At 40.0% G+C, this 72089-nt stretch overlaps 1 protein-coding gene across 1 annotated transcript; it reads left to right on the forward strand.

Moving 5' to 3' along the window:
- The first annotated feature begins 52534 nt into the window (after nucleotides 1–52534).
- LOC127134278 (protein EMSY-LIKE 3) lies at nucleotides 52535–58562 on the forward strand. The gene is made up of 10 exons (XM_051061791.1): nucleotides 52535–52814; nucleotides 53682–53890; nucleotides 53974–54083; nucleotides 54208–54460; nucleotides 54564–54782; nucleotides 54868–54936; nucleotides 57453–57695; nucleotides 57787–57855; nucleotides 57975–58038; nucleotides 58164–58562. The coding sequence occupies exons 1-10, from the start codon at nucleotides 52787–52789 to the stop codon at nucleotides 58211–58213; spliced, it is 1314 nt and encodes a 437-aa protein (XP_050917748.1). The 5' UTR covers nucleotides 52535–52786; the 3' UTR covers nucleotides 58214–58562.
- Nucleotides 58563–72089: the final 13527 nt, after the last annotated feature.

The raw sequence follows: 72089 nt of genomic DNA on the forward strand, positions 1-72089 counted from the left end.
CTGTAGATTCTTGTTCAACATGGACTTGAAGTTCAGAAGACTGGAGATAATAACACCATTTTCCCTTTTCTCCCTTTAGTTAGTATCTGGAAAATAAGTTTTTCTCTTGATATAGGTTGTAGATGTCCATCCTCCAGGCTCTAGAACAAATGTTTCACCTTTTACCTTAGTTTCTGAAGAAACATGGATCAGAGGTCTTTGATTTAGGTTTCCTTGTAACCTTTGACTTAGAGATCTTAGGTTCTGAATTTCTTCCACCTTTTGACCTAGAGAAAATGTCTGATTTCTTTAGAACCTACTGACTTTGAATTTTTAGGTCTTATTCCAATAAAAAAACTTTAGCTTCTTTGTCATCGATTATGATGTATTCAAAATCTTGCTACACCCAACAGCAGATACACCGGGGTCTCTAATCCTTTTATCATGATATCTTGTTCTGAGAGTTTATTTCATGTCAAAGTTTTGGAAACAAAATATTTTTCATGAAAGCCCAGACCTTCTCATTTGCTCTTGCTTACTCCATTGATCATGTGTGCAAGCTAAGTTCTATTGAGACTTGTTGTCAAGAAATCTTGAAAATCCATATATTGATCATTTAAAGTTCCTTGGAATGCTTTTTGGTTTGAGCAACTAGATTTCTTTCCAATGTCTCAACAGTTTCTTTAGAAGATTTCAGTTCTTATTTAAGAAACTCAAGTTGTTTCTTAACAACCTTCACATGCCTTGCCTAATCTTGACAACAACTCATGAAATCATGAATAAGATCATAATAAGATAGGTTTGAATATGCCTCATCTCCTCATCAAATTTAGAGCCAGAACCTGACCCAGATTCTGAATCTGAGAGTGTAAGAGCCATCAATGCATCGTTGGCTTCTTCATCTTCTCTATCTAAAACTTCTTCATTATCAAGTTCATCCCATGTTTACATGAGATCTTTCTTGAACTTGCTCTTGAAACCTTCCTTCAGAAGGCTTCCCTTAAATGACCTGTCCTTTTGTAGACTAGGACAATCATTTCATAAGTGATTAGGATTGTTGCAGTTGTAGTAGATCTTTTGATCATCTTCTTTGTTTCTGGAACATAAAACTTTGAAGTTAGAGCTTATACCAAAGAGTCTATTGTTTTTCTTGGTCAATTATTGAAATCTCTTGAAGAGGAATACCATTTTCTACTCATCAGAGTCCCTATTAGAATCTTCTTCATCAGAAGCTTCTTATAGTTTTCTAACTCTCGAGGATCTGGAAGTTTAACCAATCTTCCTTTTAAACAAGTAGATCAAGATTAAACCTTGATTCCTGCAACGAGCACATTTTCCCCACAAGTCAGTATTAAGGATTAAGAAATCATTTCATACTCACAAAGTAAATGAATTAAAGTCGAAAAGGTTCCTTGATTTCTTCAACAAGCACATTTGTCCCACAAGTCAGTCTTAAAGATTAAAAATCCTTTCATACTCACAAAACAAGTGACTTAAAGTAGAAACAAGTTTCTTGATTCCTTAAGCTCATCTTTCTTTACCTTTAATAGTTTATATTCCATGACTAATGAAGGAAACTTCAAAGAAAGTTGAATCACTGATTGAGTAGTTGTTTCTCACCAAATCTTTTCTGTTTCACTGTTAAGTGAAATTAGCACAACCTGACTTTAATACCAACTGAAGGTAAGAAAAGTATACATAAGAAATATGTGTGTGTGTGGGGGGGGGGGGGTGAATTGTATATACAGAAATTTCCTTGTTTTTCTTAAACCTGTTCAGAACGTGAGATGTCAAGCTCAAATTCTGATCCAAGTAAGAGTCTGAATTAGATTAGAGATTTCACTTCAGAGTTTGTTGCACATCAGAATATAAATGCAGAAGTAAATAAAGAGATATATAATATATCTCGGTTCCTCTCAAACCGAGAGTAGTCTAGTCCCCTTACTGAAGGAGAAGAGCGATCCAAAATGCACCAGAATTTAAAAATTTCTCCTTTAGTGACCCTTACGAATGGGCATGATCAGTGATAGAATCATTACCTTTTGTGGCGATCGTAACCTTTGATGCAGATCTACGGAGCGATCACGAACGTTGAACGATGACAACACCTCTACTCAGTCCACACGAACGAATTCCTTCAATCTCAGTGCTAGCTGCTACGAATGAAGGCTTTGAGTGAGTGAGTGAGAGAGAGAGAGAGAGAGAGAGAGAGACACGAAATTGTAACTACCCAAATGCTTATGCACAAGGGTTCTATTTATAGAACCACTTATGTGGGTTGCAAGATAAAAAGCCCACTTAAGTGTATGTGACCCATATCTTATAATATGCCAAAATCACTTAAGCGCGTGGTACCTTACCATATTTCCTATTCTACTTAAGTACATCGTACCTTACGATGTTCTACAATTCACTTAAGTGCACTGTACCTTACGGTGTTCCTTAGTTACTCCATCTCTCATCAATCCGTCCTTTTGTGTGTGACCCTGTAGGTTTTCGCGGCATTGACAATTATATTAAATCACGTATTTAACATAATAAACAGTGAGCGGTATCTAGCAACACACCACTGCTACCCAATACACGAAAATGTCATGTGACCTAACAAATCCTTTTGTGATAATACTTATGTGTACAATTACCCTTTTGCCCTTATGTCTATATTGAACACAAGGCCTAAACCGTGTCATCCTTGTCCAGTTCAATATTAGGCTCATAGACATTTATCTTATTACGCGGGATGGGCAAATTCCATCTAGGTCACTAATGTCCCTCAGCATGCTTCGTGGAGTACCCATCGACTGTCTTTATGGTCATCCAGTTACAGACAATGTTTGGTCAGCAATAAGGCACTCGACTCCATATCTAGGGTCCATAGTGGTTTCAGGTCGAAGGGTGGTATACACCATTATAACCATGAGAATAATTTATGACACTTTGCATAACATTCTATATAGTATTCTCATAGCGGGTCAATCCAGTATAAATATTACTCTTAATATTCATACCTATGTTTAAGATTTGATAACTCCTTATCCATGATTCATGAGATGTGATCATCAGTCTATATACATAATAGTCTTAATGCTTTAATGTTATCCCACTTCACAATAAAGCTCGACTACGGATAATTTAAGAATCATGTCCTTATGTTTAATGTGATCTCATGATTAAGTCACACTTGATACATTAAACGAACTAGCTATTCTAGGGACTTTATTAAACAAACATAATAAAGAAAAAGCCTTTTTATTATTAATAAATAATTCGATACAAGTACCAACAGTATTAGCCTCTAGGGCTTACACCAACAATCTCCCACTAGCACTAGAGCCAATCAGGCATACCCCTAATGCCCATAGATCTAGTATGGCCATCATGCTTCTGCTGCGCAAGAGGCTTTGTCAATGGGTCAACAATATTGTCAAGTGTAGGTACTCTGCATATTTTCACATCTCCTCTATTTATTATCTCTCGAATGAGGTGATAACGCCTAAGTATGTGTTTGGATCGTTGGTGAGATCTAGGCTCCTTAGCTTGTGCGATAGCACCATTATTATCATAATAGAGACCAATGGGATCCACAGTGCTAGGAACTATGCCAAGTTCACTAATGAAATTTTTGATCCAAACAACTTCCTTTGTTGCACTTGAGGCAGCAATATACTCAACCTCGGTTGTAGAATCAACAATCGTATCTTGCTTTGAACTTTTCCAGCTCACAGCACCACCGTTTAAGCAAAACACATAACCAGATTGCGATCTAAAGTCATCCTTATATGTATGGAAGCTAGCATCGGTGTATCCAATCACAGCAAGCTCTTCCTGACCTCCATATATCAAGAATGAGTCCTCAGTTCTTTTCAAATACTTAAGGATATTCTTGACAACGACCCAATGAGCATCACCGGGATCAGATTGGTACCTACTCGTTGCACTTAAAGCATACGAGACATCAGGTCGAGTACATAACAATGCATACATGATAGATCCTATTGCAAATGCATATGGAATCTTATTCATACGATCCCTTTCTTCCTTAGTTGAATGGGATTGTGTTTTTGATAGACACAAGCCATGTTGCATAGGTATGAATCCTTTCTTGGAATCATGCATATTAAAGCGTCTCAATACTTTGTCTGTGTATGTACTCTGACTTAGGCCATGCAGTTTTTGTGATCTATCTCTATAAATCCTGATTCCTAATATATAGGTTGGTTCACCCAGGTCCTTCATAGAAAAGCATTTCCCCAACCAAGTATTTACTTGTTGTAGGGTAGTGACTTCACTTCCATTGAGTAATATGTCATCTACATATAATACCAGGAAAACGATCATGCTCCCACTAACCTTCTTGTAGACACAAGGCTCATCTTCGTTCTTGATGAATCCAAATTATTTTACTGTTTCATCAAAATGAAGATTCCAGCTTCTGGAAGCTTGCTTCAATCCATAGATTGATCTTTGTAACTTACATATCTTTTGGGCTTCTTCTGGTATGTTAAATCCTTCAGGTTGTGTCATGTATACATCCTCAAGAAGATTCCCATTAAGGAAAGCAGTTTTGACATCCATCTGCCATATTTCATAATCATGATATGCAGCGATAGCAAGTAAAATCCGAACAGATTTAAGCATTGTAACTGGTGAAAATATTTCATCATAGTCAACCCCATGAATTTGTTTATATCCTTTTGCAACCAGTCTTGCCTTATAGGTATGTACCTTACCATCCATGTCAGTCTTATTTTTGAATACCCACTTGCATCTTATAGGGTTAACTCCTACAGAAGGCTCTACCAAGGTCCAAACTTAGTTTGTGTACATGGAATCCATTTCAGATTTCATGGCTTCTAGCCACTTCTCAGTTCTCAGACTCGGGACCAGTTATGGCCTCTTGGTAGGTCACAGGCTCATTGTAACACCCCGATAAAAATAAGATAATTATTTAATTTAAGTTAATATTATATTTATTAATTTAATTAAATAATTGGAATTATTGGATTATTATTATTATTATTGGAATAATAATTATTGGAAAGTATATAAGTGGGAAATAAGAAAGAGTTTCATTTTTGGTAAAGAGGGTTTTTACGTGAAAAACAGAGAAGCGGCTGAAAAGGGAGAAAGGGTAAAGAGGAAGAGCAAGAGAGCGAAGGTTGGAGAAGAGAAAAGCTTGAAGCTAAAAGATTCGCCGGATTAACTCAGGTAAGGGGGGTTTATCGTCGTTTAATGGGTATTATGGGTTAACATGTAATGGGTAGTGATGAACCGTTGAATTGACCCTAATTGGGATGTTGAATGCTGAAAAATTGTGTTGGATAAGTTGTGTTAAAGCTGTAATTGAATCTGTAATTGTGTGAGTTGTGATTCCCCGAACGTATAGCTTTTTACGGAATTGGAATCGGAGGTCCGGAAGTCCTCCAACGGCGGAAAATGCGGAGAATTCTGCATTCTGCTTCGTGTTAGCGCAGGAACAGCTTTCTGTCTTGCGTTAACCGGTTAACCCAGGGCGTTAACCGGTTAACACTGATAGGAATTGTGATGTATTGCTGTTTTGCTTGCGTTAACCGGTTAACCCAGGGCGTTAACCGGTTAACACTGTTGTGATTTGTGAAAATTGTTGTTCTGTTTGCGTTAACCGGTTAACCCAGGGCGTTAACCGGTTAACACTGTTGAGTTTTGCCAGAAAGCGTGTTCTGTGTTGCGTTAACCGGTTAACCCAGGGCGTTAACCGGTTAACACTGTTGGAAAGGTGAAAAATTAATATTTGAATAATGTGTGCATAATTGGTGTTTGGCCTATATTGGCGTATGATGTAATAGGGATTAATTCCCGCTGTTTTGAGCAGTATAGGTATTAGTAGAGTGTGCTAATACTGTGATTAATTATTTGACATGATATGATGTTTTGATACATGTGTTGATGATGTATGATGGTATGCATAATGTTGTGAATGTATATGTTATGTATGCAATTGTGAATGGACTGTTTATGGCTTAGAGTGTGAGCATATGTCCATTGTGGATTATTGTTGATGATTTTGCATTGCTAGGTGATTTAGCATGCATATTGTGGCCTTTATGGTGGTAGCTAATTCCCATGGTGATGAATTAGTGAGTTAGTCATTATGGACTGTTGTTGATGTTTGCATGCTAGGTGAATTAGCGTGCATAGCATGGCCCTTAGGGTGGTAGCTAATTCCCATGGTGAGGAATTAGTGAGTGAGTCACTAGGTCTCAAATGAGTGGGACTAGTGGGCTTGGTAGCCGTATCTGGATTTGATCGGTGAGGTTGAACTATATGTTCACGAATAGTCGGTACCGCATGCATGGAGTCTCATTGCATAATGTATGTATTGTGTATAATATGAATGGATGTGTTCCAATATTATACTTGTGTTTTGATGTTTATGTTGAGTATGATTGTGATGATGAGTTGATGTGCCGTTACCGAATGTGTGATATGATTAGGGTGATTAATGTGTTAATTACTTAGCATTACATGATATTTTATAATGCTTATTATATCGATTGAGGAACTCACCCTTACAACTATTTTTCAGGTAACGAGCAGTGATTGAGTAGAAGCTAGTGCTTGGAGTCTAGTGTAGTCTCCTTAGTGGGTCATGCTCTGATAGATGTAACATCGGGACGGGATGTTTTACCTTGTTGAATAATTTTACATGTAATGTGTTACATGTTTTGCATGATTGATTTGATTTCTATCCGCTGCGTATTGTGCAAATGCTTTATGTTTTGAATTAATAAAAGAGCATGACAGTTATTATGGTGAATGGTGTGAAGTGATTGTGTGACACCCTTAATTGCACCTTTACTCTGATGTATATATTTGTTGTTTTAATTAAATATTTGGGGTATTTTAGAAGGGTGTTACATTAGTGGTATCAGAGCATAGTCGGTCGAGTCGAGTCGTAATTATTCTGTTTCCCCTGTACGGGATAGGTGTTGTGTAACCCTATCAGTACTTATTGTTTTAGCTTGTTGAGTTTTCAGAATAGAATGGCTGGAAGAGGTAGAGACGACGCTGCGATTGCTGAGGCTCTGGGTATGCTAGCTGGAGTACTTGGAGGGAATCCGAATGTTGTGGGAATGGGAGCTGCTCGTCAACTGAGTGAATTCCAGAAGAACAATCCTCCAATGTTCAAGGGAGCATACGATCCAGATGGCGCTCAGAAGTGGTTGAAGGAGATCGAGAGGATCTTCCGAGTGACCGAGTGTGCCGATAACCAGAAGGTCAGGTTCGGTACGCATATGCTGTCAGAAGAAGCAGATGATTGGTGGGTTGCTACCCGCACTGAGTTGGAATCTGCTGGGAATGCTGAGATCACTTGGGCTGTGTTCAGAGAGAGATTCCTGAGGAAGTATTTTCTAGAGGATGTTAGAGGAAAGAAAGAGATAGAGTTCTTAGAATTGAAGCAGGGCAATCGGTCTGTTACTGAGTATGTTGCTAAGTTCACAGAGCTGTCGAAGTATTACACTCCCTATGATGAGGCTACTGGGGAATTTTCAAAATGTGTGAAGTTTGAGAACGGGTTGCGTCCCGAGATCAAGCAGGCTATTGGGTATCAGCGGATTAGAGTGTTTTCTGATTTGGTTGACTGTTGCAGGATTTTTGAACAGGATACCAAAGCCAGAGCGGAGAGCTATCAGTAGAGGGTTGATAGGAAAGGCAAGAATCAGAATGATCGTGGGAAACCGTATGCAGCTGGCAGAGGTTTCCAGAGGCAGAGTGGGATGAAGAGGCCTAGTGGGGGAGACTCCAGTGCCCCTGCTAAGTGTTTCAGATGTGGTCAGACTGGACATCGTATCCATGAGTGTACCAGTGCTGAGAGGAAGTGTTTTAAGTGTGGCAAAGGTGGTCACTTGGCTGCAGAGTGTCGGTCGAAGACTGTGACTTGTTTCAACTGTGGAGAAGTGGGTCATATCAGTCCACAGTGTCCTAAGCCGAAGAAAGAGAATCAGTCGGGAGGCAAGGTCTTTGCTTTATCGGGTTCTGAGACTTTTGCAGATGATCGTTTGATCCGAGGTACATGTTATATTAATGGCTTTCCTCTTGTAGCTATTATTGACACAGGTGCGACTCATTCCTTTATATCTTTGGATTGTGCTGTGAAACTTAAGTTAGAGATATCTGAGATGTATAGTAGTATGGTGATTGATACTTCTGCGAAGGGTTCAGTGACTACTACTTCAGTTTGTTTAAATTGTCCTTTGAATATTTTTGGTAGAGACTTTAGGATGGACCTAGTGTGTCTTCCACTAGTGCAGATTGATGTTATCCTGGGTATGAACTGGTTGGTGTTTAACCGAGTTTCTATCAATTGTTTTGATAAGACTGTGATCTTTCCTGAGATGGAGGAAGGAGAGAGTTTGTTTCTATCAGCGAGGCAAGTGAATGAGGCAGTAGTAGATGGGGCAGAGTTGTTTATGCTGTTAGCGACCTTGGAGGCTAAAGATAAACTGGTGATTTGCGATCTAGCCGTGGTGTGTGATTTTCCTGATGTGTTTCCGGAAGAAGTGAATGAATTGCCTCCAGAGCGTGAAGTTGAGTTCTCGATTGATTTGGTACCTGGTACTAGGCCGATATCGATGGCTCTGTACCGTATGTCTGCTGTTGAGTTAACTGAATTGAAGAGTCAGTTGGAAGATCTGTTGGATAAGAAATTTATTCGTCCGAGTGTGTCACCGTGGGGTGCACCAGTGTTATTGGTTAAGAAGAAAGAAGGTACTATGAGGTTGTGTGTGGACTACAGGCAACTGAATAAAGTGACGATCAAGAATCGGTATCCTTTGCCGAGGATTGATGATTTGATGGATCAGTTGGTTGGTGCGAGTGTGTTCAGCAAAATAGATTTGAGATCGGGATATCATCAGATACGTGTGAAAACTGAGGATATTCAGAAGACTGCTTTCAGAACGAGGTATGGACATTATGAGTATTCTGTAATGCCTTTTGGTGTGACTAATGCGCCTGGAGTATTTATGGAGTATATGAATAGGATTTTCCATCCGTACCTAGACAAGTTTGTTGTGGTGTTTATTGACGATATTTTGGTGTATTCGAAATCTGAAGAAGAGCATGCTGAACATTTGAGAGTGGTTTTAGGAGTTCTACGAGAAAAGAAGTTGTTTGTTAAACTATCCAAATGTGAATTTTGGTTAGAAGAGGTTAGTTTTCTTGGTCATGTGATTTCAAGAGGTGGTGTTGTTGTTGATCCTTCTAAGATAGAAGCGGTATCTAAGTGGGAAGCTCCTAAGTCTGTTGCTGAGATTCGGAGTTTCCTTGGTTTGGCTGGTTATTATAGGAAGTTCATTGAGGGATTTTCTAAGTTGGCGTTACCGTTGACGATGTTGACTAGAAAGGGGCAAGCGTTTGTTTGGGACTCAAAATGTGAAGAAGGTTTCCAAGAGTTAAAGAGAAGGTTAACTATTGCTCCTATTCTGATATTACCGAGTCCGTCAGAAATATTTGAGGTTTTCTGTGATGCTTCATTGTTGGGTTTGGGAGGTGTTTTGATGCAGAATAAGCAGGTTGTAGCTTATGCTTCGAGACAATTGAAGGTTCATGAGAGGAACTATCCGACGCACGATTTAGAGTTGGCAGCTGTGGTATTTGTTCTGAAGTTATGGAGACATTACTTGTATGGGTCAAGATTTGAGGTTTTCAGTGACCATAAAAGTTTAAAGTATTTGTTTGATCAGAAAGAGCTGAATATGAGACAGAGGAGATGGTTAGAATTTCTGAAGGATTATGACTTTGGTTTGAATTACCATCCGGGTAAAGCAAACGTAGTGGCTGATGCATTGAGTCGGAAATCATTGCATATGTCTATGTTAATGGTTAAGGAATTGGATTTAATTGAGCAGTTTAGAGACTTGAGTTTGATGTGTGAGAGTACTCACAATAGTGTTAAATTGGGAATGTTGAAGTTAACGAGTGGTATTCTGGATGAGATTAGAGAGGGTCAGAAATCCGATGTGCTTTTGGTTGATAAGTTGACTCTAGTGAATCAAGGTCAAGGTAGTGAATTCAGAGTTGATGAGAATGGTGTTTTGAAATTTGGTAATCGGGTGTGTATTTCGGATGTTACCGAACTTAAGAAGAGTATTCTGGAGGAAGGACATCGTAGTGGCCTGAGTATTCATCCTGGGGCTACGAAGATGTATCATGATTTGAAAAAGTTATTTTGGTGGCCGGGAATGAAAAGAGAAATTGCGGGTTTTGTTTATTCTTGTTTGACTTGTCAGAAGTCAAAGATTGAGCATCAGAAGTCGTCTGGGCTAATGCAACCGTTGGCTATTCCAGAGTGGAAGTGGGATAGTATCAGTATGGATTTTGTTTCTGGTTTACCGAGGACAAATAAGAATTTTGAAGCTATTTGGGTGATTGTTGATAGATTGACGAAATCGGCTCATTTCATTCCGATCAGAATGGATTATCCGTTAGAGAGATTAGCTGAGTTGTATATTGAGAAGATTGTAAGTTTGCATGGTATTCCGTTGAGTATTGTTTCGGACAGAGATCCTAGATTTACATCGAAATTCTGGGAAGGTTTGCAGAAGGCTTTGGGAACTAAGCTGAGATTGAGTTCTGCATATCATCCGCAGACTGATGGTCAGACTGAGAGGACGATTCAGTCATTGGAAGATCTTTTGAGAGCTTGTGTTTTGGAAAAGGGAGGTGCTTGGGATTGTTATTTGCCTTTGATTGAGTTTACCTACAACAATAGTTTTCATTCGAGCATTGGTATGGCACCGTTTGAAGCTTTGTATGGTAGGAGATATCGGACACCTTTATGTTGGTATGAGTCCGGTGAGAGAGCTGTGGTTGGACCGGAGATTGTTCAACAAACTACAGAAAAGATTAAGATGATTCAGGAGAAGATGAGGATTGCTCAGAGTCGTCAGAAGAGTTATCACGACAAGAGGAGGAAGTCACTTGAGTTTCAAGAGGGAGATCATGTGTTTCTTCGTGTTACTCCGATAACTGGGGTTGGTCGAGCTTTGAAGTCGAAGAAGTTGACACCTCGATTTATTGGTCCTTATCAGATTTTGGAGAGGATAGGAGAGGTAGCCTATCGTATCGCTTTACCGCCGTCACTTGCGAATTTGCATGAGGTTTTTCATGTGTCTCAGTTGAGGAGGTACATTTTTGATCCGTCGCATGTAGTTCAAGTAGATGATGTACAGGTGAGAGATAACCTGACTGTTGAAACATCACCTATGAGGATCGAGGATCAAGAGTTGAAGCAGTTGCGGGGTAAAGAGATTTCTTTGGTAAAGGTAGCTTGGGGAGGACCATCAGGTGGCAATGTGACTTGGGAACTTGAGAGTCAGATGAAGGAGTCTTATCCAGAGTTATTCGCTTGAGGTATGTTTTCGAGGACGAAAACTCTTTTAGTGGGGGAGAGTTGTAACACCCCGATAAAAATAAGATAATTATTTAATTTAAGTTAATATTATATTTATTAATTTAATTAAATAATTGGAATTATTGGATTATTATTATTATTATTGGAATAATAATTATTGGAAAGTATATAAGTGGGAAATAAGAAAGAGTTTCATTTTTGGTAAAGAGGGTTTTTACGTGAAAAGCAGAGAAGCGGCTGAAAAGGGAGAAAGGGTAAAGAGGAAGAGCAAGAGAGCGAAGGTTGGAGAAGAGAAAAGCTTGAAGCTAAAAGATTCGCCGGATTAACTCAGGTAAGGGGGGTTTATCGTAGTTTAATGGGTATTATGGGTTAACATGTAATGGGTAGTGATGAACCGTTGAATTGACCCTAATTGGGATGTTGAATGCTGAAAAATTGTGTTGGATAAGTTGTGTTAAAGCTGTAATTGAATCTGTAATTGTGTGAGTCGTGATTCCCCGAACGTATAGCTTTTTACGGAATTGGAATCGGAGGTCCGGAAGTCCTCCAACGGCGGAAAATGCGGAGAATTCTGCATTCTGCTTCGTGTTAGCGCAGGAACAGCTTTCTGTCTTGCGTTAACCGGTTAACCCAGGGCGTTATCCGGTTAACACTGTTAGGAATTATGATGTATTGCTGTTTTGCTTGCGTTAACCGGTTAACCCAGGGCGTTAACCGGTTAACACTGTTGTGATTTGTGAAAATTGCTGTTCTGTTTGCGTTAACCGGTTAACCCAGGGCGTTAACCGGTTAACACTGTTGAGTTTTGCCAGAAAGCGTGTTCTGTGTTGCGTTAACCGGTTAACCCAGGGCGTTAACCGGTTAACACTGTTGGAAAGGTGAAAAATTAATATTTGAATAATGTGTGCATAATTGGTGTTTGGCCTATATTGGCGTATGATGTAATAGGGATTAATTCCCGCTGTTTTGAGCAGTATAGGTATTAGTAGAGTGTGCTAATACTGTGATTAATTATTTGACATGATATGATGTTTTGATACATGTGTTGATGATGTATGATGGTATGCATAATGCTGTGAATGTATATGTTATGTATGCAATTGTGAATGGACTGTTTATGGCTTAGAGTGTGAGCATATGTCCATTGTGGATTATTGTTGATGATTTTGCATTGCTAGGTGATTTAGCATGCATATTGTGGCCTTTATGGTGGTAGCTAATTCCCATGGTGAGGAATTAGTGAGTTAGTCATTATGGACTGTTGTTGATGTTTGCATGCTAGGTGAATTAGCGTGCATAGCATGGCCCTTGGGGTGGTAGCTAATTCCCATGGTGAGGAATTAGTGAGTGAGTCACTAGGTCTCAAATGAGTGGGACTAGTGGGCTTGGTAGCCGTATCTGGATTTGATCGGTGAGGTTGAACTATATGTTCATGAATAGTCGGTACCGCATGCATGGAGTCTCATTGCATAATGTATGTATTGTGTATAATATGAATGGATGTGTTCCAATATTATACTTGTGTTTTGATGTTTATGTTGAGTATGATTGTGATGATGAGTTGATGTGCCGTTACCGAATGTGTGATATGATTAGGGTGATTAATGTGTTAATTACTTAGCATTACATGATATTTTATAATGCTTATTATATCGATTGAGGAACTCACCCTTACAACTATTTTTCAGGTAACGAGCAGTGATTGAGTAGAAGCTAGTGCTTGGAGTCTAGTGTAGTCTCCTTAGTGGGTCATGCTCTGATAGATGTAACATCGGGACGGGATGTTTTACCTTGTTGAATAATTTTACATGTAATGTGTTACATGTTTTGCATGATTGATTTGATTTCTATCCGCTGCGTATTGTGCAAATGCTTTATGTTTTGAATTAATAAAAGAGCATGACAGTTATTATGGTGAATGGTGTGAAGTGATTGTGTGACACCCTTAATTGCACCTTTACTCTGATGTATATATTTGTTGTTTTAATTAAATATTTGGGGTATTTTAGAAGGGTGTTACACTCATCTTGATCCATGAGTAATACATCACCTTGATCAGTTATGAGATATCCATATCTCTTAGGTAGGTGATGTATCCTGCTTGACCTACGCTGGTCTTATTCTACTTGAGCATGTTGCTCTTCCACAACTACTTGTGTTTCCTGCTCTAATTCCTCCATAGGTGTATCAATGCTTTGTGATTCTTGAATTTCTTTAAGCTCTACTTTCCTCCCACTGATTCCTTTGGAAATAAAATCCTTTTCTAGGAAAACTCTAGTTCGAGCGACAAACACTTTGTCTTCAGAAGGATTGTAGAAGTAATACCCTCTTGTTTCTTTAGGATACCCCATAAATAAGCATTTGTCAGATTTGGGCTCAAGCTTAGTTGAAATTTGTCGTTTCACATAAACTTCGTAACCCCAAATCTTCATGTAAGACATATGTGGTTTCTTACCACTCCATATCTCATATGGTGTTTTCTCAACCTTTTTGGATGGAACACGGTTAAGTGTGTAAGCTGCTGTAAATAGTGCATGTCCCAAAAATGAGTTTGGAAGATCGACGTGACTCATCATGGATCGGACCATGTCTAACAAAGTTCGATTTTTTCTCTCAGATACACCATTCCATTGAGGTGTTCCAGGAGGAGTAAGTTGGGATAGGATCCCACACTCTTTCAGATGGTCATCAAACTATAGGCTTAAATACTCACCACCTCGATCTGATAGAAGAGTTTTAATATTCTTACCTAGTTGGTTTTATATTTCATTCTTGAATTCCTTGAATTTTTCAAAGGACTCTGATTTATGTTTCATTAAATACATATAACCATATCTACTAAAATCATTAGTAAATGTGATGAAGTACTGAAAACCTCCTCTGGTTGGTATGTTCAGTGGTCCACATACATCAGTATGTATGAGGGCGAAAAGATCATTAGCTCTCTCACCTTTTCCTGTGAATGGAGACTTTGTCATCTTTCCAATTAAACAAGATCTGCATGTCTCATATGATTCATAATCAAAAAAGTCCAAGAGTCAATCTTTATGGAGTTTAGAAATGCGTTTCTCATTTATGTGGCCTGATCGAAAATGCCAAAGGTAAGTTGGATTTAACTCATTAGGTTTCATCCTTTTAGTATTAATGTTATAAATAGGCATTTCAAGATCAAGGACATATAGTCCATTGTTCATTTGTGCAGTAGCATAGAATATATCATTCAAATAAATTGAGCAACAATTGTTCTTTATTATAAATGAAAAACCAAACTTGTCTAAACAAGAAATGGAAATAATATTCCTGCTAATTGCAGGTACATAATAACAGTTCTCTAACTGAATTATTAAACCACTAGGTAAAGGCAATACATAAGTTCCTACGGCTAAAGCAACAACCTTTGCTCCATTGCCAACTCATAGGTCAACTTCACCATTTGCCAAATCTCTACTCCTTTTTAGCCCTTGCACATTGGTACAAATGTGAGAACCACATCCAGTATCTAATACCCATGATGCAGAAGTAGATAAATTAATTTCAATAACAAAAATACCTGAAGTTGAAGTCTCTACTCCATTCTTCTTATCTTCCAGGTACTTTGGGCAGTTTCTCTTCCAGTGTCCAATCTTACCGCAATGGAAGCATGTGCATTCCTTTGCTATGCCTCCACTAGGCTTCAAAGCAGCAAGATGGGTTTGGGTTTGGCAACTTCCTTGCATTCCCATTTATCACCCTGCTTGGTGGGTTTTTTGTTCAGTCTCTTTCCATTTTTGATCATCAGAATGGAATTTCCTTTTGACTTCAGATTTTGCTCATCAGTTCTTAACATGGCTAGCAGTACAGGAAGAGATTTGTCCATATCATTCATATTGAAATTAAGGACAAATTGACTGAATCTATCTGGCAACGATTGCAAGATCAAATCAGTCGCAAGTTCCTTTACAAGGGGAAAACCCTATCTCTCAAGGTTCTCCACATACCCAATCATCTTGAGCACATGGGGACCTACAGGGGCTCCCTCAGCTAACTTGCCTTGAAAAAGGGCTTTTGAAACTTCAAATCTTTCATGCCTTGCTTGCTCTTGATAGAGCATATTCAGGTGTTCGATCATATCGAACGCTGCCATATTCTCATGTTGCTTTTGCAACTCTGAGTTCATGGTAGCTAGCATGAGGCAAGCGGTTTCATTAGCATCACCGACATGCTTCTTATAAGCATCTATTTCTGCCTTAGGTGCAGAACTAGGAGGTTCCTCTTCAGTAACAGGTTTCTCCAAGACATGCAACTTTCTATCATGTTTGAGGACAATCCTCAGATTTCGGTGCCAATCCAGAAAATTTTTCCCAGACAATTTTTCCTTGTCAAGGATTGATCGCAAAATGTTGTTAGAGGTGTTTGTTGTCATGGTAATCTACATGAAAATAATGAAAATATAAGTATTAATAACATATTTAATTAGGCCTTTAATTAAATATGCTCCCACTATTTTACTCAAAACAAATGACCCTCACCATTTAATTCGGAAAATCCCGTTGGAAGATTTTCTAGTGGGTCGAGATCCACATTTCACTTTGTTTTAAGTCCGCGTAGACGGATTATACAAAACTAGGTTATTTAGGTAGGAACTCCTTCCAATTGTATCTAATATAACTCTCGAATATTTTAGTTGGGTGAATAACTCCTTATTCCAATCCATCACACGAATCATTTCCAACTCTTGCTTCTAAACATATATAATCTTATTATAATTTGTTTAGTTAAGTTTGACCCATTGTTTTAGAAATTGGATATTACAATTATCCCATCGCACCTTACTAATATAGAACATGCACCTCGCGTAGGCGAAACCTACATTATCCGATACTAGTCTTGATGAGTGCTAAAACTTGGAAAGCATAAACTTAATATTTAATTTGAGGGAATTTGCAATTTTTTTGATCTCACCGGCTTATTTATCATATAAATCGTCTCTCACATGCATCAATATACATTCATATGCATCAACATACATAATGAAACAGTTATGGCCCTTAGCGCAATTGTTCTCCCAAGCCAATGAGAGAACCTAAACTAACCTAATAACGATCTAAGCTTCTCCAAGCAAGATCTTAAAGGTTGTCCTCCTTTGATATTGTATTCTTATCTTTCTTCATAACATTACATTACATAAAAGAAACTCGTTTTTCATACGAGGGAGTGAGATGAGAAAAGAAGTTACATTTAGAGATTAAAAGAGAGGCACGACACACAGGTCGTATTTTAAATTCGCAAAACAAAATAAAGGAAAACTAAGGTCATAACCGATCACCACAAGACAATAATAATAAACACATTATTATTATTAATTTAAATTCTGTTAATTAATTAAAACCAAATTAAATTTCGGCGACCGATCACATTACGCAGAGTTAGCCGGGGGTTCCGCTGCTACAACCCTAATCACATAACTCTTTAAAGCACAACTCTTGCGCAGTCACAGCCCTAATCACATAACTCTTTGACAGCACAACCCTTGTGTTGTCATTAACCCTAATGCACCAATTTCAGACCGTCAAACACACCTTGATTGTTAATTCAGTATGATTGATCAACACGTCATTGCTTTATCATACTAATGTCGAATCAAGAAGCAAATGACCATTGATCGCTCAAAGGAAAACAACCATTAAGTGTTTGAATGAACGAAACAGAAACAATATATCATATATACCGTATTTTGCATCAGGATTACTTATATCATATATATAATTTGATTGATCTCAATTACATAACCTATGGACGACCGATGTATCGCTGCTTCACCATACTAACATCGGATTCCGAAGCATAGTCAACATCAAACATCCAAATCGTACACACATGATGCCAAATTTAATTACTCGTTTATTCTTTGATTCATTCTGTCTTTTAATCGTATTAATACAGAAAATACAGAAAATAAATAGCTATCAGATGCATGGTTTCGTAAGTGGCTCTGATACCATTGAAGGAGAAGAGCGATCTGAAATGCAGCGGAATTTAAAAATTTCTCCTTTAGTGATCCTTACGAATGGGCATGATCAGTGATAGAATCGTTACCTCTTGTGGCGATTGTAACCTTTGATGCAGATCTATGGAGCGATCACGAACGTTGAACGATGACAATGCCTCTACTCAGTCCACACGAACGGATTCCTTCAATCTCAGTGCTAGCTGCTACGAATGAAGGCTTTGAGTGAGAGAGATATAGAAACGAAATTGCAACTACCCAAATGCTTCTGCACAAGGGTTCTATTTATAGAACCACTTGTGTGGGCTACAAGCTAAAAATCCCACTTAAATGTATGTGGCCCATATCTTATAATATGCCAAAATCACTTAAGCGCGTGGTAACTTACCATATTTCGTATTCTACTTAAGTACAACGTACCTTACGATGTTTACAATTCACTTAAGTGCACCGTACCTTGCGGTGTTCCTTAGTTACTTTATCTCTCATCAATCTGTCCTTTTGTGTGTGACCCTTTAGGTTTTCGCGGCATTGACAATTATATTAAATCACGTATTTAACATAATAAACAGTGAGCGGTATCTAGCAACACGTCACTGCTACCTGTAACACCTCAAAATTTGCCCTCCTTTCTTGGGACTAGCATTAACATATTTGCATATCATTTTAGGGCATTAGGCATTTCATATTGCATAGCATGTGGTTACATTGTGCAAGCCATTCTCCCAAGTCTTGATCAGAAGATGGAGAGTCCAAGTGCAAGCCTAGGGTTTGTTGATTGATCATGGCCATCTGAGGATTGGGCTGTGAGATTAGGGTTTCATGATTCTCAATGGATGTTGGTCTTCATCTTGATTGTATTGATCCATCATCATCATCATGGTTTGATATCATCAGGAGATGCAAGAGATTGAAGCAGATTCCTTGAGATTAGGGTTTTGACCACTGGTCAACCCTAATCAGTTGCATTGGGCCAATCAGGGCATGATCAGGAGATGAGGTTTATGATGGTTATGGGGTTCATTTTATGATTGTATTGTGCTTATTGAGGCTAGGGTTTCACCCTTGAGCCATTTCAGTTGAAGAATGGGGTTCAAATTGATCTATGCATTGCCAGATTCATCTGTCAGATGAAAAGTCAACTGTGGTCAACTGTACATGATCTGATGGATTTGGAGGTGGAAATGAGTTGGATACACTTCATTCATGTTGGAACAAGTGTTATTTGACATCTCAAAGCTTAAGAATGAAGAAAATCAAGTCAGGACAAAAACTGCCAAAAATAGAAAGTGACTTGTAATGGAAGTTTCCAAAAATGGAAAGTTTTGGACCTCAAGGCCACGTGTCCAAGGAAGCTTCAAATGAAAAATTGTTCAACATGAAAGTTGTAGATCTTGTTCTCACCTTTCCAAAAAGTCCAAGAACTTGAAAATCCCATGTATGGTTGGAAAGTTATGGCTCAATGAAATTCAAAAATGACCCGTAATCAGGAGGCCATAATTTCCACATACTTTGTCCAAATTGCAAGTTCTTTATATGCACAAACTCCATTTGACATGTACTTTCATGGTGCATAATTGGATTTTCCCAAAAATGGCCAAGGCAAAAAGTCACTTTTCAACTGGACAGCTGAATTGGACCAGGGGCAAAATTGCCCAACTTTCAAAATAATGGGAATTTTTGAATGGGACTTTTTGCTACACCTCATGAATGGAATTTGGAGTGTGTTGGAATCATCATTTCTTGCATAGGCCTTGTAAATTGAGATTTGGCTTGAAAAATGCAATGGTTAAAAATGGACAAATGCATCCACATGGTGATTTTGAGATTTACACAACCAATGAGCATGAGGCAAGTTTCTACAGCTCACATATGATAATTGGAAGGTGTATGTGCTGTCAAAACAGGTGGCATGAGCTGTCATAGTGGAATTACATTTTTGCCCTTTCTTACAAATTACCATTTACACTAACAATGCTTTTGGCTAATTAAGTGGATTAAGGGATAATTAAGCTCATGTATATAAACCTAAACACTTGTTAATCATAACAGAATTTCACAATTGCCAAAACCAGATCAAAACCTCTCACATTCTCTCAATTTTCATCAAGAACACCAAACCCTCAAATCCTTCAATCTTCATCATTCCTCAACCAAACTTCAAAATTCCTTTTGATCTGAACTCACATCATCATCAACATCAACTGTTTTTGGAATTCGAAGGTGGAAGAGGCTTGAATCGTGGCTGTCATAAGAAGGTGCTTCCATGGTGAATTCGAATTGCAAGCTTTAGGAGTGGAATCGATTGAACCTGAGCTTGGAATTCAACTTCTTGAAGTTTGTTTCGTACCTGTTTGAAGCCAAAACACGTTAATTCGTCCAAATCCCGCGCTGCAACTTCCAGGTGAGTGAAATTCGACTTTCACCAAATGCTTGATAGATATATGTGTTTTAAAGAGTGTTTCACGTAGGTTCCAATACTGCTTGTGGTTTAGGAAATGATTGACTGTAGCGCATGAAATCTAGGTTTGAAGTTTGGATCTAAAACCCTAGGGCGATCGATTTGGAAGATGTAGCAATTGTTAGGAGAAATTAGGTTCGTATTTGGATTGTAGAGGTTGAGACGGTTCGAATGACTATAGCCTTGTCCATTTTGGTGATGGTTTGAGAAATTCGCGTTCTTGAGCCATTCTGGGGAAGACGATGATAGTGCTGCGCGAATTGGTGTTTGATCCAATTTTCTGTTTGAAAATTCAAATAGGAGGTTTCCCTCCCGCGCCATCCATAATTACAGATATGCCATTGGCATTTTAATTAATTTTAATTAATTATTAACAAATATTTTAACACCTTAAAAAAAATCATAGAAAAATGTAGAAAAATCAGAAAAATGTGAGAGTTGTTATGTTGACTTCCTTGACTTGTGTAGAATTTTTTTGACCTATTGGTCAAAGTTGTGCTTGGTAGAAATTCCATTTGCCCTAGGGTTCTTTCACATGTGTTACATTTTTGATACCTTGCACCATTTGACTCATGAAATTCTCATAATGTAAAATAAATGCCTGGAAATTTTTGTGATGATTCTTGACTCATTGATGCTCATTTCCATGTAAACTTTGTGAGTTTTTGATACCTGGCCATGGAGTTATGAATTTTAGAACTTAGGTGTGACAATTTGTGTCACACCTCTTTATGTCAATTTGCTGGATTTTTTTGAGGGGCCTAGACTTGTTAGAATGAAGTGAAACTTTGCATGATGGTTGATTGGTATGTTAAGATGCTGTATGAATTTTTGTGGAATTTTTCATTGCATTTTCAATTTGATTGTGATTTTTCATTTCTGTTGGTCCATTGTGCAAGCTTGTTTGACATAGGTTGGTAGATTGAATGAGAAATGCTCATATTGTATTGTATGATCATGAAATTTGATATGCATGTAATAGACACATGATGTGACATCCCTATTTTGGTCTCACTCATTTCTTTACTGTTTTCATTGAGTTATGAATTTTTGAAGTGAGTTCATGTGTTGATGTTGTGATTTGGAGCCTATAATTGTGTCTGTTTTTGTTGATTTTCATTGACATGGTTCCATTTGCCCAATTAAGCTCAAATTTGGTGTGCCATACCTGGATTAGCCCCTGTTTAGGTGTAATTTATTTGAGAATTTTTGGAAGTGTTTTGGTGTGGATTTGAATGCAATAGTTCTGTTTGGATGTTTTGTGTTCCATTTGACATAAGTTGAATTGTTTTGTGCATAGCATGAGCATGATGAATGATATAAACATGAGACCAATGGTGTTTGCTTTTGTTTGACTTTAATTTGGGATTGGTTGGTGAATACCTTGCTGTTTAGGAATTTTTCTTGCCTTTGGACCCTAGGCTTAGCCTAGTGGTCTAGTTGCTAATATTTGCTTGATTTTTCAGGATCAAAAGCATAATGCACATGGAGAATGAATCAAGTTAAATGCAATTGATGTTGTTGATGTTTGTACACTAACATAACATTGTTTTGTAGGTTGTGAAGCATAGGCTTAAGCTTTGGCTTGCTTTGTTGTGCATTGCTTTGTATAGTTTGATTGATTGAACGCTTGCTGTTTGGTTTTGTCTGTCTGAGTACTAACTGTGTTTGATTGTTTCCAGGTACTTTAGTTGCTCAGTTCCTTGTGAACTTTTGCTTTGCGTTGCTTAAGCAACTTGCATAGAGGTAAAATCTCTTGACTTCATGTAGTCTGGAGACCCGGCTGTTACCGGGCCGGGCAAATAAATGTCTGAAGTCCTCCTTAAGAGGCAATGATTGTGGTTGTTTATTTTTAAGCCCAAGCAGGTGAAAGTCCTTTAAATAAGGCAATTGGTGGAAGGTAGGGGTATGCAGCCTACCCCCCACTCTTCAGTTGAGTCTTCTCCTTGCTCCCATTACATGGTTGAAGCATTGAGATCCTAACCCAAGATCCCGTGCAGTGCACATTGAGTCAGAGTCTCTGAGTATAGAAGGGTTCCCCTATTCTGGACCCATGCTCATTTGTCAGATGCTCTCCCTGGTTAGGGATATGAGCTGTGAGGTCTGATCCTCACTTCACCTCTTCATCTGCTTCACCTTAGCCTCGTAATGGCAAGGTTAAGAGCAAGTCAAAACCATGTACAGACGACTCGCTTCGGCAGTCAAACCTATTGTGTGAGCCACTTGTTTGGTTATAGTGCGTGCTGTGTGGATATCTGTTTGAGATGCTTGTTCTCATTTGATGTATGCTTATATTCTGTATGCTTGTGTGCTTGCTTCTTTCCTGGTTAGGATAGTTTGCTTATGCAAGTAGGATAGAAAACCGAACTTAGGGTAACGATGCATGACAACACTAGGCTCGAGTCCAGCTCCCTAGTAGTGTGTCTTTCCCCGGTTTCTGGTTAGCAATTCAGTCCCTTTCAGGGGAACTACATCGCCCTGATCCTCGTTCCAGACGAGGTATGTAGGCAGGTGGTCGTGCGAGACCACTCCGGGCAACCTTTTTCTTTTTTGCGTGTGTTTACTTGTTATCTAACTGTATGTTTGGCTCGGATGCCGACGTAAGTCCAGTAAGTGGCTGTCGGGCTCCACGTTTGCCGTTTTGTGCGTGTTTTGGTTCGGATGCTGACGTAATTCCATCCAGTGGTTGTCGGGCTCCATGTTTGCCACCCTTGCTTGTTTGTATGTTTTGTGTTGTTTGGCGTGCGTAAGCCGAACTACAGAGGCTCTGATTCTTGTTCCAGACAAGATATGTAGGCATAAGGTGCGACACCTTATCGAGCTCGTTCCTCTTAACCCCACCTGCGTTCCCCGTGTGTGTGTGTGATGTTTAGCAACCTATTCTTTATTCTAGGACGTGGATCCCGTCGAGTACGACGGACGTGAGGGGTGCTAATACCTTCCCCTCGCGTAACCGACTCCCTTACCCTGTCTCTTTGGTCGCGAGACCATGCCTTTCCAGGTTTCTCTGAGCGTTTCCTTTCCCTATCTTGGGATAAATAACGCGCAGTGGCGGCTCTGTGTGTGTTTTATTTTCGAGCCTCGCCGGTTGATTTTTCGCGGATGCGACAGCTGGCGACTCTGTTGGGGATGACTACGATGTAGACCTATGCTGGTCCATCGTCCCTAAGCGAGTCTCTCCTAGCGTTCTAGGATTGGTTTGGGTTGCTTATTGTGTGTTATTTATTGCATTTATTATTCTAACCAGTGTGTATATATTTGCATTAATGTCTGCATGCATCATACTATCATGTTGTTGCCGTCCTCGATGCAGGTGGTTCCTCTGTTTTGGGGTGGGTGTTCTGAGTGGGGCTAAAACCCAGGCCCGAGTATACACCTAGGACTAGTGTGGTCTCATGTCGCCTCTTTCATGTTAAGTCAACATGTGCCTGGCGGCATGATGTACCACAAGCCGGACGAGGCTCATTTGGTAGTGCTCATCTCTGTGGATATTCCGCTTTGTTTGAGTTACTCCATCTGAGTTATTGACTTCGGTGACCGATCATTTCCCGGATCTTTGGTTTAGACGGTCTCAGGAGAGCTACAATGGCACACCCGAAAGGGCAAACCCATTGAGTATCTCTGCCCGATTGTCGAGACTATTATCCGCCTTAGGGTGACCTGTTTAGAATTTACCTGTGAGGGGAGGGTGATTCTTACAGATGCATGTTCAGATGTATGATCAGATGGTGACTCTTTTTGTTCCGTGGATCAGAGTCCTATTTATAAGTCGGATTTATGGCCATTTATTGCCGAGACGCCGGAGTGCTGTCCGTGTTATTTATCAGTGGGGATCCGTTTATTTCAGGATTCCCCGGGCCGAGTTATTTATCAGTGGGGATCCGTTTATTTCAGGATTCCCCGGGCCGATTCAGATGATGATGGGTATCTGCTCAGAGATTGGTGATGGTGATGATGATGATGTATCTTTCTTCCGTTTATTTCGGAACCCTTAAGTTGGATTTATGGTTACATATTCCTCAGATGGTTATGATCAGTTCAGAGACCAGATTCAGTACAGATGATCAGATGACTTGGAGGATGGCCCAGTGCATTGCATACATCTGCATCATTCTCATTTTGCATTCATCTGCACTCAAACTCACGTCTAGCCATATGGGGAGTATTATGGATTGAGAATCTGGTTGAGAGACATCTGGATGTCAAAATGTTATTGGTGAAATATATCTGTCTCGATGAAACCAGAATCAAAGGACAGAATCTTCCTCATATGGACAGACGTTGCATTCATGCATACTAACCCATTTGCTATTTTGTAGGTGTCGACCGGTGCGCATAGCTCGTTTGCTCAGATATCCTGCTAGGGGCAACAAATCCAAACTGATGGATCCTCCCAACGCCGACATCCTCGAACTGAAAGAGATGGTGAGGGATTTGTTCAGGGTTGTGCAAGGGCTTGCCTTGGGGCAGAAAGCCATGGTCGAGAGATTAGAAAGGATTGAGGGCTGGATGATCAAAGAGAAAGTTCAGAGAAAGGCTCCGTCATCTGAAGTAACAAATCCCTCTGGCTCTGTAGTGAAGAAATCCCTTGATAGTGGTCAGCCCAAGAAGAAGGTTGCATCAGGTGGTGCGCAGACTAAAAGAGAATGCGGTAAGGATCGTTACCACCCTTATGCTGCCACCGTAACCATTCCTGTTGGTGACTCACCTGCACCACAGCAGCAACCACCACCTCAATTGAGAACACAAAGAGTTGGGGGTCAAGTGAGAAGGAGGACGACAGATCGTCATTTCAATAAGCCGCCTGTGACTTACGCCTCTCTGTTTAAAAAAGCTGATGGATCTTGGGTTGGTTCAGCCGAGGGCGATGGTTCCGATGAGAACGGATCAGAGGCCTCCTAATTATGATGAAAACGCCCAGTGTGAATTTCATTCTGGAACACCGGGGCATAACATTGAGGGCTGTAGAGCATTCAAGAATGTTGTCCAGGGTCTGGTAGACTCCAAGGCTATCAATTTTGCGCCATCACCGAATGTTAATGCCAATCCCATGCCGGCACATGGTCAGGCGATGGTGAGTGCAATTGCTGAAGATTCAGATCACGCCTATACAGTGGGTGAAGAGAATGACAGTAACTGCAAGTTCAATGGTTGGATAAAGCCGTGCGTACCAGGAAGCTGGAAGGCTTAAAAAAAGATCATCATCGTCACTCGTCCGGAAGAGTAATGATTTCTGTTTTCAGTTTATCTGCATGAAAGCCATATGTGTTGCCCGACACGTAATGGTTCATTGTAAGGGCCACCTCATGTTCATAAATTTGCATTTTCTGCATCATTAATAAATGGATGTTTTTCAGTCAAAAAGCGGTGTTCCATGTTTTTCATTTATTTTTGCAGTTTAAAAACAAATAAAAATGGCAATGTTTGTTTTCATTTTTCTTTTTTGATTTGTCTCGTCCCGAATTCAAAAATAATTCTCCGGATCTCGTTGATAACAATTTGGTTACACCTTATATGACTTCGACAAACCGATCTATCATGCCGAAGAAAAAGGCGAAGAAGATTGTGATCTGCTGGAATTAGCCAGGTTGTCAAAACAAGAGGAGAGGGTGATTCAGCCGCATGCGGAGCGGATTGAGATTGTTATTCCAAGCACCGCCGAGGTCAGGAAGAAAAAAATTGGGGCCGCTTCAGAGGCGAATCGATAGCGGAATGGTAGCCTTGTTGAAAGAGCATGTGGATGCCTTCACCTGGTCATGTCAGGATATGCCAGGGGCGGATACCAATGTCATTGTGCACAAGCTACCATGGAGAGAAGACTGTCCTCTGGAGAAGCAGGACGCCGATGCCTGTGTCAGAAAGCCATGGTGACTTTGTTTCATGATATGATTCATCATGAAATCGAATGCTATGACTTGATAGCAAAATCCCAGACAGGAGAGGGGCATCTGGCTGACCGGGGCAAGTCGGTTGACTGGTTGAGACAATTCAAACTGAGGTTGAATTCAAGTGAGTGCACTATCAGAGTGCGATCCGGTAAAATGTTGGGGTTCATCGTAAGGGAGGAATCGAGGTTCATCCTGCAAAAAAAAAAAAAAAAAAAAAAAAAAAAATAAGAATGCCTGAACCGAGGATAAAGAAAAGAGGTTCGTGGTTTCTTCGAAAGATTGAACTATCTGTCATGGTTCACATCTCATCTAACAGCCACGTGTGAACCTATATTCAAGATGTTGAAAAAAAAAAGATCAAACGGTCAGGTGAAATAATGATTGCCAAGGGGCATTAAAAAAATAAAAAGAATAAGTTGCAGGAACCTCTGATTCTGATACCTCCTATGGAAAGAAACTGTTAATCTGTGCTTGACGGCCTTCGAGGGGTCTACGAGGTGTATTGGGTCAGCATGACGCGTCTTGTCGAAAAGAGCATGCAATTTACCTTAGCAAAAAGTTTACCGACTGTGAAACAATACATTCACTGTTCGAGAAAACTTGATGTACTTTGGCATAGGCTGCTCGCCGACTGAGACAGTATGTGCTGATTCATACCACTTTGTGGATTTTGAGATGGATCCAATCAAGTACATTTTCGAGAAGCCAGCATTGACCGGACGGGTTGCGAGGTGGCAAATGATTTTGACAGAATATGATATTCAGTACACCTCTCAGAAAGCGATCAAGGGGAGTGTATTGTCTGATTACCTCGCCCAGCAACCCATTGATGATTATCAACCGATGAAGTTCGAGTTCCCTGATGAGGACATCTCGAGGTACTCAAATCGAAAGATTGAGAGTGACCGATCCCGGAGGAGGGGCCTGACCCTGAATCCGAACGGATTCTGATGTCTGATGGGGAGGTTAAGGTAAATGAGCTTTCGTTGCCCGGATAACGTTGGAATACACCGATAGTGTGATTGTGCAGAAAATGGTGGTAACCAACAGAGACTGGCATGAGATGTTGTCGTTTGCATTACATGGGTATCGAACGTCGGTACGTACATCTACTGGGGCAACTTCTTTCTCATTGGTGTATGGGATGGAAGCGGTATTACCTGTTGAGGTTCAGATTCCCTCTTTGAGAGTCCTGATGGACGTGAAATTGCAAGAGGCTGAATGGGTAAGGACCCGGTATGAAGAGTTAAGCCTGATTGAAGAAAAGAGGCTAGCAGCCATCTATCAGGGGCAGTTATATTAGCAACGGATGAAGCGTGCTTTTGACAAGAAGGTGCGACCTCGTGGGTATCACGTAGGTGATATGGTGCTGAAAAGGATCCTTCCTCCTCAAAACGATCGAAGGGGCACACGGACACTCAGTCATGAATCCCCAGCATGGTCAAGAAGGTTTTCTCTGGTGGAGCCTTGTTGCTAACGACCATGGATGGCGAGGATTTTCCATCCCCTGTGAATGCGGACGCAGTTAAAAAATACTTCGTATAAAAGAGACCCGCTGGACGAAAAGAATAAAATAGTCCAGGCAAAAATGGGCATCCCAGCGAACCAAAAACAGAAAGAAAGGTTCGGGCAAAAATTAGGGATAAGATGAGAAAAATGTACACCCGGCAAGTCGAAAACCTGAGAAGGGCAGCTTGGGCAAAAATGGGTATCCCGGTGGACTGAAAACCCGAAAGGGCGGTCCAGGCAAAAGAGGGATTGAAACGAACAACTGCGTCCAGCATGATCGTTTGCGCTATTGGTTAAAGCATCATGGATAATACCCGGTGGGGATCAGTCGGAATCGTCTTGTTCAGAAGGCAGAAAACACGGAGAGTCTGAGGACATATGGGGTGTAACCGAGTTGGAACTCGATGAGATTACGGGTTTCACATTGCCATTAGGATAGATTTTTCCTTTTGAGCGCAGTTACCTCTTTTCAGGAATTGCTTCCTTTGTATTGCTCAATTTGAGCCACACTTTTCCAATCAATAAAATGCATATTCAGTCAAATAATTTTGTTTTTGTTTTTTCATTACCGCTTTGATTGCAAAAACATCCAGATATTTTTGATAAAGAATTTTGCATTTTAAGACATACAGGTTCCTTCCAATGCATGTTTATAAGATTGAAGGCTTGAAATCTTATTCGGAAGGTTGAGTGACCCAAGTGTTGAAATCTTGACACGCCTGGGGCACGGTTTTATCTAACGATCTGTTTTGCAGGAACTGTTGGATATTTTCACTCACTTGCAGGTTGTGATGTGGAAGCTTGGTAACAAATCCCCGGAGAGTTCGCTCAGGAACGAATGAATGAAAACGACGAAGTGACGTTGAGACGTACGACGATCCTTGATGGTAATCAAGAAGACTCTTCAAAGTCGGAAGACCTGAAAGTGTGTAATTTCCCGCAGAGTCCGCTCAGGGACGAGTGCATGAAGAAAGGACGGAGAGACGACGAGACGTCCGACGACCTTTGAAATTAATCAAGAAGACTCTTCAAAGTCGAAAGATTGAAATTTCTGTATAACTCCCAGGAGTACATCTCTCGTCGAGCACGGAGCGACTTGGAATATAAGATGATGGAGCAGAAAAGGTCCAGACGAGTCTGGGAATTCTCAAAAGTGGAAAGATGATACGAGATTGGGAGGTGGATACCGTGGTTCGACGAGTCGATGGGTGTTCTATACCAACTTTTCTCATTTCCCAGCTAGGTCCCCAAGCAGAGTTATAGGACTAGCTCCCCAGCAGATCCAAAGTCTGTGGATTCTCCAGCCGAGTCAAGATGGTTACCCGGCAGGTTTACAACGGTGTTTCCTCAGCAGCCAGGCCAGAAGATTGCTATTCCCCGAGTGGAGCGGGTTCAAAGAAATATATCTCCAGCAGTTCCCCGAGTGGAGCGGGTTCAAAGAAATATATCTCCAGCAGTTCCCCGAGTGGAGCGGGTTCAAAGAAATATATCTCCAGCAGTTCCCCGAGTGGAGCGGGTTCAAAGAAATATATCTCCAGCAGTTCCCCGAGTGGAGCGGGTTTCAATGAAATATATCTCCAGCAGTGTTCATCCTCCCAGTGGATTGGACAAGTTCCCGTAGCGGACGGATTTTGCATCCCCAGCTGAGTGTATCCTACATGCGGATTACATGGGTTGTCCCCAGCGGAGTAGTATGCGGTTCCCTAGCAGGGTTGTCAAGATGGTTATGCCCAGCAGGTGATAGAGTGATGCATCCCCAGACGCCAGGCCTGGAGGTGGCTGTTCCCCAGCAGAGTATCTGCGAGCATTTCCCCAGTGAAGTCAGCAGGTATCTGTGAGGGTTTTCCCAAAGCAGAGATGGATGTGCATCCCCAGCAAGTCAAAAACTGTTGTATACCCCACAGAGTGTTGATGGTGTTTATCCCCAGCCGTTTCTCGAGAGGATTGGATGCAAAGGAGGTTCTTCCCCAGCAAGGGTTACCTTTTCCCAGCAGCAGTGGTATTCCCCAGCAGGGCGGAGATTGGAGTAATGACGAGTTCCTCAGCAGAGCGTCTCGTGCTCCCCAGCAGAATCCCTTGAGGGGGACGTTTTTATGCATTCATCATGTAGCGTAAGCATAGCATATTGCATAGAAAAAATAATAAATCGCGTAACATTTCCATAATTATGGAGCATTACGCAGAAAAAGATCATGCATCATTGTTGCAAGCATAGAGCTAGTCTCAAGCCGTGGTTACCGTTTGAGAAGTGGTTGTATCAGACAGTGAAGGTGTTACTCCGAAGAGTTTAGCCTCATGATGGGATCAGAGATGTACCCCAGTAGTGCGATACTGGAGGAAGCTTTTCCGTCGGGCCGAGATGGGAATGAAGATTGGAGAATGTTACGCGATCAGCGCAATTCAAGCCGTGGTTACCGCTTGAGGATTGGTTTTGCCGGATAGTGAAGACGATACTCCGAGGAGTTCAGCAACGGGATTTTGGAGCAACAGTATTTCCCAGTCATCAGTAAGTGTCTGGTCGAGCTTTCTTTGGTGTCCTGTAAACATCATCATTCGATGTCCAGTAAACGTCGAGTTATTTCCCAGTCATTGTTTAATGTCTGGTCGGTCATTGTTTGATGTCCTGTCAACATCATTGTTTGATGTCCTGTCAACATCCTTGTTTGATGTTCTGTCAACATCATTGTTTGATGTCCTGTCAACATCATTGTTTGATGTCCTGTCAACATCCTTGTTTGATGTCCTGTCAACATCATTGTTTGATGTCCTGTCAACATCCTTGTTTGATGTCCTGTCAACATCATTGTTCGATGTCCTGTCAACATCCTTGTTTGATGTCCTGTCAACATCATTGTTTGATGTCCTGTCAACATCATTGTTCGATGTCCTGTCAACATCCTTGTTTGATGTCCTGTCAACATCATTGTTTGATGTCCTGTCAACATCCTTGTTTGATGTCCTGTCAACATCATTGTTCGATGTCCTGTCAACATCATTGTTCGATGTCTGTCAACATCATTGTTCGATGTCCTGTAAACATCATTGTTCGATGTCCAGTAAAACGTCGAGTTTCTTCCCAGTCATCAGTCAGTGTCTGGTTGAAAGTGTTACTCTGAGGAGTGTGGTACCATGGCGTCAGATCAGCAGTGTTCCCCAGTAGTGCGATATTGGAGGAAATGTTTCCGTCGGACAGAGATGGAAATGATATCAGAAGACGTTACGCGATCAGCGCGATTCCGGGGTTCAAATGGAGAAAAGGAGATGTTGCGACATTTTCTGGAGATCGGGGTTCAATCAGAGAAGAGTATATGCTGAGGCATTTTCTGGGGTTCAAATGAAGATGGAGTTGAAGATTACATCCGGGATGAGGTCCTTAGGATCGTCTTCTGTTCATGTGTCACCTTAGGCTTTGGCGGATGCCAGTGGAGGTCGTTATAGGTGTCTTCTGAGGAAGAGATACACATGCTACCTTCCGTTGTGAAGGGTTACTCTCTGACATGTCGCCCTCAGAGTGGTTTGGTGTTAGTTCCGTCGTTGCCAGCGGAATTATCACGAGAGATTGGAGAAAAGGAGGTGCTGAGGCATTTTCTGGGGTTCAAATGGAGAAAAGGAAATGTGGATACATTTTCTGGAGACGGGGTTCAAATGGAGAAAAGGAAATGTGGATACATTTTCTGGAGACGGGGTTCAAATGGAGAAAAGGAAATGTGGATACATTTTCTGGAGACGGGGTTCAAATGGAGAAAAGGAAATGTGGATACATTTTCTGGAGAACGGGGTTCATTCTGGCGATCGAGAGTTATCGTCAGGCGACTGGGGTTCAAACTGGAGATCGGGGTTCATTATGTTGGCAAAAAGGAGTGCTGAGGCATTTTCTGGGGTTCAAATGCAGAGGTCCGAGGATCGTTTGCACAGAGAAAATTTCGGGGTTCAAGAAAATAAGAAAAAGAAGCAGAGAAACGTTCGGGGTTCAAGAAAATGAAAAAGAGATAAGAAAATTTCGGGGTCCAAGAAAAGCAGAGAAAAAAAGGGAGAGGATGATAATCCCGAGTGGATGTGTGGTGTTCAGACCATGGTTATCCCTGTGTTACCATTTATTTTGGTATCCAGGTCGACGTTTTTCGAGTTTGTTTCTTCGCCGCTGCTGACAGGCGCTGTTAATTATTCATCCCATCAGAGTGCAAATTGTTCGTCTGTTCTTGGTATTCAATCACTCTTCATCCTGATCATCCGAAAGCCGAGGCTATTTCGTATCGACAGGTTCACAGTGGATTGAATAGGGGCAGCTGTAACACCTCAAAATTTGCCCTCCTTTCTTGGGACTAGCATTAACATATTTGCATATCATTTTAGGGCATTAGGCATTTCATATTGCATAGCATGTGGTTACATTGTGCAAGCCATTCTCCCAAGTCTTGATCAGAAGATGGAGAGTCCAAGTGCAAGCCTAGGGTTTGTTGATTGATCATGGCCATCTGAGGATTGGGCTGTGAGATTAGGGTTTCATGATTCTCAATGGATGTTGGTCTTCATCTTGATTGTATTGATCCATCATCATCATCATGGTTTGATATCATCAGGAGATGCAAGAGATTGAAGCAGATTCCTTGAGATTAGGGTTTTGACCACTGGTCAACCCTAATCAGTTGCATTGGGCCAATCAGGGCATGATCAGGAGATGAGGTTTATGATGGTTATGGGGTTCATTTTATGATTGTATTGTGCTTATTGAGGCTAGGGTTTCACCCTTGAGCCATTTCAGTTGAAGAATGGGGTTCAAATTGATCTATGCATTGCCAGATTCATCTGTCAGATGAAAAGTCAACTGTGGTCAACTGTACATGATCTGATGGATTTGGAGGTGGAAATGAGTTGGATACACTTCATTCATGTTGGAACAAGTGTTATTTGACATCTCAAAGCTTAAGAATGAAGAAAATCAAGTCAGGACAAAAACTGCCAAAAATAGAAAGTGACTTGTAATGGAAGTTTCCAAAAATGGAAAGTTTTGGACCTCAAGGCCACGTGTCCAAGGAAGCTTCAAATGAAAAATTGTTCAACATGAAAGTTGTAGATCTTGTTCTCACCTTTCCAAAAAGTCCAAGAACTTGAAAATCCCATGTATGGTTGGAAAGTTATGGCTCAATGAAATTCAAAAATGACCCGTAATCAGGAGGCCATAATTTCCACATACTTTGTCCAAATTGCAAGTTCTTTATATGCACAAACTCCATTTGACATGTACTTTCATGGTGCATAATTGGATTTTCCCAAAAATGGCCAAGGCAAAAAGTCACTTTTCAACTGGACAGCTGAATTGGACCAGGGGCAAAATTGTCCAACTTTCAAAATAATGGGAATTTTTGAATGGGACTTTTTGCTACACCTCATGAATGGAATTTGGAGTGTGTTGGAATCATCATTTCTTGCATAGGCCTTGTAAATTGAGATTTGGCTTGAAAAATGCAATGGTTAAAAATGGACAAATGCATCCACATGGTGATTTTGAGATTTACACAACCAATGAGCATGAGGCAAGTTTCTACAGCTCACATATGATAATTGGAAGGTGTATGTGCTGTCAAAACAGGTGGCATGAGCTGTCATAGTGGAATTACATTTTTGCCCTTTCTTACAAATTACCATTTACACTAACAATGCTTTTGGCTAATTAAGTGGATTAAGGGATAATTAAGCTCATGTATATAAACCTAAACACTTGTTAATCATAACAGAATTTCACAATTGCCAAAACCAGATCAAAACCTCTCACATTCTCTCAATTTTCATCAAGAACACCAAACCCTCAAATCCTTCAATCTTCATCATTCCTCAACCAAACTTCAAAATTCCTTTTGATCTGAACTCACATCATCATCAACATCAACTGTTTTTGGAATTCGAAGGTGGAAGAGGCTTGAATCGTGGCTGTCATAAGAAGGTGCTTCCATGGTGAATTCGAATTGCAAGCTTTAGGAGTGGAATCGATTGAACCTGAGCTTGGAATTCAACTTCTTGAAGTTTGTTTCGTACCTGTTTGAAGCCAAAACACGTTAATTCGTCCAAATCCCGCGCTGCAACTTCCAGGTGAGTGAAATTCGACTTTCACCAAATGCTTGATAGATATATGTGTTTTAAAGAGCGTTTCACGTAGGTTCCAATACTGCTTGTGGTTTAGGAAATGATTGACTGTAGCGCATGAAATCTAGGTTTGAAGTTTGGATCTAAAACCCTAGGGCGATCGATTTGGAAGATGTAGCAATTGTTAGGAGAAATTAGGTTCGTATTTGGATTGTAGAGGTTGAGACGGTTCGAATGACTATAGCCTTGTCCATTTTGGTGATGGTTTGAGAAATTCGCGTTCTTGAGCCATTCTGGGGAAGACGATGATAGTGCTGCGCGAATTGGTGTTTGATCCAATTTTCTGTTTGAAAATTCAAATAGGAGGTTTCCCTCCCGCGCCATCCATAATTACAGATATGCCATTGGCATTTTAATTAATTATTAACAAATATTTTAACACCTTAAAAAAAATCATAGAAAAATGTAGAAAAATCAGAAAAATGTGAGAGTTGTTATGTTGACTTCCTTGACTTGTGTAGAATTTTTTTGACCTATTGGTCAAAGTTGTGCTTGGTAGAAATTCCATTTGCCCTAGGGTTCTTTCACATGTGTTACATTTTTGATACCTTGCACCATTTGACTCATGAAATTCTCATAATGTAAAATAAATGCCTGGAAATTTTTGTGATGATTCTTGACTCATTGATGCTCATTTCCATGTAAACTTTGTGAGTTTTTGATACCTGGCCATGGAGTTATGAATTTTAGAACTTAGGTGTGACAATTTGTGTCACACCTCTTTATGTCAATTTGCTGGATTTTTTTGAGGGGCCTAGACTTGTTAGAATGAAGTGAAACTTTGCATGATGGTTGATTGGTATGTTAAGATGCTGTATGAATTTTTGTGGAATTTTTCATTGCATTTTCAATTTGATTGTGATTTTTCATTTCTGTTGGTCCATTGTGCAAGCTTGTTTGACATAGGTTGGTAGATTGAATGAGAAATGCTCATATTGTATTGTATGATCATGAAATTTGATATGCATGTAATAGACACATGATGTGACATCCCTATTTTGGTCTCACTCATTTCTTTACTGTTTTCATTGAGTTATGAATTTTTGAAGTGAGTTCATGTGTTGATGTTGTGATTTGGAGCCTATAATTGTGTCTGTTTTTGTTGATTTTCATTGACATGGTTCCATTTGCCCAATTAAGCTCAAATTTGGTGTGCCATACCTGGATTAGCCCCTGTTTAGGTGTAATTTATTTGAGAATTTTTGGAAGTGTTTTGGTGTGGATTTGAATGCAATAGTTCTGTTTGGATGTTTTGTGTTCCATTTGACATAAGTTGAATTGTTTTGTGCATAGCATGAGCATGATGAATGATATAAACATGAGACCAATGGTGTTTGCTTTTGTTTGACTTTAATTTGGGATTGGTTGGTGAATACCTTGCTGTTTAGGAATTTTTCTTGCCTTTGGACCCTAGGCTTAGCCTAGTGGTCTAGTTGCTAATATTTGCTTGATTTTTCAGGATCAAAAGCATAATGCACATGGAGAATGAATCAAGTTAAATGCAATTGATGTTGTTGATGTTTGTACACTAACATAACATTGTTTTGTATGTTGTGAAGCATAGGCTTGAGCTTTGGCTTGCTTTGTTGTGCATTGCTTTGTATAGTTTGATTGATTGAACGCTTGCTGTTTGGTTTTGTCTGTCTGAGTACTAACTGTGTTTGATTGTTTCCAGGTACTTTAGTTGCTCAGTTCCTTGTGAACTTTTGCTTTGCGTTGCTTAAGCAACTTGCATAGAGGTAAAATCTCTTGACTTCATGTAGTCTGGAGACCCGGCTGTTACCGGGCCGGGCAAATAAATGTCTGAAGTCCTTCTTAAGAGGCAATGATTGTGGTTGTTTATTTTTAAGCCCAAGCAGGTGAAAGTCCTTTAAATAAGGCAATTGGTGGAAGGTAGGGGTATGCAGCCTACCCCCCACTCTTCAGTTGAGTCTTCTCCTTGCTCCCATTACATGGTTGAAGCATTGAGATCCTAACCCAAGATCCCGTGCAGTGCACATTGAGTCAGAGTCTCTGAGTATAGAAGGGTTCCCCTATTCTGGACCCATGCTCATTTGTCAGATGCTCTCCCTGGTTAGGGATATGAGCTGTGAGGTCTGATCCTCACTTCACCTCTTCATCTGCTTCACCTTAGCCTCGTAATGGCAAGGTTAAGAGCAAGTCAAAACCATGTACAGACGACTCGCTTCGGCAGTCAAACCTATTGTGTGAGCCACTTGTTTGGTTATAGTGCGTGCTGTGTGGATATCTGTTTGAGATGCTTGTTCTCATTTGATGTATGCTTATATTCTGTATGCTTGTGTGCTTGCTTCTTTCCTGGTTAGGATAGTTTGCTTATGCAAGTAGGATAGAAAACCGAACTTAGGGTAACGATGCATGACAACACTAGGCTCGAGTCCAGCTCCCTAGTAGTGTGTCTTTCCCCGATTTCTGGTTAGCAATTCAGTCCCTTTCAGGGGAACTACATCGCCCTGATCCTCGTTCCAGACGAGGTATGTAGGCAGGTGGTCGTGCGAGACCACTCCGGGCAACCTTTTTCTTTTTTGCGTGTGTTTACTTGTTATCTAACTGTATGTTTGGCTCGGATGCCGACGTAAGTCCAGTAAGTGGCTGTCGGGCTCCACGTTTGCCGTTTTGTGCGTGTTTTGGTTCGGATGCTGACGTAATTCCATCCAGTGGTTGTCGGGCTCCATGTTTGCCACCCTTGCTTGTTTGTATGTTTTGTGTTGTTTGGCGTGCGTAAGCCGAACTACAGAGGCTCTGATTCTTGTTCCAGACAAGATATGTAGGCATAAGGTGCGACACCTTATCGAGCTCGTTCCTCTTAACCCCACCTGCGTTCCCCGTGTGTGTGTGTGATGTTTAGCAACCTATTCTTTATTCTAGGACGTGGATCCCGTCGAGTACGACGGACGTGAGGGGTGCTAATACCTTCCCCTCGCGTAACCGACTCCCTTACCCTGTCTCTTTGGTCGCGAGACCATGCCTTTCCAGGTTTCTCTGAGCGTTTCCTTTCCCTATCTTGGGATAAATAACGCGCAGTGGCGGCTCTGTGTGTGTTTTATTTTCGAGCCTCGCCGGTTGATTTTTCGCGGATGCGACACTACCCAATACACGAAAATGTCATGTGATCTGACAAATCCTTTTGTGATAATACTTATGTGTACAATTATCCTTTTGCCCTTATTTCTATATTGAACACAAGGCATAAACCGTGTCATCCTTGTCCAGTTCAATATTGGGCCCATAGACATTTATCCTGTTACGCAGGATGGGAAAATTCCATCTAGGTCACTCATGTCCCTCAGTATGCTTCGTGGAGTATCCATTAACTGTCTTTATGGTCATCCAGTTACGGACAATGTTTGATCAGCAATAAGGCACTCGACTCTACATCTATGGTCCGTAGTGGTTTCAGGTCGAAGGGTGGTATACACCATTATCACCATGAGAATAACTTATGACACTTTGCATAACATTCTATATAGTATTCTCATAGCGAGTCAATCTACCATAAATATTACTCTTAATATTCATACCTATGTTTAAGACTTGATAACTCCTTATCCATGATCCATGAGATGTGATCATCAGTCTATATACATAATAGTCTTAATGCTTTAATGTTATCCCACTTCACAATAAAGCTCGACTACAGATACTTTAAGAATAGTGTCCTTATGTTTAATGTGATCTCATGATTAAGTCACACTTGATACATTAAACGAACTAGCTATTCTAGGGACTTTATTAAACAAACATAATAAAGAAAAAACCTTTTATTATTAATAAATAATTCGATACAAGTACCAACAGTATTGGCCTCTAGGGCTTACACCAACACTTACAACACAAGAGATTTTAACTATAATCAACAGATTACAATTTGCTCATTCAAACTAGAAAGATACTTTTGATCAAGCCCTTAAGCAAGAGACTTCATTGCCTGAACAACCCGTTTAGGACTTCCTGCTCAATTCCACAGAAAGAACTTATCCTTTATCCTCAAGCATAAGACTTAAATGCCTGAATAACCTGTTCAGGTCTTCCTGCTCAATCCCATGGAAAGAGACTTTTGCTATTCTCTCAAGCATAAAACTTCGATGCTCAATCTATCCAGAAAGAAACTTCTTTGCTCAAACACTCAACAAGAGACTTTTTTTGCCCAATCTAATAGAAATAGACTTACTATGAGCAAACGACTTAGAGTCTTATGATTCTCTAAACAAAAGAGTATGGTATAAACCTTGTGTTTATGTGTGTGCTTCTTAGTTAAGCAGATACATAAAGGTTTTACACTTCTTGAGCATAATATAAGTTGATTTCTCCTGAGTGTGCAAGATTGAAGTTTTTAATCTTCTTCTCTTCATGACCATTTTTCTTCTTTATTGTGCCTTTCTGTTTTGTTGATCTTCTTAATCAGATTCAGTCTACTCTCACACACTTAACTCTTCTGGTTATATTTTCTATTTTGTGTGTTTTTATTTCACTTGTGTTTTATGTGTAACACAATCTCTCTCTAAACATATTTTGTGAACTGATATCACAACCATGTGAACACAATCATACATTCTTCAACCCCATACATTATTGGTCAAAACCATATTAAATGTTTCCAATCTTCTTCTTATATAGATGCTGAAAATAGACCCGTTGAAGATTGAAACTACCCATGGTACAAGTATCCGTTGAAGGTCTTTAGCTATAACACGTGAAATGTACTATAAACTCAGTTAGCATAAAGACGTTGTGAAATTCTAGTTATCTGACTTTCGATGTCACACGGGTTGTTATGACATCCAATTCTGCACAGACAAGAATTATGCAGAACTTAAAAGTAAGTGCAGTAAATAACACAAGTAATTGTTTACCCAGTTCAGTCCAACATGACCTACATTTGGGGGCTACCAAGCCAGGGAGGAAATCCACTATCAGTAGTATTAATTCAAAGCTAAACTCACCCGTTTACAACTCTTCACTTAATCCCTACCTAATGCAATTTCAATCTTACTCTAAGATCAGAGTTCCTACTCACTCCCCCTCAATCACCTCAGTGATTACTACCTTTAATCAATATTAAAGACAATTTTGAAGTCACACTTCAAACAACTCTTGATTATGCTTAACAGCTTTAATCAAGATACACAACACTCGCGCTTAAAAGCTTTGAGCGACACAACACTTACAACTCAATGAACACCCTATGCCAATGCGATCATCTACGTGATAATGGCTTGGCTTACAAGATATGTCTAATACAAGACTCATAAAAATACAGCAGTGAAGTATGATGGACACACTAAATCTTCACGCCTCAAAATCCCCCGTTCTGAATGAAGGAGCGACTTCCTTTTATATTGCAGTACTTGGGCCTTTGCACTTGTATTCTCCTGAATTTAAGGTCACGCGAGTTCCCCTAAATTCCACATCTAGGTTACTAACAAATAGGCTATTTGTTAGGTTCATTAAATGTAGCTTGGTTGTTGATTTCCTGGATTTTCCCTCAGCTGTTAAATCCCTGAAGAATAGCCTGAGAAAAAGCTGAAACAGAAAACTAAACAACCTACAATATAGCATATGCTGTCAGGAATGAATGTCACAACATTCAGCTTGACATCAAGGACCATATGCTAAGTCTGTTTTTCCTGAAAATAGACTGTACAAACTTTGCTGAACTGTACAGGACCAAACTGTCCATTCTACAGTAGCAGCTTACAATAATAAATGCCAAAGCATCCAATTTGACATTTACACATTTAGCCTTTAGCCAGTTCTGTTTTACTCTTGAAGAACAGACTAAGAAACATACTGAAGTGTAGCAGAACTCCACTCTGTTTATTATTCAGTATATGCTGTCAATGATGAATGTCATAACATCCAGTTTGACATTCAGACAGTGGCTTTATGCCAAGTCTGGTATTTCCTTGATAACCAGACTGGAAATGAATACTGAGCTCTAACAGAACACCAATTGTTCTATTCCTCAGTATCTGCTGACAGGGATGAATGTCACCACGTCCACTTTGACATTCAATAAATCCTGTATTAGCTAATCCTGCAGTAAACTCCTCAAGTATACCATGACATTAGTCAAGACACCAGAGTACAGTTAGATATTCTAACCTACAATGCAGTTACACAACCATGTCATGACATCAGTCAAGACATTAGAATCCAGCTAGTGTTTTACCATACAATGCAGCCAATTAAACACCTACAAACTCCCCCTTTGGCAAATTTTTGGCTAAAACACTTTGATCCCCATAACAGAGTTCATAGCAGCGGAAATCACACATCTAGCAGGAAATAGACCTAGCTAATACACTCAGAGTGGCAGCACACTCACACATATGGAAGTTAAGTAAAAACTTCACATAACAGCAGCTGCAGGGGAGGGAAGTTAAATAAAAACTTCACACACACATCAGCATACAAACAGAAGTTAAATAAAAACTTCATCACACATCAGCTGCAGGGGAGGGAAACTTGAATCTGTCATGAATATCTATTTTAACAAAATAATCTGTTGTCCTGGGGTATCACCTGTTACTCCCCCTTTTTGTCAAAAATGTTGCCAAAGCAACACTTTAAATTACAGATCCACAAATAATAAACAGAATTACACACAAATGACAGAATTATAAACAAAGGATTTATTCCTCAGCCTCATCATCAGCCTCCTCCTCAGAACTGGCCTCCTCCTCACCCTCTGAGCTTTGCCTTGCAGCTCCATCTGTATCCTCAGCAGACATCTCCAATTGAAAAATCAGCTTTTCCAAGGCGAGCTTCCTAACCTCCAGCTCTTTGCAAGTCTCTCTGAGCACAGCAATGACAGCAGCCTTATCTGGTTGGTTGCCAACATTGGATGTTTCTCCAGATGTCATGACAACGTCAGGAACATGCTTACCCATGAACAGTTTGTAACTGAAGGCCAGTGGACTCTCTCTTCTTTGCACAAAGTCATTGTCTGTCAAGATGTTTGGGAATTGGTTCAACACAATGCCACAAATGAGAGACGGAAAGGCTATAGGTCCCTTCACACTGAAACTTCCAGCATGTTTCATAGTCTGATCAAAGATGTAGGTACCATAGTCCACCTTTGCCTTGGTACCAACAACATATATGAACTTTCCTAACATCACAGACACAATTGACTTGTGATTAGTAGGGACCCAGTTTGCAGCTCCAACTTTGTGTAACATGGCATATTTCACACTGAGTTGGCTGGCCACCAACTTCCCTTTAAGAGGCCACTTCCGGACTTGATTTGCAGTGATGACTTGAGAGATTCTGTTGTCAGTCACTTCAAGCTCTGGGTGCACTTCATCTGCTCTTCCCAAATACAGATTGATTACTGAGGGGGAAAACGTCACACACTTGCCACGCACATAGACCTTTCTAAATTCTTTGGACTTCCCATCTGCACACTCCTCTGACAGATTTACAATGAACTCCTTCACCAAGGTCTCATAACACTTTGGGAGTTGGGTCACAGTTCTCATTAGCCCTGCCCCTTTAATCAGGTCCACAATCTCCTTACACTCCAAGGCATTCTGAGCCAATTCCCTCTCCAAGGCCAGTCTTTTGTGGTAGACATACTTCCACCTGTTCACACTAGAGGCAAAGTGGAAGGACACATTGTCAATGGGTACCTCTGGAACACTAGCAGCCAACTTGCTAGAGGTTGGCTTCTTCTTGGACAGGGATGTTGTGACATCACATGGAGCATCCGAGTCAGACTCCACCACAACCGCCTTGGTCTTCATTTTCTTGGGCACCTCTTTGCTCCAAGATTTAGCAGGTCCATGTCCTTTTCTTTTGCGTGCACTCTCTGTCACTGTTTGCTTGGGAGAGGTTGTCTCATCGACCTCCTTGGTTGGGGACCTCTGCACCACAGTCTTTTTCTCCCTCCTAGTCCTAACCCTTTTGGCTATGCTAGGGATAACTGAGGCCAATAATTCATTATCAGAGATCTCTTCCAGGTTAACCGTGTCAGCTCTAGGGTTGTCATCAACATCTTGAGTGACACTGACCTTCTCACCTCTCACCTTGTTTACAGGTTTATCATTCTTAGGGCCCTCTTCAGGTAGTCCAGACACATTCTCTCTTAACACGACTGCGGTTTCTCGACATGCAGCATCATCGGGTATGATAGTGTTCAAGGGAACGGAAACCCCAGGGACATTCTAATCACCTGACAGAATCTTAGTGACGATAGAAGCAATGGCATTATGCACATACCTCGATCCTTCCTTGGAAGGGTTGTCCAGAGCAATAGCTGAGGAGATTCTGGAGACCGTTTCTTTTGGTCTTCTAGCATGGGAAGACGTTGCAGCGTTGACACCAACCTCCTCCCGGTTAGGGTTGCAAGACTCCGTGCTGTGGGAATCGGACACGGTAGTGTAGGAGGTGGTATCAGATTGGCACTGCCATGCTGAATATCTCAGAGGAGAGTTGAACCGTTTCTTTGGAAGAAGGTTTGCACGAATGAGAGTTGAAGCGACAGAATGTGAAACGCTTGTTGCAAGAGTAAGGTCTATTAGTTTTTGACCACTCAGAGAGCACTATTTGTTGTTTAATAATTTGACTTACTAAACAGTAGCTAACTAACTTCATTAGTTGCTATAAATTATCAGACGTACACATTCCCTCTTTGCCCTTACTATTGTCAAACTGAGTAACGTACAATGTCATGACATTCTGCGTGACATTGTACTCAGTCTGCATCAGGTTCCTCCATACTAGGGTTGACCACCTGCTACCAGAAGCAAGGTATTTAGTTTCTGCAGACGACACTAATACACACTTCTGTTTATCCCTTGTTGTCATATCATTTGTATGATGACCAATAGGTGCCAATGACTCATAACTTTCAATCAGACATTTTCCACAATCTGTCCTTTTATCTAAAGACAGATATGGGACTCCTCTCATAGTTCCCTTGGAAATGCTCTTCTTCATTCCTTTTACATGAAGTTGATCAAGTCTTCCATGTCCCAGCTTCCCTTCCTGATCTCCCTTGGTTAAGGGGCACTTGGGGAAGTAGAGTGAGTCTTTAGATTTCCATAGATAGCAGTTATCTTTGGATCTGTCTCCTCTCATCACTTCCTGATTGCAACCATTCAACACCACACATCCTCCCTTGGTAAATTCCACCTTGCATCCTTGGTCACACAGTTGGCTTATGCTTATGAGATTTACAGTCAGTCCTTTTACTAACAGTACATTACTCAGTTTTGGAGCTTCAGGACAATCCAGCTTACCAACACCCTTGACTTCTCCTTTAGTTCCATCACCAAATGTCACAAACTTGGTGGTAGGAGGTTGTAGATTCACCACTAGGTTGCTCATCCCAGTCATATGCCTTGAGCAGCCACTATCAAGGTACCAGTCTTGTCTGGTAGGTGCCCTTGGAGATGTGTGAGCAAGGTTAGCAACACATTGTTGATTCTCAGGGGAGGGATTAAGCTTAGATGCCTGCTGCTTAGGTTTGACCTGAGGTGTCTGCTTAGCCGCCCATTTTTGTTTCTTAATGGGAACATTATGCTTAGACACCTTCTTCTTAGGCCTACCTTGAGAGGTCTGGTTTGGGTAACCATGCAGCCTATAACAGAATGGTTTTATGTGACCAAATCTACCACAGTAATGACATCTCCATCTCTAAAATTTCTTCTTCTGATGTTTGCTCATTCTGGTTCTATGATGTTGAGACATTGGATGTGACTTCTGCTTGAATTTCTGAACTCCAGCCTTAGACTTTTTGAGTTCAGGTGAAGAGTTCTTAGTGAGTCCTAAACCAGATATGGTTCCTGACTTCTGTCCTACTCTTAGAATCTCTTCCAAGGTATCAGATCCTTTACTCAACATTCGGATGGATTTGGTCATTTGGTCTAGCTTCGAAATTAGCAAAGAAATCTCACCATTCAGACCCTCTATGACTTTCAGCTGCTCCTGTTTCTCAGATTCTAGCTCTTTGATGAGTTTCTTCTGCTTTTCTCCTTGGATACATACTTTTGCACTTTTAACACATAGTTCTTTATATGAGGCAACAAGTTCATCCAAGTTGAGCTCATCTCCACTTGAGTCATCCTCTGAACCACAGACACTGGTCAGAGCTGTGACATGTTTAGCAGATTCTCCTTCAGATTCACTCTCAGTGTCTTCCTCTGACCAGGTGGCAGATAGCCCTTTCCTTTGCATCTTGAGAAAGGTAGGGCATTCAGCCTTAATATGACCATATCCTTCACATCCATGGCACTGGATTCCCTTGCCTTGGTTGAACTTTTCTTCAGAAGTTGATCTTTTCCTTATGTCAGACGGGATGTTCTTGACATTAGGTTTACCCTGTTGATCAACCTTCTTTATGAACTTGTTGAACTGTCTTCCAAGCATGGCTATGGCTTCAGAGATGCTTCCATTTCCTCCACTGTTTCCTTCTTCTGACTTCTCTTCATGTGTTGATGATGCTGATAGTACGCATAATGTTGTGAATGTACATGGTAAGTATGCAATTGTGAATGGACTGTTGTATGGCTTAGAGTGTGAGCATATGTCCATTGTGGATTTTGTTGTTGATGTTGCATTGCTAGATGATTAGCATGCATATTGTGGCCTTTAGGGTGGTAGCTAATTCCCACGGTGAGGAATTAGTGAGTTAGTCATTTTAGACTGTTGTTGATGTTTGCATGCTAGGTGATTAGCGTGCATAGCATGGCCCATTTGGGGTGGTAGCTAATTCCCATGGTGAGGAATTAGTGAGTGAGTCACTAGGTCTCAAATGAGTGGGACTAGTGGGCTTGGTAGCCGTGCTTGGATTTGGACGGTGAGGTGAACTATATGTTCACAAAGAGTCGGTACCGCATGCATGGAGTCTCATTGCATAATTGATATATGGCGTATAATATGAATGGATGTATTCCAGTATTATACACGTGTTGTGTGTTGTGTGTTGTGTTGATGTTGAGTATGATTGAGTTGACATTGCTGTTACTGAATGTGTAATCTGATTTGGGTGATGAAACGTGTTATTTACTTAGCATTACATGATGTTTTATAATGCTTGTTATATCGATTGAGGAACTCACCCTTACAACTATTTTTCAGGTAACGAGCAATGAGTTGAGTAGAAGCTAATGCTTGGAGTCTAGTGTAGTCTCCTTAGTGGGTCGTGCTCTGATAGATGTAACATCGGGATGGGGTGTTTTAACTCGTTTTAAATGTTTTATTGTTGGTTATGAACCATTTTACATGTAATGTTTTACATGATTGATGAGATTTCTATCCGCTGCGTCTTATGCAAATGCTTATGTTTTGATTTAATAAAAGAGCATGACCGTTATATTGGTGATTGGTGTGAAGTAACTGTGTGACACCCTTGATTGCATATTACTCTGATTGACATATTGTTATTTTAATTAAATAATTGGGGTATTTTAGAAGGGTGTTACATTAGTGGTATCAGAGCCTGGTTGGTCGAGTCGAGTCGTAATTATTCTGTTTCCCTGTACGGGATAGGTGTTGTGTAACCCTATCAGTACTTATTGTTTGGCTTGTTGGGTTTTCAGAATAGAGATGGCTGGAAGAGGTAGAGACGATGCTGCGATTGCTGAGGCTCTGGGTATGCTAGCTGGAGTACTTGGAGGGAATCCGAATGTTGTGGGAATGGGAGCTACTCGTCAATTGAGTGAGTTCCAGAAGAACAATCCTCCAATGTTCAAGGGAGCATACGATCCAGATGGCGCTCAGAAGTGGTTGAAGGAGATCGAGAGGATCTTCCGAGTAACTGAGTGTGCCGATAACCAGAAGGTCAGGTTCGGTACGCATATGCTGTCAGAGGAAGCAGATGATTGGTGGGTTGCTACCCGCACTGAGTTGGAATCTGCTGGAAATGCTGAGATCACTTGGGCTGTGTTCAGAGAGAGATTCCTGAGGAAGTACTTTCCAGAGGATGTAAGAGGAAAGAAAGAGATAGAGTTCTTGGAATTGAAGCAGGGCAATCGGTCGGTTACTGAGTATGCTGCTAAGTTCACAGAGCTGTCGAAGTATTACACTCCCTATAGTGAGGCTGCTGGAGAATTTTTCGAAATGTGTGAAGTTTGAGAACGGGTTGCGTCCCGAGATCAAACAGGCTATTGGATATCAGCGGATCAGAGTGTTTTCTGACTTGGTTGACTGTTGCAGGATTTTTGAACAGGATTCCAAAGCCAGAGCAGAGAGCTATCAGCAAAGGGTTGATAGAAGAGGCAAGAATCAGAATGATCGTGGAAAACCGTATGCAGCTGGCAAAGGTTTCCAGAGGCAGAGTGGGATGAAGAGGCCTAGTGGGGGAGACTCCAGTGCCCCTGCTAAGTGTTACAGATGTGGTCAGGCTGGACATCGTATCCATGAGTGTACCAGTAATGAGAAGAAGTGCTTTAAGTGTGGAAAAGGTGGTCACTTGGCTGCAGAGTGCCGGTTGAAGACTGTGACTTGCTTCAACTGTGGAGAGGTGGGTCATATCAGTCCACAGTGTCCTAAGCCGAAGAGAGAGAACCAGTCGGGAGGCAAGGTCTTTGCTTTATCGGGTTCTGAGACTTCTGCAGATGATCGTTTGATCCGAGGTACGTGTTATATTAATGGCTTTCCTCTTGTAGCTATTATTGACACCGGTGCTACTCATTCCTTTATATCTTTGGATTGTGCTGTGAAACTTAAGTTAGAAATATCTGAGATGCATGGTAGTATGGTGATTGATACTCCTGCAAAGGGTTCAGTGACTACTACTTCAGTTTGTTTGAATTATCCTTTGAGTATTTTTGGTAGAGACTTTGGAATGGACCTTGTGTGTCTTCCACTAGTACAGGTTGAGGTTATCCTGGGTATGAACTGGTTGGTGTTTAACCGAGTTTCTATCAATTATTTTGATAAGACTGTGATATTTCCTGAGGTTGAGGAAGGAAAGGATTTGTTTCTATCAGCGAGACAAGTGGATGAGGCAGTAGCAGATGGGGCAGAGTTGTTTATGCTGTTAGCGACTTTGGAGGCTAAAGATAAACTAGTGATTTGTGATCTAGCCGTGGTGTGTGATTTTCCTGATGTGTTTCCTGAAGAAGTGAATGAATTGCCACCAGAGCGTGAAGTTGAGTTCTCGATTGATTTGGTACCTGGTACTAGACCGATATCGATGGCTCCGTACCGTATGTCTGCTGTTGAGTTAACTGAATTGAAGAGTCAGTTGGAAGATCTGTTGGATAAGAAATTTATTCGTCCGAGTGTGTCACCGTGGGGTGCACCAGTGTTATTGGTTAAGAAGAAAGAAGATACTATGAGGTTGTGTGTGGACTACAGGCAACTGAATAAAGTGACGATCAAGAATCGGTATCCTTTGCCGAGGATTGATGATTTGATGGATCAATTGGTTGGTGCGAGTGTGTTCAGCAAGATAGATTTGAGATCTGGGTATCATCAGATACGTGTGAAAACTGAGGATATTCAGAAGACTGCTTTCAGAACAAGGTATGGACATTATGAGTATTCTGTAATGCCTTTTGGTGTGACTAATGCGCCTGGAGTATTTATGGAGTATATGAATAGGATTTTCCATCCGTATCTAGACCAGTTTGTTGTGGTGTTTATTGACGATATTTTGGTGTATTCGAAATCTGAGGAAGAGCATGCTGAGCATTTGAGAGTGGTTTTAGAAGTTCTCCGAGAAAAGAAGTTATTTGCTAAACTGTCTAAGTGTGAATTTTGGTTAGAGGAGGTTAGTTTTCTTGGTCATGTGATTTCAAGAGGTGGTGTTGCTGTTGATCCTTCTAAGATAGAAGCGGTGTCTAAGTGGGAAGCTCCGAAGTCTGTTGCTGAGATTCGAAGTTTTCTTGGCTTGGCTGGTTATTATAGGAAGTTCATTGAGGGATTTTCTAAGTTGGCGTTACCGTTGACGATGTTGACTAGAAAGGGGCAAGCGTTTGTTTGGGATTTAAAATGTGAAGAAGGTTTCCAAGAGTTAAAGAGAAGGTTGACTACTGCTCCTATTCTGATATTACCGAGTCCGTCGGAATCATTTGAAATTTACTGTGATGCTTCATTGTTGGGTTTGGGTGGTGTGTTGATGCAGAATAAGCAGGTTATAGCTTATGCTTCGAGACAACTGAGAGTTCATGAGAGGAACTATCCGACGCACGATTTAGAGTTGGCAGCTGTGGTATTTGTTCTGAAGTTATGGAGACACTATTTGTACGGGTCAAGATTTGAAGTTTTCAGTGACCATAAAAGTTTGAAGTATTTGTTTGATCAGAAAGAGCTGAATATGAGACAGAGGAGATGGTTAGAATTTCTAAAGGATTATGACTTTGGTTTGAATTACCATCCGGGTAAAGCAAACGTAGTAGCTGATGCATTGAGTCGGAAATCATTGCATATGTCTATGTTAATGGTTAAGGAACTGGATTTAATTGAGCAGTTTAGAGACTTGAGTTTGGTGTGTGAGAGTACTCACAATAGTGTTAAATTGGGAATGTTGAAATTAACGAGTGGTATTCTGGATGAGATTAGAGAGGGTCAGAAATCCGATATGCTTTTGGTTGATAAGTTGACTTTAGTGAATCAAGGTCAAGGTGGTGAATTCAGAGTTGATGAGAATGGTGTTTTGAAATTTGGTAATCGGGTGTGTATTCCGGACGTTACCGAACTTAAGAAGAGTATTCTTGAGGAAGGACATCGTAGTGGCCTGAGTATTCATCCTGGAGCTACGAAGATGTATCATGATTTGAAAAAGTTATTTTGGTGGCCGGGAATGAAAAGAGAAATTGCGAGTTTTGTTTATTCCTGTTTGACTTGTCAGAAGTCGAAGATTGAGCATCAGAAGCCGTCTGGGCTAATGCAACCGTTGACTATTCCAGAGTGGAAGTGGGATAGTATCAGTATGGATTTTGTGTCTGGTTTGCCGAGGACAAATAAGAATTTTGAAGCTATTTGGGTGATTGTGGATAGATTGACGAAGTCGGCTCATTTCATTCCGATCAGAATGGATTATCCGTTAGAGAGATTAGCCGAGTTGTATATTGAGAAGATTGTAAGTTTGCATGGTATTCCGTCTAGTATTGTTTCGGACAGAGATCCTAGATTTACATCGAAGTTCTGGGAAGGTTTGCAGAGGGCTTTGGGAACTAAGTTGAGATTGAGTTCTGCATATCATCCGCAGACTGATGGTCAGACTGAGAGGACGATTCAGTCACTAGAGGATCTTTTGAGAGCTTGTGTTTTGGAAAAGGGAGGTGCTTGGGATTGTTATTTACCTTTGATTGAGTTTACCTACAACAATAGTTTTCATTCGAGCATTGGTATGGCACCGTTTGAAGCTTTGTATGGTAGGAGATATCGGACACCTTTATGTTGGTATGAGTCCGGTGAGAGTGCTGTGGTTGGACCGGAGATTGTTCAACAGACTACGGAAAAGATTAAGATGATTCAGGAGAAGATGAGAATTGCTCAGAGTCGTCAGAAGAGTTATCACGACAAGAGGAGGAAGTCACTTGAGTTCCAAGAGGGAGATCATGTGTTTCTTCGTGTTACTCCGATAACTGGTGTTGGTCGAGCTTTGAAGTCAAAGAAGTTGACACCTCGATTTATTGGTCCTTATCAGATTTTGGAGAGGATAGGGGAGGTAGCCTATCGTATCGCTTTACCGCCATCACTTGCAAATTTGCATGAGGTTTTTCATGTGTCTCAGTTGAGGAGATACATTCATGATCCGTCGCATGTAGTCCAAGTAGATGAGGTACAGGTGAGAGATAACCTGACTGTTGAAACATCGCCTATGAGGATCGAGGATCGAGAATTGAAGCAGTTGCGGGGTAAAGAGATTGCCTTGGTGAAGGTAGCGTGGGGAGGACCAGCAGGTGGCAATGTGACTTGGGAACTGGAGAGTCAGATGAAGGAGTCTCATCCTGAGTTATTCGATTGAGGTATGTTTCGAGGACGAAAACTCTTTTAGTGGGGGAGAGTTGTAACACCCCGATAATAATATGGTAATTATTTAAATTAAGTTAATAATATATTTATTAATTTAATTAGATAATTGGATTGTTATTATTATTAATTTGGAATTATTGAATTATTATTTTATTGGGATAATAAAATAAATTGGAAAATATATAAGTGTGAAATAAAGAAAAAGAGCCCATTTGGTAAAGAAAAGGTTTTCACGTGAAACAGAGAAGCGATTGAGAAAGAGGAGAAAGGGCAAAGAGGCAGAGCAAGAGGAAGAAGATTGGAGAAGAGAAGAGCTTGGAGCTTAGAGATTGCCGGATTAACTCAGGTAAGGGGGGTTATCGTCGTTTAATGGGTATTATGGGTTAGCATGTAATGGGTAGTGATAAACCGTTGAATTGACCCTAATTGGGATTGTCGAATGCTGAAAATTGTGATGGATATGTTGTGTAAAAATTGAAATTGAACCTGTAAGTGAGTGTGTTGTAATTTCCCTAACGTATAGTTTTTTCGGAATTGGAATCGGAGGTCCGGAAGTCCTCCAACGGCGGAAAATGCGGAGAATTCTGCATTCTGCTTTGTGTTAGCGCAGGAACTGCTGTTTTGTCTGCGTTAACCGGTTAACTCAGGGCGTTAACCGGTTAACACTGTTGCGAATTGTGAAATTAGTGCTGTTTTGCCTGCGTTAACCGGTTAACCCAGGGCGTTAACCGGTTAACACTGTTGCGTTTTGCCAGAAAGTGTGTTGGTGCTGCGTTAACCGGTTAACCCAGGGCGTTAACCGGTTAACACTGTTGAAAAGTGAGAAAATTGACATTTTAATGTTGTGTACATAATTGATGTTTGGCCTATGGTAGCGTATGATGTGATAGGGATTAATTCCCGCTATATTGAGCAGTATAGGTATTAGTAGAGTGTGCTAATACTGTGGTTAATTATTTGACATGATATGATGTTTTGATACATGTGTTGATGATGTTGATAGTACGCATAATGTTGTGAATGTACATGGTAAGTATGCAATTGTGAATGGACTGTTGTATGGCTTAGAGTGTGAGCATATGTCCATTGTGGATTTTGTTGTTGATGTTGCATTGCTAGATGATTAGCATGCATATTGTGGCCTTTAGGGTGGTAGCTAATTCCCACGGTGAGGAATTAGTGAGTTAGTCATTTTAGACTGTTGTTGATGTTTGCATGCTAGGTGATTAGCGTGCATAGCATGGCCCATTTGGGGTGGTAGCTAATTCCCATGGTGAGGAATTAGTGAGTGAGTCACTAGGTCTCAAATGAGTGGAACTAGTGGGCTTGGTAGCCGTGCCTGGATTTGGACGGTGAGGTGAACTATATGTTCACAAAGAGTCGGTACCGCATGCATGGAGTCTCATTGCATAATTGATATATGGCGTATAATATGAATGGATGTATTCCAGTATTATACACGTGTTGTGTGTTGTGTGTTGTGTTGATGTTGAGTATGATTGAGTTGACATTGCTGTTACTGAATGTGTAATCTGATTTGGGTGATGAAACGTGTTATTTACTTAGCATTACATGATGTTTTATAATGCTTGTTATATCGATTGAGGAACTCACCCTTACAACTATTTTTCAGGTAACGAACAATGAGTTGAGTAGAAGCTAATGCTTGGAGTCTAGTGTAGTCTCCTTAGTGGGTCGTGCTCTGATAGATGTAACATCGGGATGGGGTGTTTTAACTCGTTTTAAATGTTTTATTGTTGGTTATGAACCATTTTACATGTAATGTTTTACATGATTGATGAGATTTCTATCCGCTGCGTCTTATGCAAATGCTTATGTTTTGATTTAATAAAAGAGCATGACCGTTATATTGGTGATTGGTGTGAAGTAACTGTGTGACACCCTTGATTGCATATTACTCTGATTGACATATTGTTATTTTAATTAAATAATTGGGGTATTTTAGAAGGGTGTTACAATAACATCCAGTTTGACATTCAGACAGTGGCTTTATGCCAGGTCTGGTATTTCCTTGATAACCAGACTGGAAATGAATACTGAGCTCTAACAGAACACCAATTGTTCTATTCCTCAGTATCTGCTGACAGGGATGAATGTCACCACGTCCACTTTGACATTCAATAAATCCTGTATTAGCTAATCCTGCAGTAAACTCCTCAAGTATATCATGACATTAGTCAAGACATAAGAGTACAATTAGATATTCTAACCTACAATGCAGTTACACAACCATGTCATGACATCAGTCAAGACATTAGAATCCAGCTAGTGTTTTACCATACAATGCAGCCAATTAAACACCTACACGTTGGGAGAAGCAGAGTATAGTTTAGAACCATTGGAGAGATAAGATCCTAACAACGTTACTTTTCTTGATTTGATATAAAATAATGTACTGTTGTCACATGATCTTCTTTAAATAATTTATGACTGGAGATTTCTTGTAGACGTTTGTTGAAGCTTGATTTGAGTCATTGTTATATTTATACTTAACTTTCCGAGTCAAAGACTTTTTTATAGAATTGGTTAAAGCATGATCAAAAGTTAAATTATGTCTTCAGAACCTGGTTGAAATGAGACTTCAGAGTATTGGGTTCACATGTTCTGAACTTTGCCTAATATTAAAGTCTTGATCAGAACTAATCTAGATGAACACTATTAGAGTTGTTGACTTGATTAGACAATATCCCTTTGAGGAGGAATTTTCAGAATTGTTGATGAAACTTGTTCAGAAGTTGCAAAGTCATTCCTTATGACAAAATTTGCTTTCTTCAAATTACTCAAGTCTTCAGAACCTTATTGATCTTTGAATAAAGTTGACCATCTAAAAGACTTGACTTGACTCTTTAGAGTCTAAAGGCTTGATTCTGATTCTTTAGATTCGGAACTACTTTACTTCTTCTTAATAGTTCTTTTAAATGATTAACTTATTTTATATCAAGATTAATGTCATTTAACCCTGCATACTAGAACAATAATTAATAATTCTTATTATTTTTTAAATACTTTATTATCATTAAAATCTTTTAAGGACAAGAGCACCAACAATTATAAAATAATAATTTAGAATAAAATGATGTGATATGATTAAACAAAAAATATATTATTATTATTATTATTATTATTATTATTATTATATTTTTTGTTTGTTTTATTTTCACAAAATAAAATAAGAAAACATATTCATATGAAAAATTTAAATTTAAAATAAGAAAAATAAATCTCGACTCGCTCGTACCCATAACTCAGTGCCCGAGTCCGACACGACAAATCGAAACTCAACACTTCAGACCTACAATCTTCGATTCCTGCAGCAAAACCTCAATCATTGTTCCTCTTCTGTTCCATTCTCATCATATACTCCTCGTTCTTCATTCGTTTTCAATCTCGGTGGAAAACTGTGTTTTTGCGCTTTTCTTTTGGATCTGCAACTTCTGTTCCCGTGAAATCTGGCTATGGATTACGAACCCTATGATAGTAGCGGTGAGCTTCAATCTTAACTTCCTCACTTTCCTGTTACATTGTTCCAAAATTTTGAACCTTTCTTTTGTGGGTATCTTTTTTAATTATAGGGTTAGGGTTTGTTTCGATTGTTTCTCTTTTTTGTTGGTGATTTGATTAGGGTGAGAATTTCAATTAGCATCAAAATTTCGCGGTTTCGTGCCATGTTTGAGGAATCTGTTTTGGTTTGATGTTTCTGTAATATGTGGAATAGTGACTAACTTAAGAGTGTGATTTGATTACTGATATAATGAAAATGTTGCATGGTTTTTGACTTGAGTTTTTTTGTTTTGATATTTATTGGAAAAGTTGATTTCAATGGTGGAATTAGTAATTAGTAATGTCTTGTTTTCAAAGTGTGAATTTACTTGTTAGTGGAGTGTTTTTTTCAATGGAGTGTAAGAAAACCAGGGAGGGTGCAGTTCTGTTTTGTTTAGAAAATGTTGTTCTAGTTCTATATATGCAGTTCTGAACTATATATAAACTTGTTTTTCTAGTTCTATGTACTTGATTGAACCACTAAACTGGTTTTTCAAGTTAGTTCGGTACAATAGTGGGAGCTACTCAAGCGTAACTTTCTTAATTCCTCACACTGATTGACAGTTTTATTCGGAAGTAGTTTGTTAAAACTTTTAACTTAAAGAAGGATGAAAAGTATTTCTTATCTAGTTAATTTTTGTATTGAGTAGATTGTTTCCACATTGTATATTTAGTAAATGCACGTATCGTATGCAATTGCAATACCTGATGCACTATGTGAAATCTGGTTGATGTGTTTCAAGGATTTGTGGTCAGGTCGCACTTGTTATTATACTTATTTTTATTCACTTGATGTAATAACGATTGCAGGAACTGATGATGATCTTCCACCAACACATCAAAATAGAATTCCTAGAGGGGCACGTCTTGCTGGGAATGGAAGATCTGCAGTAGGTTCAATGTCATACCCCAGGATGTATGGTGAAATTGACATGGAAACTCAAATTCACCAACTTGAGCAGGAAGCGTATAGTTCAGTTTTACGAGCCTTTAAAGCTCAAGCTGATGCCATTACTTGGGTACATCTTCTTAATTTCTATTTTACTTATCTAATTTTTTTGAATTTGTTTGATTAGGTTTAAATGACGTGTATTATCTTCAGGAGAAGGAAAGTTTGATAACAGAACTAAGGAAAGAACTAAGATTATCAAATGAGGAACACAGAGAACTTCTAGGCCGTGTTAATGCAGATGATGTCATACGAAGGATAAGGTATGATAAAATTGCAGAACATGGTTCCTTGTTGACCTATGCTTTAGAAGTGAGATTTTCATTACTATTTGCATATACAAATAATTATCTAGTTAATCAAAGCTTTATTGGATGTTGATTTAAGGGAGTGGAGACAGACAGGAGGCCATCAAACTGGTGTGCTGAATTCTGGACAAGTTATTCATGATTCAGCTCCAAGTCCAACAGTTTCTGCATCTCGTAAGAAGCAAAAGATAACATCGTCTGTACCATCACAATCTTTTGGCGGGCCTTCTCCTTCATTTCACCCCCAACCAGTGGCTGCACCCCACCAGCCATCTTCTTCTGTTGGAAAGCGCGGTTCTGTTCCGGGACACAAGGGCAAGAAGCAGAAACCTGTAAGGAACATCTTGTTACATAGCTGCTTCAAAAATAATTTGCCACTATGCAAACCTACATCAGCAACATTGTTGTGTTTATTTTGGTTCTTTTATTTTGCAGGGCCAAGTATTACCAGGAGCATCTTCTATAAAGCAATACCCTTCATCAGGACCAGGTGGAAGGAATCAAGTACCTAATAGAGTTACTTCTGGTACGGTTGCAAGTGAGCTTGCTGAAGGAACATCGTTTGATTCCCTCAACGGTAGGAGATTACGGACAAGATGGCCCGATGACAATAATTTCTATGAGGCTGTTATCACCGACTACAATCCAGTAGAAGTACTTGCAGCCACCTAATTAGTTTAAGATTTCCTTGTCAGTTAATTTATAGCTGACATACTTACTTTTACCTTTAACTTTTCAGCGTCGGCACCATCTGGTCTATGACATGGGGAGTACAAATGAAACATGGGAATGGGTTAATCTTTCAGAGGTATATCTGACACGGATTAATGTCGAGTAGTTATTTTTGTTGTGATTTCTACACCGACTCCCTAAACTTCAGCCCTTTCCCAAAAAAAGTGTTGTTCCAAACCTAGAGAATTTGAAATGAAAGAAAGATAGGAAGAATAAAGAAATAGGAATGTGTTATTGAAAGCTGTAATAAAAATGGAGTAATTTCCCCAAAAGTTTCCCCTCTAAAGGATGGCTATCCTTTCACATAATCTGAAACTAATCCCTATTCCCAACTACTCTAATTCCCCTTTACTAGCCCAACAACCTGACAATGTTGAGAAAGGTTTCTAGTCTTCTCATGAGATGAGCCCTACAAGTGATTTGCCATGTACTTGGCAACAAAAAGTTCATTTTATTAATAAAATAAGATTTAACTATTATGAATATCTCATGTTTTTAGAAAACAAATTGTTAGACCTTCGGATGTTAGGCGGATAGGTTGGGGAATATTGCAAGTGTCTCTCGCAATGGGTTGCAATATATCAGAATGCATGGACAGCAGGCAATTGGAGATTGGGGACTGATTTTGCAATGTGGTAGGTGGTTATAAAGGGAGTGAAAAAGGGGAGCTAAGGGGCATGATATGTGGGAAGTGGGAAATCAGTGAGAATGTAGTGGAGCGATTCCCATCTCATTTAAGGAGGTGCTCTTATAGTTGAGACTATCATTTTCTGTCTTATCATTTCTACAAGTTCTTTGCTCCAACCATTGCTAATTTGTTACTGTTCATTCCTATTTAAAGAGGATGTTTCTTCCAACCTTGTTATCAATGCAATGCAGTCAGTTTCAGTTAATTCCTGTGTTGGTTCTACCGCATATTATTTAACTTAAGTATTCTATTGTCTTATTTAGTAATTGGAAGTCTTTGACTAGAGTTCTAAAAATGTTTTAATGTATCCTATTCTCTAATTATGTGAAAAGTTTGTATTTCTCTAGTATGTTTGTAGAACTATTTTGGTAAGCTTTCACTTCCTTCTTTAAATTGAGAGTTAGGACTCTAATGTGCGATGGTCCAGTGGAACGGGTTTGGATCCCTCCCATAAGCATTTGGTTCTCGGTCAAATCTTAGGATTTATACAAATGGTAAAAGTACTTGCAATGTCCCATATTGTTTTCAGAATTATCGACTAACCCTACAAATTAACACAAATTTTTTCATCATGTTTTGTCCTCTCTCACACGCTTTATGAGAAACTTCCCAGAAGGTCACCCATCCAAATACTAATCAAAGTCAAGTACGTTTAACTATGAAATTTTTATTTGTTAGGCTACCCAAAAGAAGATGCATCTTGTTGGTATAGGTAGTACTAATCATTTCTTATAAGTTTTTCTTCAACCATGCAGTCTCATACCTGCACTGTTTCAGGATCCCTCTCATTTCGACATGAATTCGATTTTTATCTAGAAGGTACCAGGAGCCGTTCATTGTCATGCCTTGTGCACCGACGACCACTTTCCGCCCTTGTTGGTCTCTAGTGTAACATTCCACTTGGTTCGTCCTCGAACCACATCGTACTGAGAGAGGTCTGCTCTGATACCATCTGTGACGTCCTAGACTGCTTTCAGGATTACCGACTGATCCCACAAACCAACACGGATCTTTTTGGCATGCTTTGTCCTTGCTCATACGCTTTCTTAGAAACTTTCCAGAAGGTCACCCATCAAAATACTATTCAAGTCAAGCACGTAATTATGGATTTCTTATTTGTTAGGTTGCTGAAAAGAAAATGAATCTTGTTGGTATAGGTAGTACTAATCAATTCTTAGAAGACTTTCTTCAATCATGCTCCTGCACAGTTTTAGGATCTCTCTAATTCTGATATGAATTCGGTTTTTACCTAGAAATTGTCAGGAGCCGCTCATTGTCATGCCTTGAGCACCGACAACCACTCTCTTCCTTTGCCGGTCTCAAGTGTTACAATACTATTTGGATGTGTTCAAACTTTTGGAGTCTAATCAACCTATTATCAAGTTTCCCAATAGTTAGTTATGTTAGCGTTAGCCTGTGGTTTCTACAAGGGATAATTAGTTATGTTAGCGTTAGCCCGTGGTTTCTACAAGGGATAATTAGTTATGTTAGCGTTAGCCTGTGGTTTCTAGAAGGGATAATAAGAGAGCATTTTGTCATTTGAGAGAATAAGAGCCTTTCGGCATTAAGAGAGTTGCAGACCCTCTAAGTTCTTTCATTTATAATGTAATGAAGGGATTTCTTCCCTAGTTTCTAACCCTGTAATATCAACACCTCTAAAAAAAAGGTGTATTCGTGTCAGTATCTGAAACTGACATCGACACTTGTGATTATATTTAATTTATTCATTTTTTAAAATTATTACCGGTATCGACGTGTCAGTGTCACTATCCCTTAGCTGTGGTGGTTACCTAATTTTGATAAAATTGAAGCACCTCTCTTCCCGTATACTTTGAATGTTCAATAATATTTTCTATTTACTTGATATGCTTGCTACTTAATTTGATACAATATTGTAACTGCAGATCTCTCCAGAAGATATTCAGTGGGTAGGTGAGGATCCTGGGATCAACCGTGGGGGTTTTGGCGGATCTGGTCGGGGGATGAATAGATCAGTAGGTCGAGATAGTATTCCAGGAGCTGGAAGAGGAGGTAGGGTAGGTACAAAGGGGCAATCCAAAAAAGATTTATTGCCATCCCAGAACGGAATCGGAAAGAAGGCATTGGAAGACATACAAATACTTCACACAGACACACTAGTTAAAGAGGTAATTAAAAACGGTTGAACTAGAATACTCTTCAATTGAGATTGTTTCATCTTTTCATGAAAAATATTTAAATTTCTGGAGAACTTGACAGGTGGAAAGGGTGTTCAGTGCAAATCATCCTGATGCACACGAAATTGAGAAAGCCAAGAAACTATTGAAGGTATGAGGCATTTTTATACGCCAGTCTGCCATTCTTTTACGGATAACCGTTGGATTTTCTTATTTTCTTGCAAATGGTTCATGTATGTGAAAATAACCAATGTAATGAATTAAATGCAGAATCATGAGCAAGCTCTTATGGATGCAATTGCAAGACTTGCAGAGCTTTCTGATGGTGAAAGTGGTACTTGTCATTTTTCATATCTAATTGCACTTTTACAGTATCATCTGACATGTAATGGCAATTAGTTCCTAACTTGATTCTGTGTATATAACCTACCTTTCTTGATGATCTTATTGTTTATACAGATGAGGGTGGTCACCATTTCTCACATGGTAAATCAATGGATCGAGAATGATGGAACACCAACGTTGTACAATGGGAAAATGAGACATTTAAGGAAAAAGCATAAAATGATGGAAAAGCATAGATTTTCTCATGTATTGTGTCATAAAAGATTAACTTAACTGACAGATGATATAGCGTTTGAGCTTGTCTTGTGCATTAGTTATTCAAGTAGGATGAATATTTTGTAATTTGGTAATAATTATTTATTGAGGGTAAAGTTTGACTTAGGATCAGCTAATGCTTGTAAAAAAAGTATGATAGTATTTGTTGTATCAAATTAAGAGTTGACTCTTTCATTCAAAATATAGGATAAATTGCATTCCTTTAAGAGAAGCATGAATTACACTTCATGTTAAATACACCATTCTTTAAGAATTAAATAGATTTACTTTATTTTAATTTTAACATAAATAGACATTTTAGTGATGAACAATTCTCATTGATCATGGACATTTTAGTGATTGAACATTTCTCATTGATCTTGGACATTTTAGTGATGAATAAGGATATCAATTTGCATCTAATAGTGGAGATCCTTGCCGGTATTGTCCCGATTGAGACCCCAAAGGTTGGGAATTGTCTCCTGCCGAACAGGGACGGGGAACAAAGTTCTCTGATGATACTTCGAAAGTGGGGACAACAAACATAACAAACATATCTCCCGCTTCGAGAAGTCTCTATTTGTCTAAAATATCATAATTTTACATCATATTCTTAATTAAGGTATAATTTTAAATTTATATGTATGTTTATTCGCTATTTTACATAATTTATTAATTTTTATAAATCAGAAACCATGTAATGTTAGTAAAAGAGAGATTTAAATAATTATTTTAATTTTTTAAGTTTGAAATTTTGGTGTTCATCACTCTTATGGGTATAAATTGAATATTATCAAAACAATAACTATGACTAGTTTTTTAATTTTTTGTGGTTAGTTTTTGAAATTTTTATTATTAATTGGATAGTATATAAGGAGACATGTTCAAACCTCACTTTTGAAGTGTGCAAGTTTTGAAGATATCTAGTTTTAATGTTTATTTTTTGAGTCTTTGTTTGCACACCATTCTAGCACCTCCTTTCATATCATAAGGCATATAGTTTGGTTTGTTAATTATGTTGTAAACCTTATTCCAAGATATTAAATCTATAAGTTTGAGAACACTATATGTTTCTTGTATTCCATGCTAATGCCATAACCAGATTAGGATTGAATCTTTGTGTACACCACTATATGTTTCAATAATTTGGCATAGTTGTTGGCTTGTTTTAATGGAGTTGTAAATTCAACAATCATTATGTTAATGGTTAAGTTGATCACTTGCGATTAGTGATAAAAGAAAGTGAGTGAGTTTTCATATTTAGGGAGAGACCTAAATAGAAAATCACTAGGATTAGGGAGTGGCATAAAACTTCATAGGGGTTGAAGGTTCTTATAAGACTAATTGTTCTAATTCGAAGTAGTGAATTTCCTTTCTTGAGTTACCAATTTTCTGTGTTCCCTTTATTACTTTTCTACTTCATCATCTTGTAAAAATTAATCTATCATATCTTACTTGCAAACTATTTTTGTTTGTTTCTGGTTTACAATGTCCCAGACATCGTATTTGACATCTGTCCCCAAAAGCTGTAATCTCTTAAAAAATCAGTAGCACTTGTTGTTCCAGGCATTTGGTCCAACATTTGTCCCCTCTGAAACAGAATTTTAATTGTCATCAGAGCGAACACTCTGTTCTGTTTGGGTGAGTTTTAGGGTTCTTATTCTGTTCAAGATGGATAACTTCAATAAAGAAGGATTTGTTCATCAACCAAAGTTGTGTTATGGTGCTAAGAATCCTCCAAAGATTGTTACAGTTATGAAGATTGTGATGTCCAAGTAGAATGTATTTCTAAAGAGAATCTCTGGCTTGCTAAGATCTTTAATAAAGTCATAAGACAACTTGACAAGATATCTAGGAAGAACGTCTCTACCATTGTCAAGAATAATCAGCATAAAGAGAAGGATGGTGAAAGAAAAAATCTCAACTACTCCTACAGATGGAAAGAGATCCAATGTCTAAATTGCAAAGACTTGGGACACATTCAAGTTGAATGCTCAAATTTTCCAATGGATCAAAGAAGAATCTCCAATGTCACTAATGTTGACGAAGGTGGATTTAATAAGGAAAATAATGGTGTTACTCTCAAAGGCATGAAAAAGGAAATGCATACTAATGAGAAATCACATTCTGAGAAAAGATGTATTGCTCATGTTCAGAAAACAAAATGCATAATGTCAGGTAACATGTCTCAGCATCGAGTCAAACATGATTACCAGTTTCTTAAGTGTGTCTCCTCCATTCCCATGTACTACTGTAAGTTGTATGATAGGAAACCACATCATTAACTTTTGTATCCTCGGTGGAATGAGAAGTGTCAAAGGCAACATCAACAAGTTTGACTTGGAAAGCCTAATGTTTTTGTTGCACATTTCTCCCACGAGAAGTTCTCTTGTGAAGATTGGTATCTTGTAAGTATCTATATTAGACAAATGACAGGAGAAAGCAACTTTGTTTCACCTTGTGATAACCATAGAAGAAAGATATTTGTAAAGATGAAGATGGTGTCTGCCACTACAAAGCAGAATGTTGAAGTTCATGTTTCTGACATAATGGAAGACATGCTAGAAACTGAAAATAAACTATGTTGCATAAAGCTTGAATATTCTTACAGAGAAAGTTGTCATACTGGTACTTATCTCAATGCTGAAGAAGAAAGTAGTTATGAAGTTTTCCATATTGAGAAGCAAACCAAAATGTCATACAAGATGGTTCAACATATTTCTCATACTTTTGATTTACCACATATGGACTTTATGAAACTCAAACAAGAAGTTTTCTTTGAAGGGAAGGCTGATGGTTAGGCTGGAGGTCCTCCCTACATTGGACAACAAATAATGGTTAAGAAGAAGAAGAATAGGGATTATGGCATTCCTTCTCATATGTCTGGAGTTTTGATTAACCAAAAACATGATAGTGTGTTTAGAATTGATGTTACTCTTAAAGTCTTGAAGTCCATCGACATGATGTATGACAAGAAACATGTTCTAGATATTGCTTTCCACAACATTCCACAGGTTGATAAGACTGATCTAGTTGCTGGAGGAATCATGATTGAAGTCTCACTCATGTATGAGCCTATGAGAAATCATAATCTCATTCACATGTAGGTTGGTGAAGAAACCCAAGAAATTAATATGGTTCAAGATGTTGATAAATATGAGCCAGACATCTTGTGCGACATGTTCACAAAATCTCAAATGCATTAGGAGAATGATGACCATGTCCATGAAGAGATTAAGGGCGATGGCCGTGTTGATCATATGGAGAGATTGTGTGATGATGTGAATAGTAAGGATGGAAGCTTACTTAGGGTTTATGCTATAAATAGCAAGGTGTGTGGATTATTTACCAAGGGAACACTATCTATAGATAATATGACTCCTGATGATAATGAAGAATTTGATCTTAGTGGTCTTGAGGAATAGCAAAGTATTACAGACATGTAAGGAAACAATATGCTACATGATGAAGAGTATGGAAGAGTTTGTGATGCTCAAATGTTTGACCATCATGGAGCCATCATATTGAGACCAAGTATGTTGTGTATTCTAAAGTTCAAACTCTATCAGATGGATGTGCATAATGCCTCTCTTAATAGGTACTTGATTGTGGAAGTAGAAGAAATTCCATTTTGCAACATGATGAGGAAAATCATGGAGAGTAATGTGAGTAACAACATTGATAATGTTGTTAAGACATTCCTAACCATATGAACAAGGAAGTTCATGATGGGGATGAACCAGTCAATAAAGGTGTTGCTAAGGGTTCTCATCTTTGTAACGTATCTCTCCATTATGAGGATTGTCGTACCTCGAAAAATAGGATCCTTCGCAAAGCGCATCGCACGTTCGTTGAAAAAATGTGTTCGAACAGATTCTCCATCGAACTTTATTTAATCTAATGAAGGAAAAAGAAAATATCGATAAAAACTTTGAAAAGAACACGGTCGTCGCAACCATATTTGGGTTCGGGAGTCGATTACGCAAGGGGGATGTATTAACAACCCTCACGTTCGTTGTACTCAACGGGAACCTTTTAGCTTAACTTGCGATTGAATGTTAGCTTATGTTAATTGTTTTCTTCTAGTGATTAAAAATGAAAAGAAAAAAGGAAAGGGGTCATAACAATTTTTTTTATTAATGTGTCTGACAAGATTGTGGGTTTTGCTCCTACGTATCTCCGGGTGCGATGGAGAACTCAATGCATACGTAGCTCTGGGTAGAAATTTTTTGTTTGTTGGTCGATTTTAGCGAAAGCTATTTTGTATCAATCGACGGAAAACATTACTTACCCAAAACAAGTGGGGAGCATATGTTTGCATCACATTGAATGGATTTACAAATCAATATTCACAGGAAAACGTCACTTACCTCAACTCACACGATTGCGGATGAAGCATTCCCTAGCATCGTCTCGAGACAAAATATCTTTCATTTTGAAAAAGTTTTTTGAATATCGCACAACAACGAGAAAAAGAGTTTGATTGGTTGAACGTTTTATAAGTGAATGACAACGCTTGATGAGAACGAGACACGAGCCTCAAGATCAATCATTCAGGATTCTACCAAAATCCTATATTCCAACGGTTCTTTTTCATTCAAGGTATTTAAGAAATTTGTTTGATGGGCAACAAATGCTTGATAAGAATAGGACGCGTGCCTTGGAATCAATTGTTCAAGGGTTCCACTAGAATTCTAGACTCCAACGGTCTTTTTTAGTCCCAAGTTTATTAAGTGTTTTAGGAACGAAAGAAAGAATGAAGGACTAATCCAAAATATGTGCTTCAGGATCGATCACTCGAGGGTTCCATTGGAATTCTAGATTCCAATGGTCCTCTTTGTTGGTTCTAAGTGTTGGCAACAATTTTGGTAAAACAAAGAGTGTTCACAAGATGTTGAGTGTGATGTCTTAACATGAGATATCATTTGTACCTGCTGGAGCTTAAGAAACATAATTATGCAGGATTGTTTTAGAATGTTATACACCATGTCATGGCATCTGATATTGTGTACCTGTTCGAGCTTAAGAAACATAATTATGCAGGATTGTTTCAGAATGTCATACACAATGTCATGGCATCTGATATGCTTGTACCTGCTGGAAGTTATAAAAGGAATTATGGAATTATGCAGGATTGTTCCAGGATGTCAGACCCGATGTCATGACATCCTATACACAGAACATTCAGAGTGAATGTTATCTATTTGTGATTGCGCATTTAATGGCAATCTATGTATGATTGAAGATCTGATTTGCAGGCGCATTCAATAATTGATTACAACCTGGTTTACTTATTTTCCAAGGAGATCTAACCAGCTGTCATGAGAAGATTTGATTGGAAAATAGTTTAGGGTTTTCAATATGTCCAAGCCCAGCTGAAAGCTTCTATAAAAAGGGACTTGGAAAACCTGATTGAACACACAACCAATACAGAGCGAAATACTGAGAGAGAGCTAGGGTTTGTGTCTTGTTTAGTCGTGAGACTTGTAAGCCATTCAAGTCATCCTTAGATGATTGAATTGGTCTGATTTGTGGTTGTAATTTGTCACTCAAATCTTGTAAGCAAGAATGTGTGTCTACTTGATCAAAGTTGTTAAGCAAGATCAAGTGTGTGTCTTCTTGATCAAAGTTGTTAAGCAAGATCAAGAGTGTGTCTACTTGATTGAAACTGTGAAGTAAAATCAAGTGTGTGTTATTGAAAAGTGTTTTCTTTTCTCAAGGAATTGTTGTTTAAAATCACAGGTGTGATTGTAGGGAAGTGAGTGGGTTCTCATATCTAAGAGTGCTTAGGTAGAAATTGCACGGGTAGAGATTAGGTGAGAAAGACTGTAACTTGTTGAAGTGTACGGGGAGTCTTTGAACTGATTCTATTTTAGTGAATTTCCTTCCTGGCTTGGTAGCCCCCAGATGTAGGTAAGTTGGACCGAACTGGGTTAACAATTGCTTGTGTCTCTTGCATTATTATTCTCTATCTTTATCCTGTTTGCATTACTCAGATATTAGTGTCGTGGCATTACCTTCGACATCTCATATCTGATACCAGAATTTCAATTGGTATCAAAGCAGGCATCCTGCTCTGGTTCTGGGTGAGATCTAGGGACAATACTTTCTGGTACAATGGAGAGAATGGAGGATCTATTCACAGGTGTAATACCCCAAACTTTACCCTTCATTTTTCCTGGAAGCATACGCTTTACACCTCATGCATGCATTCATTTTTAGGTCATTTAGCATTTGCATTTCATCATGGCAATCAGAATCGGATCCAAGAAGCTTGAACATCATCCAGGACACTTTGTGGGCTCTATTTAAATGATCAGTCAACACAAGGGAAAGACTTGAGTTACTTCCAACAGGGGTCTATTCGTCAGTCAAAACGTTAATCGTGAAGGAGAAAAGGTTTGGTAATGAGCTGTCATGCTCGCTAGACGAAGCCCACGTGTTTTGAAAAAAAATAAATTAAAAAAAAATAAAAAATAATATAAAAGAAAATTTTGGACTTGGGCCTCTCTCATTTGAGCCCACAGGTCCACAAAAATCAGGTTATAAATTCAGAGTTTCAGTGAAACAAAATTTCATTCTATTCCTATTACCCTGGCTGGAGGAAAACGATAGTGAGAGAAGAGCTAACAGAGTTCAGAGCAACCTCCAAACCCTGAAGGGAACTCAACTGCACAGAATCACCTCTGCCTCACATAAACCCTAAAGATTGTTTTGTAAACCTCACGGGTGCAACTCAATTTCAATCAAGCTCTCCAATCAGGTTTGCCATATTCCCATTATTTTACGCCTTCAATTTGAATGTTCTAAATGTGTGATGTATTATGTTTGAATTTGGAAGTGTGGATATCGTTAGGTTTCTCATATGCATGAATGGGTGAAACCTATGCCTTGAATGCTTAGTCGTTTAATTTCTGAAGTGTATGCCACAGGATTTGAGGTTTCTGAAACCATACTGTTATCCATAAAAAAACCATACTATTTTGCTCTAATATGACTTACGTTTTTCGTAGCATGTTTTCTCCTAATCCTTATCTTGTTTCACTAACCCTTTTGTTGAGTTTTTGTGAAGGCTCACATGACTTTTGCAGGGATAGCTCGCTGGATATTCCACTTTGCTTGTGGGATACCATTTGGGAGATTTATTCTGATTGCCTTGTTGACACATTTACTTTATACATGTTTGTTTTGTATGTGTTCGTATCCCCGCAGGTAGCGCGGTTCCTTCGTCAAGGACTGCCTTTTTGCATGAGCATCCCAAACCCTAACCCTTCATTGATTTTCCTTCTCCTAGACACACGTTTACTCCTTCTACTACAGGTGAGTAAGTCTCTAAAGGTCGAGCATCCGGTAGATTGTGTAGTGACGTCGTTCGTCCAAAACCCAATCCATAACCCCGTAGTTAGCCTAACTACGACTTGCTCTGATTCTCATTCCAGATGAGATACGTAGGCATAAGACGCGATGTCTTAGCGAGCACAATTACCCCTAACCCATAGGTCAGCCGAGCTACGAAGACTCTGATTCTCATATTCAGATGAGATACGTATGCAGTGGATGCGACATCCGCGCGAGTCATTTTCATTTAACCCCTTTTTTTTTAGTAAATAACACATTAGATAAACCCACACCCTTTAGACAAGAACTACAAAAGTGGATCCCGTAGAGTACTACAGATGCGTAGGGGTGCTAATACCTTCCCTTCGCATAATCGACTCCCGAACCCAAGATTTGGTTGCGAGACCCTGTCTTGTCCTTTCCTCTTTTCAGGTTTACTTCGAGCGTTTCCTTTCCCTCCTTTAGGATAAATAACGCACGGTGGCGACTCTTCTGTCATTTTCTTTCGCCGGTTGTTTTTTCGCACACTGTATTTTTCAGGTTGCGACAGCTGGCGACTCTGCTGGGGACCCGGTTTCCCTAAGCGAGTCCCTCCTAGCTTTTGTAGTTTGTTTGTTTATTGGGTGTTCATGCTTTTGTACAGTTATTTATTTACCTGCTTTACCTTATTGCATTGTGTACATATCATTGCTGTATCTGTTGGCTGGCTATGGCTGCTTGGTGATCTTTGTGAGATGAGTTCTATACCCGAACTCGAGTGCACTTAGGATAGGAGAATGGCATAGTCTTGTCGACTTGTGTGGAGTTATTCCTTAGCAAGTTGACTTGCAAGCCCATTCACTTGGTGGAGGTCATGTTGAGATCAATAATGTCACACAAGTAAGTTGTGGTTAGACATTACTTTTTCCAATATAGACCTTAGAAGCCGAGGACCTTAGTTTACCAAACCCATCTTGGCCTATTCGTAGGACGTAGTGCGAAAGTCGTTCAAGTGTAAGATTTGATACGATTGTTACGCGATACTACACTCATAAGAGTCTCTCTTGAGAATATTTTTGGAATACGAGTAGTCGTTCCTCCGATAATATCCGAAAGATGGGATTATGACTATGGGAACCTTTTGTAGAACATGTTTGGCAGGTTTAAACCTTAGTACACTCCTTTTGGGTGGTTCTTAACCTAAACTCCATGCTCGTGACTTGCAACAAACCCTTGATTCATGGTTGATCCGATCAGGTATCCTTAATATCAATGAAACTTGGGTGTTGATAAGGTGTAAACCATAATCCACCAAAATGGGTGGTTGATATGAATGATAACATGATCCATCTCATGACCTTTGTTTGGTGTGCTCTTAATTTCTCTCCAGACAGTGCAACCTGACAGATGTTCAAGCAGATACAGCGATCCTGATTCCCATGCCACTACACTGCATTCACATCATTTTGCATCACATCATTTTGCATTCATAATCATTCACACATGTTTATCCATTTCTGTGGGGTTTATATCTTCTACTTGATTCTAGTCGGAATTTTCTTGGTTCTCATCAACGGCTTAGTCTTTTTTTTACATCGTTTATCTATTGAGAGACTGGAATCAAGGGGGTAGAATACCTTTGGAATTGATAAACATGTAATTGCATTTACATATTCATTAGCATGTCTTGCATAACAGGTACCGCCACAGTGTTCTCAGTTTGTTTGATGTTCCAATCAGCAGGATAGCTGACCCAGGCATTCACTAGTATGGTACCCGCAGAAACCAACAGAGAGTAATGGAAAGCCTACAGGCAGAGTTCGCCGAGATGAAAATCCGCATGAATCAATGGACCGGGGCCTATCCCAATCCTACATGTCACCTCCGGTCAACAGCCCGTTCATGATGATCAGGACGATCAGTTCCCCCTGCTGCAGGAAGACTTTGGTATGGGTCATGGTGTGGACCCCATGTTTAGAAGATTGGAAGAGAGGTTGAAGGCAGTGGAAGGACAGAATCCTCTGGGAGTAGATGTTGTTGACTTGGGGCTGGTCCCAGGTGTGAGAGTGCCACCGAAATTCAAGGTCCCGATATTTGACAAATACAATGGCAACTCTTGCCCGAAGACCCATGTGCAAGCTTATTTCCGTAAAATGGTTACATACTCCGATGACGAAAAGTTGCTTATGTACTTTTTCCAGGACATCCTAGTTGGGGTATCCCTGGAATGGTATATCAGGCTGGACAGAGCCCACATCCGTTGCTGGAGGGATTTGGCTGAGGCTTTCGTGAAGCAGTATCAGTATAATGCAGACATGGCTCCGGACAGAACTCAACTTCAAAATCTGTCTCTTAAAAGCAATGAGTGCTTCAGAGAATACACTCAACGCTGGAGAGAAACAGCTTCCCGTGTTCAACCTCCTATGTTGGAGAAAGAAATGGCTAACATGTTCATGAACACTCTGCCAGGACCTTATTTGGAGCGCCTGGTGGGTTGCAATGCCTCCAATTTTGCTGATGTAGTCTCTACCAGAGAGAGGGTGGAGAATTACTTGAGGACATACAAGACCCAAAGTGGAGATGGATCCTCATCAGGGGTGAAGAAGTCGTTCATTCAGGGACAGAAGAGGAGAGAAGGGGATGCAAGTGCCATATCTTCTTATCAGAACAGGGGTAACCGGAGGAATAACTTTCAGAACTATCATCAGCAACCGTATGTTGCGGCTGTGACCATTCCAGCTGCAACACCACTACAACAACAACCACAGCGTCAACCAGCTCAGTACCAACCACAACAACCGGGTAACAGACCCGCCTATCAACCGAGGCCAAGGACGATGGACCGGCGTTTTGACACTCTTCCAATGTCGTACGCTCAGTTGCTTTCTAGTCTTCAACAACTACAACTTGTGCAGTTGCGCACTCTGGCTCCCCCCGTTGGTAGGCTTCCGGTGGGTTATGACGCCAACGCTAGGTGTAGCTTCCACTCTGGGGCACCTGGCCACAATATTGAGAACTGCAAAGCTTTTAAGCACGTAGTTCAGGACCTCATTGATTCAAAGGCCGTTAACTTCGCACCAACTCCTAATGTCGTCAACAATCCCATGCCCCAGCATGGTGGAGCCAACGTTAACATGGTTGAAGGAGAAGTCAAATTAGTCTCTGCGGTCAACAATGAAGATGGGGATAGTGATTGCGACATCGATAACTGGGTGCGTCCGAGGATCCCGGGTGAAGTTCTCAACAATTGGTCTTCTGAGGAGATTGTCCAAGCCACTTGTCTGGAGGAGTAATTTTCTTTGTTTATTCATGCATATCCAAGTCTTACGTTCCTCCAGGGCGTAATGACTCATTGTAGGGCTCATATATGTGGACACTTGCATTTTTTTATCATAAATAAAGGATGTCTTTTTTTGCATTCAAATATTTTGTTCACTGTCTTTCTATTTTTGCAGTTTTCAAAAATCAAAAAATATTTGGCAATGTTTTATTTAGTTTTCATTCCTTGTTCACACTCATAAGCACATACCATCACTCATGCAGATGCACATCACCGGATCCTATTGATAACGGTTCTGCTATGGCTCGCTTCTACTTTGAAAATCCAATCTTTCAAGCTGAAGAAGAGGGTGATGAAGACTGTGAACTCCCTGAAGAACTTACCAGGTTATTAAAACAAGAGGAAAGGGTCATTCAACCGCATCAATAGTCTGTTGAAGTGATTAATCTCGACACTGAGGACGCCAAGAGAGAAATCAAGATAGGGGCTGCTTTGGAAGACAATGTGAAGAAGGGGTTGATTGAATTACTGCAAGAGTATGTTAACATCTTCGCTTGGTCTTATCAGGACATGCCAGGGATTGACACAGACATCGTGGTACATCGCTTGCCGCTCAAAGAAGGTTGCCCTCCGGTCAAGCAGAAGCTCAGAAGAACAAGACCAGAGATGGCTGTCAAGATAAAGGAACAAGTGCAAAAACAGTTGGATGCAGGGTTTCTAGCAGTCACAAATTATCCGCCATGGGTTGCAAATATCGTTCCGGTACCTAAGAAGGATGGAAAGGTACGAATGTGTGTTGGCTACCGGGATCTGAACAGGGCTAGTCCTAAAGATGATTTCCCCTTACCTCACATTGACGTTTTGGTGGATAACACGGCTCAGTTCTCGGTATTCTCCTTCATAGATGGCTTTTCTGGCTATAATCAAATTAAGATGGCACCAGAAGACATGGAGAAGACAACATTCATAACCCCATGGGGCACCTTCTGTTACAAGGTGATGCCGTTTGGTCTGAAAAATGTCAGAGCAACATATCAGCGAGCGATGGTGACTCTGTTCCATGACATGATTCATCATGAAATCGAGGTTTATGTTGATGATATGATTGCTAAATCTCAGACAGAAGAAGAACATTTGGTGAATTTGCAGAAACTGTTTGAGCGTTTGAGGAAATTCAAGCTGAGGCTTAATCCGAACAAGTGTACTTTTGGGGTGAGATCTGGAAAACTACTGGGTTTTGTTGTTAGCAGAAAAGGGATTAAGGTGGATCCAGCCAAAGTGAAAGCGATACAGGAAATGCCTGAGCCAAGAACAGAGAAACAAGTCCGTGGTTTCTTAAGGAGGTTGAACTACATTGCAAGGTTCATCTCTCACCTAACAGCCACGTGTGAGCCAATATTCAAATTGTTGAGAAAAGATCAGGCTATCAGGTGGAATGATGATTGTCAAAGGGCGTTCGAGAAGATAAAAGAGTATTTGCAGAATCCTCCTATCCTTGTGCCTCCGGTCCCAGGGAGACCGCGGATTATGTATTTGACAGTACTAGACAATTCCATGGGTTGTGTTCTCGGTCAACACGACGAGACAGGTAGGAAAGAGCATTCCATCTACTACCTGAGTAAGAAATTCACAGATTGCGAGTCGAGATACTCAATGCTTGAAAAAACATGTTGTGCACTTGCATGGGTTGCTAAGCGATTGAGACAATACATGATGTCTCACACAACCTTATTGATCTTCAAGATGGATCCAGTCAAGTATATATTTGAGAAGCCAGCTCTCACCGGAAGGGTTGCTCGTTGGCAAATGGTACTGACAGAGTACGACATCCAGCATACTTCCCAGAAAGCCATCAAAGGGAGTATTCTGTCAGACTATCTTGCTCAACAGCCGGTTGAAGATTATGAGCCGATGAAGTTTGGTTTTCCAGACGAAGACATCATGTTCCTCAAGATGAAAGACTGTGAAGAGCCAGTTGTTGAAGAGGGACCTGATCCAGACGAAAAGTGGACTTTAATGTTTGATGGGGCCGTCAACGCCAGAGGAAGTGGAATTGGTGCTGTCATTACAACTCCGAAAGGTGCCCACATGCCTTTCACCGCTCGTCTGACTTTCAAGTGCACCAATAATGAAGCTGAGTATGAAGCATGTATCTTGGGTATTGAGCAAGCCATTGATTTGAGAATCAAGACTTTGGACATCTTCAGAGATTCAGCTCTGGTAATCAATCAAGTGAATGGTGATTGGAACACTCTCTAGCCCAATCTGGTCCCTTATAGAGATTACACGAGAAGACTATTGACTTTCTTCACAACAGCAAAGCTGTATCACATACCTCGTGATGAGAACCAGATGGAAGATGCTCTTGCCACTCTATCCTCCATGATCAACGTGATTCGGTGGAACCATGCTCCCAGGATCGATGTGATGCGCCTCGACAGGGCCGCGTATGTGTTTGCTGCTGAACTGGTAGTTGACGACAAGCCCTAGTATCACGACATCAAGTGCTTTCTAAAGAATCAAGAGTACCATGTAGGGGCATCCAACAATGATAGAAAGACTTTGAGGAGATTGGAAGGCAGTTTCTTCTTGAACAAAGATGATGTGTTGTATAAGAGGAACTTCGACATGGTTTTGCTCAGATGCGTGGATAGATACGAAGCAGACATGTTAATGCAGGAAGTTCATGAAGGCTCATTCGATACTCATGTCGGCGGACACGCAATGGCTAAGAAATTGTTGAGAGCGGGTTATTACTGGATGACCATGGAATCTGATTGTTTCAAATATGCTCGGAAGTGTCATAAATGCCAGATTTATGCTGATAAGGTACATGTGCCGCCAAATCCTTTGAATGTGATGTCTTCGCCGTGGCCTTTTTCTATGTGGGGCATCAATATGATTGGAAAGATTGAGCCGACCGCCTCCAATGGGCATCGCTTCATCCTTGTTGCCATCGACTATTTCACCAAGTGGGTCGAAGCAGCATCGTTCGCGAATGTCACCAGACATGTGGTTGTCCGATTCATCAAGAAAGAAATCATTTGTCGCTATGGGATTCCCGAAAGAATCATTACTGATAATGGTTCTAATCTCAACAACAAAATGATGAAGGAGTTGTGCCAGAACTTCAACATTCAGCATCACAATTCTTCCCCTTACCGCCCTAAGATGAACGGTGCTGTTGA

This window comes from Lathyrus oleraceus, chromosome 1 (assembly GCF_024323335.1).
Source record: "Lathyrus oleraceus cultivar Zhongwan6 chromosome 1, CAAS_Psat_ZW6_1.0, whole genome shotgun sequence".
Lineage (NCBI taxonomy): Eukaryota > Viridiplantae > Streptophyta > Magnoliopsida > Fabales > Fabaceae > Lathyrus > Lathyrus oleraceus.

What these genes read in the sequence shown, in the direction of transcription:
- LOC127134278 (XM_051061791.1), top strand. Translation starts at nt 52,787, where the DNA reads ATGGATTACGAACCCTATGATAGTAGCG. An exon ending in CCGACTACAATCCAGTAGAA is followed by an intron (nt 54,783 to 54,867) that starts GTACTTGCAGCC and finishes TTAACTTTTCAG; the next exon opens with CGTCGGCACCATCTGGTCTA. An exon ending in AAGCCAAGAAACTATTGAAG is followed by an intron (nt 57,856 to 57,974) that starts GTATGAGGCATT and finishes AATTAAATGCAG; the next exon opens with AATCATGAGCAAGCTCTTAT.